Source organism: Desmodus rotundus, chromosome 7, assembly GCF_022682495.2.
Source record: "Desmodus rotundus isolate HL8 chromosome 7, HLdesRot8A.1, whole genome shotgun sequence".
NCBI classification, from domain to species: Eukaryota; Metazoa; Chordata; class Mammalia; order Chiroptera; family Phyllostomidae; genus Desmodus; species Desmodus rotundus.
Window position 1 is genome coordinate 88,574,156 of NC_071393.1, and position 72,089 is coordinate 88,646,244.

Here is a 72,089-nt window from a genome sequence, read left to right on the forward strand (position 1 = left end):
TCAGGGTGGGTCACACCTTCAGTTCCTGAAACAATAGCTTTTTGTATGCACTGGTTACTAAGCTTATTAGCTATTACCTAAACTAAAATTTTCCAATTCTTGAGTCCCCCAGCAACATGTGATAAATACTCAAAAAAAGGTTTTTCTGGATAAATACATGAAAGAAATTAAGCAGTCCCATATTTCCAACAGGAACTTTGGCACAAGAGTGGCTTTGCAAATGTCTTTTCCCACGTACAGGGGAGATGTTATTCATTATCTACCTTCTCTGGATGCTTTTGAATATTTTGTTTCGTGGCTGGCTGGTAACTGTAGGTTATGTTCGATGATGAGTTGTTCATGGTGACAGAGGTGAAAAGTGTGACCATTGTTTGAAGATAGAATAAAAAATTATAAAGATTTCATTCTCTTCTACCTGAGCATGAAATGTTCAGCTTCTGCTCTCTTCAAACTCTTTCCCTAGGTAGCCTCATCTTTATTCATGATTTTGTTTATCACCTCTATGCATGCACAGACCTGCCCTCTGAATCAAGGCCCATATCATTTGCTACTTGACATCTCTCAGGAGCATCAGAGAGCCAGCCCATGAGGCTTGCCCTGCACAAGCAGAGTACATGATCTTCCACTGCAATCCTGGTCCTCTTCCAGAGTTTGCTCTCCAGTTGCTTCCCCCCTCTTCCCAGCAAGCCATCAACTTTGATGAATCCTTTTCCCTCACCTTCTATATCCAAACCATCAAGACTTCCAACTTAAGATACAAAGAACTCTTGAATTGTTCTATTTCTCTCCTTTGTCAAAGCCACCACCCAGTCCTAGAGTTCTGTAATAATCCACAATGGGCCCACCTATGACCACATGAGGTCCCTTCCAATCCCCTCTCCATCTCACCAGCCAGGGTGCTCTTTTCAAAACTCAGATCTATTGGTGTCATGCTCCTGCTTAAACCACCTCAAAGACTTATTGATTTTAGCCCTGAACAGTATTTACCAGGCTCAGTAAGGTCTGAGCCCTGCCCACAGCCTCAGGCTCATTTTGCATCACTTCTGCACTTGCTCTGGGAGCCAGCTGCAATGAGTTTGCTTCATTCTTAGATAGGCATCATACTATTTCCATCTCCAACCCTCAAGGCCTAGCTACATGCTCTTCCTTCTCCAGTATCTGTCATTTACCCCTAAGCTTCCTTCTGATCTCAGCTCAGATATGATTCCTTTGGAGGAACCATGAGAGATCTCTCTGACAAAGTGAAATCTCCTTGTGATGGGCACTCATGTCCCCCAACCTTATGGCATACATCTTAGCTGTGAGTTCATATTTCTGTGTGTGCGATTATTTCACTTACGTCTGTCTCCCTCAGTAGACTCTTCAGGAAGGTCAAGAACCCCATGTTTTTGCTAAGCGCAGGGTGTGGCACATAATGGGTATGCAATAAATACTTCTTAGATGAGCCAACAAAGAGACCAAAATAAACCTCTGTCTGGTATTAGCTACAGTCACAGCAATGAAGTTTTGTTTCTCTGGTTCATCCTCTGGCGCTTGGGAGTAGAGTGTTTTAATGAACTCTTCTAGACAATGATAGCCTCAATAACTTAACCCACGATTATAGCCAAAATGCTTTATTCTTGTCCTGGCTTTTTAATAAATGGTGTGTCCTCAGGCAAGATATACATTTTTTAGTCCTAAACTCTATGTTTTACCTACAGATTAGGTGTCTCTTTTTGCCCTTGAACTTTCAACAGCTCTTTCTCCAGACCTCTCCTCCTTCCCTTCCAGCCTGCCTCCCCAGCTGGAAATGTCTGTTGGCCTCCTGCAAAGGTAGGGGAGGGCATCAAACAAAGCCAGCTTCTCTGTGGGAGGGTTGGAAGGAAGCATGGGACTGCCTTTGTATTCAGAAACAACTGCTGGATTCTATTTCTTCAGACAAACTAGTTTTGAAAAAAAACGAGGCTTGAATATTTGACATGACAAGAAGCTAGTTCTCAACACTGTTCCCAGAAAGGATGTAATTCATCAAACTGAAAACCTAGAAGCCCTATTTAGGTGCATTTACCCACTGTCTTGTTTAATCGGGGTGGCATACATTCAGACTGATCTCTTTCTAGCTCAGTGATCTGTAAGCAGTATGAATTTTCAGGCTGCTATTTTTTATTTTTCACGTAATTTGCCTAAATATTTTATGATACATAAAAGGGAGAAAATTGGTTTTCAAACTGGAATGTTTCCTTGGAAGGATCTCAACAAGTTGCCTTCTCCGTCTTTCTGATTCTTGGATCCCAAACTTCCTCGGGAAATGACGTCCAGTTTCAGTGACTGAGGAAGAGACCCCCATCCGATGCTGCCGACTTGCAGTGGTCTCTCTGTATGTTAATGTCTCCATCTTTAGAATGGACACAATGGTTCTTATCATTCTCAGGGCTACGTCATTCAATCACTGAAATGATATTAAAAGAAAACAAGAGTGATTTATCTTACAGAAAGACACATCTGTACATTCTTCATGTTCTCCCATTTGCATGAAAACCTCTTTCACAAAAGGATATTTACACAAGATGTATATACACCTGGTTTGACAATTCCAAACTGCACCCCAGCCACCCACTTCCGAATAGCTGAAAAAAATCAGAAGCCTGCCATTGTGTAACAGAAATCTCTGGACCGGAGCCCAACGCTGTGGTTTGGCAACACAACCAGCACGTCTCTTTTCTCATCTCTCGAAGAGAAAAAAACCCAATCCAACCAAGAGAAACTACCTTCAGAATAAAGGTAATGATTAATCCATCAGGCAGAAAAAAGTATAAAAGGACTCTTGGAATTTCAAAAGCTTTAACTTGCTAGTTCTAATAAATAGCAGCGAACAGGGAGTGACGATTTCACCAGAGGAGGATTAAGCCACGGGCTGACATTGGGACAGTGTGGAGTCAAGTAATCTCATCAGAGATCTCAAGGAATTTATGAGCAGTTGTCAAACTTCCTTTTTCCTGTGCAAGCGAAGTAGAGACCAGAAGAAGCAGGTATTGGCGGAACGAGTGGTCCTTGGAGAAGCCACACAATGCAGCCCGAGGAGAGACAGAAGAGGAAAAGCTTCAAGCAGAGACTGGTCCTGAGGAGCAGTTTAGCTAAAGAAACGCTCTCTGAGTTCTTGGGCACATTTATAATGGTGGTGAGTACTTGCTGATTTTCTGTGTTCCAACCAGCAACACCTCCGATCGACCTAGCTCGTGGTGGAGAGTTTTGTTTTGGTTTCTCTTCTTTAAGTTCGTCATCAGATTCATCTCTTCCAGGAAGCAGCAAATTACTTCCAGGTTCTTTGGCTACTTAGTTGCCTCAGTATTAGGCTTCCATTTACTCATTTCCTTTGTCCACAACAGCTGATGGGGGTTGAAGAGCCAGAGCGAAGTACTTTCTTCATTTTGGAGATTTGCTTGGACTTGAAGATGGCTTTGTGATTAATGCCAGATACTAGCAGTTTTTTTCATTGATTAATTAATTTATACCTTGCTGTTTCTCACAAACACTGAAGTGATTCAATCACTTGAAATAAGTATTGACAGTCAATATATCCAATGGCAAGAAATAGCTCATTATTTCAAGTGCTTGGCAAAGAGTGCGTTGGTGGATCACTTGATTCTTAAATTGAAGGTTGCACTAGGGAGAAATAGTGTGCTATCCCGTAGTCCAGTTTGGGCTTTGCATCACCTTTTCTCTCTTAACTGAAGCCAATCTCCAGAGATCTTTAGTTAGACAATTACAAGAACCTCCTATATATGTAAAGGAAGGACTGATTCTAAATCTCTTGGGGATTTTATCTAGAGATCTGCTTAGCTAATAATAAAAGACTAGAAAGTGTACTTGAGTGGCATGAGCTCTAGGTTTTTATCCTGTTGCGTGTTCCTGCGTTCCCTGGATCCTGAATTTTCAGCTGGAGCCAGACCATTTGTAAACAGAAAATTAAGTCGCTGATTATTCTCATGTGTAGCTACTACTGATTTTAACTTGCTTTAAAAAAAAAATCTGCTCAAGGATTCCCTACTCCAGGTATAAATAATTTCACTTTTCTTAAGGTTAGAGAGAATTGCCCATGAACTTTGTATTTTAAAAGTCCTTTGGCAGCACGCGGCAGGGTGACTACAGCTAATAACACTGCATTGTATACGTGACAGTTGCTAAGAAAGGAGATCTTAAAACTTCTCATCATAAGAAAAAAAACTGAACGATGTGTGGCCGTGGGTGTTAATTCATTGTGGTGATCAGGTGGCAGTACATACCAATATCAAACTATGTTTTGTACACCTGAAACTAACATAGTGTTATACATCAGTCACACCTTGATTTTTAAAAAGTTATTTGCTTTGGGTGAATATATAGTAATTTAGGAGAATAGGGAAAAATTGAGAAACAAATGTGAACTGAAAACACTGAATTAGTGTAAAATGAGAGCGAGTCATATCTTCTGGTGTCCGGCAGCTTCTCTTTATCTCATTTACTCAAGTATTTTCAAAACCTTATGGGCAATTCCTTGCACTCCTGGGCTGACCTCACATGATTAGGTAGGGGAGGTGTAGAAGGAAAAGAGACAAAAAAATCCCAGGATTCTTTTGATTCCAGTCTTTGCTTACGGGAAAATCACCCTCAAGGAGACAGAAACCCTCGGGGCACGTTACTTGAGGAGAGCGGTTGTCACCACTAACTGACTTTAGCTCCACAGTAAACTGTGGTCCAGAGAAAGTGAAGCAAATTCAGTCACAGCTCTTAGTGTTCTGCAGAAAACACAGAAGAGGAAGTGAAGCAAACATTCATTTTGCAACCAAAAAAATTAAAACTCTATTTCTTAACAAGAACCTGTTTCATAATCCCATCCCCTCTGGGCTGAGTGAGTACTTTCGGCCACTCATTATTCTACTGTTTAAAAAAAAAAACAAAATTCAACAGCATGAATATGAAGATCCAATGGGCTTTATTAAGCGATTCATAAATCAGGCAGCATCCCATCTAGCAACTAAAGGGTGGTCCGAGGAATTGTGCAAAAAGGAAGGTTTTATAGGCAGAATGAGGTGGCACTAAGAAATTACAGTGGATTATTTCAGGTAAGGCCCCTTCCTTGAGGGTAACGCAGGGGGTTATTAAGGTTTTATTGAAAAGAAATGACTATTTTGGGGCCAGGACACCTCTTCTTTGGGGGAAAAGAAGGGAAGGTTTTTTTCCCCAAATATTTTATTTATTTATTTTTAGAGAGGGTGGGAAAGAGGGAGAAGGAGAAGAAGAGAAACACTGATGGTTGCCTCTCGCATGCCCCCAGTTGAGGACCTGGTCCTTAACCCAGGCATGTGCCCTGACTGGGAATTGAACCAGCAACCTTTTAGTCTGCAGGCCGGCACTCAATTCACTGAACCACACCAGCCAAGGTGAAGGGAAGGGTTTTTAACCTGCAGATTTCCTCTTCCTATATGTTGGAGGGATTGGAGAGAGTCCACAGGACAAATTAACTTACTTGTGTTTGGCCAGAAAATTCCAGACTGGTTGATTAAAATCATGTTTTTGGGAGAGGTTGAAACTGCAGTTAGATCAGGTGTTAAATCTAGTTTTGGCCCTGGCCAGGTGGCTCAGTTGGTTGGAGTGTTGTCCCATACACCAAAAGGTTGCAGGTTCAATTTCCAGTCAGGGCACGCACCTAGGTTGAGGGTTCAATCCCAAGTTGGGGCGTGTACTCAAGGCAACCGAGTGATAGTTCCCCCTCATGTCTATGTTTCTCTCTCCCTCTCCCTCACTCTGTGTCTCTCCATATCCTCAGGTGAGGATTAAAAAAAATCTAGTTTTGGTATCATGATGCCACTTAGGGCCTGTGGTTTTCTCTTTAAAACTAGTCATATAACTAGCTCTATGTCTACCCCTAGGATTCAAGGTGGGAGCAAAAGAAATGCTATCTCACTCATGTTTGTGTTTTCCCGTGTATGATGCGCACCTGTGTATAGTGCACACCCACGGTTTTGGTATACACTTTCAAAGAAAAAATCTTTCATTTTAATTTTTTATTTCAATTTTATTTACTTATTTGTATTTAGAAACAAAACTGATTATCATATTCCAAGATATTTTGCATACGGATACCGTTTTTGCTTTCTAGAGTTACACTTTTAACCCAAAAGCATAAATAAAAGAAAAAGAAACATTTATATAGATACAGAATTAGTACTACCCATGTATAATGCACATCCTTATTTTTCCCTCAAAAATTTGGGCAAAATAGTGCACATTATGCATGGCAAAATAAGGTATATTGAAAGTTGAATCTCTGTATCTTCCGCCTAAAGCAGACCCTGATGAAATCTGTGACTGAGATTATAAACTTCAGTTTTGTCGAGGCCCTGGGGATGCATAGACAAGAAGTTGCTGCACAAACACAATCACTTCTTTGTCCATAAATCTATACGGTTTTGCCCAAATATTTCCAAAGTAATTGTCTGCTTTATTAGAAAATGTGCATTTTGCCTTGCTTTCTCTAATAAAAAAGCTTTGCATTTTGATAAGGCAGGGGGAAAGGGAGCCTTAAAAAGATGGCAGAGGACAGTCACCACTCATTAGTCCTTCATGTTTGTGAAGTGGAAGTCATTCCCCCTCACCAAAAAACCAAAACCCTGCTCGTAGGGAAAGCCACTCAAACTCATTCATACCCGTTGGCACCCGGGGTTAATGCTTAAGGGAGTGATGGTACAGGGCTTGTAGTTTGCCCGTTGCTGGGCATCCGGGGCCCTCTGCCTGGCGACCCCTGCACCTGGCCTGTCATCCCTACTCTGCTCCTGCCTGTCTACCTGCCTACTACAGACCCACTGCAGCATTAAGGGAAGAGACAGTCCATGAAAAATTCTTAGTAAATGACAATTAAAAACAACAGTAATCACATTATAAGCCAAAGAACTAGCTTGAATTTGGCCTTTGTTAGGCATTAAGATAGGTGGGTATTTTGGCTTTTGCTCAGGAAGGAGGTCTGCTACACCTTTCTTCCTTATCACAGGGAAGAGGTTTAGAAGCCTTGAGCTGCAAAAGTAAGGACCACTAGTAAGTTCCTCCATTCCTTAGCTTCTGTGCATACATTTGTTTAATCCTTACGATAGCTGCCTTAGGAAGGCTTTCTTATCACCCGTAAACAGAGAAATAAGGGCTCAAAGAGATAAAATAACTGACTTTGGAATGAAGTAGTCTCCTTGTCCAGCCCCCGTATCTCTCAGATGAGGGGACAGAGACCCACATGCTCACAAAATTCTGTCAAATGCTCTTTCTACCACAGCAGGACATAAGAAAGACCATCCCCAGTCAATCCCACCAATTTCTAATCATTTTCTTCTGGTTTACGTCCTGTACACAGCCTTTCATGGATATGCACTTCTGTACTTGGGTGTTCTGTCACAGCAACAAAGTTCGAGTTTCTAAAATCTGAATGTGTGCAAGAGCTGAGCATGGGGGGTTCTTGCCCTGTACCTTCGTTGGGGTATGAAGAGGCCTGGAAGCAGGACATTAAAGAGGCGTGGTTCTCTCCCTTCAACCAGTGATGATGACAAAGGACAGTGAAGTGGCTCATTAACATTGAGCATACTCGTACACCAAGACACTCATTCCTTAAAAAACCTCATGACATAAAGGGATTGTTATTTTACAGCAGAGAAAATCAAGGCTCAGCCGATTAGCAACTTGCCCATAGGTGAGTCTGTGGTGGAATTGGGGTTCGGATCAAATCTCTGATCCCTTCACTCTGCTGAAGATATTCTCCTTGCATGCCTTGAACTTTTACCACTGTCGCCTGTAACAATGTTACTCTTTTGAGTGTTTTGAAAATTTATATACATGGTTTCATAACTTGTACACCTTCTACACTTTGAGATTCACCCCCATCCCAAGACACTTTTTGAGATTCGGCTACTTGGGGACATGTAGAAATAGGGTCATTCGTTTTAGCCATTGTGCAATATGGTGAGTTTATATGCCGAGTCCCCTCACGAGCTGTTATGTCGGCAGCAGTTTGTCACAGTCACCAACAGTGCTGCAATGAACATCGTGTACGTGTCTCTTTGTATCCACGTGCCAGGGTTTGTCTTGAGTGTATACTTAGAAGTGGGTTTGGCGGCCCTAGGGCTGGCATCGTCAACTGGGTGGGGTTTGTAAAATTGCTCTCCAGAGTGGTTTTCAATTTATACTGCCAGAGCATTGTGCGAGTTCCCATTTTCCACATACTCGCTGACCATGATATTGTCCAAATTTTTTTGTTTCTGTCCTTTTGACATAAGAAATGGAATTTCACTAGTAATTTTAATGAATTCCTAGTAGAGTTGATCATCTTTTCAGGTTTCCTGAAAGTCTAGATTCTTTTTTGTAAATTGCCTGTGTATATCCTCTACACATTTTAAAAAAATTTTCTTTTGATTATAGGATTGGTATAAGATAGGCATTGGTATCTATTTAAAATCCAGATATTAAGTATATTTTGCATTTTCTTTTTATGGTCAATTCTTTGCTTCTTGTGTTTAGGTCTTTACATCACTGGAATTTATTTTGGTGTCTGAGATAGAGTGGGTGTGTCTTTTCCTGGAAGGATAGCCAGTTGTCCAGTACTGGTTTTGACTAGTCTGTCCTATCTCTACAGATGGTGATGGCCTCTACTCTATACCAGTTCACTGATAAATGTGGTCGGACGTCTGGATTTCATTTAGTTCCATTGATCTCTCTGTCCAGACCTGCACTGACACCATATATTTTTGTTATAATCACTTTCTAAATAATTTTTATCTGGTGCTTTTTCTTCCTTATTTTTTTTCAGTATCATCTTGGCTACTTTTAGCCTTTTATTCTTCTACATGAATTTTAGGATTAGTTTATCAAGTTCCATAAATACTCTCTAGAGATATTGACTGGAATTGCATTGAATTTATATGTTATTCTAGATAGATCTGATATTTTCAAATATTGAATCTTTTCATCCATGAACGTGAAATAGCTCTTCATTCATAAGTCTGCTTTTTATATTTCTTTCTAAATTTTTGTAATTTACTTGGTATTAGTCGTATACGTTTTGTTTGATGTATTTCTAGGTACCTACTGGTTATTATTACTACTGTGAATGCTACATTTTTACAATTATATTTTCTATTTGGTTATTACAGGGTTTGGGAATTATTGATTTTTATATGTTGATCTTATACATAGCAAACTTGGTAACTCTCATTAATTCAAGTAAGTTTATAGATTATCTTTAATATTCTACATAGATTAGAGCTGTCAAATATGATAGCCACTGTACATTTGTGGTTACTTAAACAATAAAATTTTAAGAATTAGTTCCTTAGTCTTACCAGTCCCATTTCAAGTGGTCAAGAGCCATATGTGACTGTCGCTACCAAAATAGACAGCAAGGATATAGAACTTTTCCCTCATTTGCAAAATATTCTATTAAACTGTGTTGATACAGATAATATTTTCTTTCTGAGAAGATGAGAACTTTAATTTTCTCTCTTTATAGTCCTTAAATATTTAATTTTTTCTGTCTTATTATTGCAGTTAAAACTTTTGGCACAATGTTGTAAGAAGCTGTAATTGTGGCATTCTTGTTTTATTTCCAATTTTAAAGAATCTGCTTCTCATGTTTTACCATTAAGTGTGATAGTTCCTTTAGATTTTTGCTAGACACTGTTGTTTGAGTAAGGAAATTCCTGTTTATTCTTCACTTACCAAAACTTTCATTAGGAAGGATCATTGAATTTTTTTAAAATAACTTTTCCATATCTATTGAGATACGCATATTGCTTTCTCTTTTATCTCTTGATAAAGAACATTACATTGATCAATATTTTTAGCATTGAGTCATCCTTGCATTCCTGAGATTAATCCCCACCTAATCATGCATCATTTCGTTTACAATGTTTTATTAGGACTTTAGACTATAAATTCTATTATGTTGTCCTTGTCTAGCTTTATTACCAAGGTTACAGTGGCTTCATGAAATTAGCTGGAGTTCTTTCCCTCTGTTTATATTTACACTTTATAAAAAATGAGGGTTATCTGTTCCTTGAAGATTATTTTGCATATGCATTGAAGACGAGGGGAAGAGAGAGAGAGAGAGAGAGAAAGAGAGAGAGGAGAAGAGAAAAACAGGTGTGTGAGAGAGATTTCTCTAATAGTTATGTCTAATTTAGATTTTCTATTCTTAATTCCATTTTGACAATTTATATTTTTTCTAGGAAACTATACTTCATTTTTGTTTTCAAATTGTTAGCACTTTCAGAATTAATACAATGAGAGCAGTAATTTTGAAATGATTTTTCCTAGTATTTGCTTGTGGCTTCTATAATCTTTACCTGTGATGTCCTTTTTAAAATTTTTAATGTTGATTTTTTGTTTTCTGCTCAGTAGTTTGTGTTTTTTTATACCCTTTCTTTGAGTGGATCAGCTTTCTTTATTTCTCCATTTCCCCTCCCCTACTTTCTCTTTCAGTATTTACCCTTACATTTTTTAAAAGACGTATTCTTGAGCTAATGAAGTATAAAGTGAGTATCTCCTTCTGAACAACATTAAAAAAATTTAAATCCTAATTGTAATCAACTACTCATGTCATTGTCTAATATTTAAATTCTATTCTCATTATTACTGTTATTGGTGTTTTGAATAGTGAATACTTAAATAAACTTACTATCATATACCAATGTATTTTCTAATCATTACTGCATTCACCCATCATTTTCTTTTATGTGCAGTCTTCTTCTTTGTGCAGCATAAAACTTCCTCTAGGAAATTTTTCAAGAAGTGTGTGCAACAGATAAACTTTCTCAGTCCCTGTTTGCCTGAATATGTCTTTATTTCACTCTCAAGTTTCAATGATAAATTTTAGGTTGATGATGGATTTTGCTTGACTTTTTGAAGGTGTCACCCCAATGTCTACTGTTGCTGGTGACAAGTCTGTGTCGATTTAATTTTACCCTTAAATATTTGCATTGCTCTGGTTATAGTGAAGGGTTCTCTGTTTTTTATTCTGAAATTTCACTATCATATGACTAGTGTTAACTTATTTTATTTGTAGTCTCAGGGTTCATGGTTCATCTTCAATTTAGATACTTACAACTTTCACCAGTTCTGGAAAAGTCTCAGATTTATCACATTGCCTGTCCCCCATTCTCTCTATTTTCTCCTTTTAGAATTCCTATTACATTTGCATATGTGCTTGAACATAGAGGGCCAGACCAACCTGGGAAATTTCAGAGTTCCAAAGAACCTAGAGATGAAAGTCTGTTCTGGGTCATTGACCCAAGTGCCACAGACTCCTAAAGCCAACTTGATTCTGCCAAACGGAGCTGTGCTTTTGATCCCTGGGTTTTAATTTTGACCCAGAAAACTTGCTAGTTTCCTTGACTTTCAAGGGAGAAACAATAATTTTCTACTTCCCAAAAGCGAGTTTGGTTGGTGTTTAAAGTCCATCACAACATGTTCTCATTACGTGAGAAGAAAGGAGAACACAGTGGTGGCAGCAGAAGATGGCTCGTTTTTACTTACAGCCTTGTGATGAAGACATGGCACATAGTGAAGGCCACGTAAGGAAGACAAGCCTCATGAAAGTGGGATGATCGATATAGCTGATCAAAATGTCAAAGCAGCCCAGCAGAGAAGGGCACTCCCATCATCTAGTGGGCACCTTATTTGTGCCTGAGCTCGGGCTGCTACCGAAAAGCAAAGCAAAATATGAAAAGCAAAAGCATTTTAAGAGAAAATATGCCAGCAAAACGTGTCCCCTCCCCTCCCTTTCTCCATCTTGATAGACTGGCTGGTCATGCTAAGACACAGACCTGGGGTGGCCAGTAAATACCAGAAGGAACTGAGGGCTTAATCCCTCTCAGACTAGAATCAGCCCACATGCTCTAGTCTCTTCTCTGAAAGGTTAGACTTCCTTAGGAGGAGCTCTCCCCCAAATCCTATGCCTCTAGTCACCAGGTGAGTGGTTAAAGAGGCTGGGGTAATGATTCCACTTCTGGGTATATATTTGAAGAAACCCAAAGCATTAATTCAAAAAAATATCTGCCTGCACCCCTATGTTCGTTGCAGCATTATAATAGACCAGTGGGTAAAAAAAAAAAAATCTGTGGTACATATACATGATGGGATATTACTTGGCCACAAAAAAGACTGGATTCTTACTATTTGCAACAGCATGGATGAACCTAGATGGTATTATGCTAAGTTGAATAAGTCAGTCAGAAAGACAAATATCACGATTTCACTTATGTGGAATATTAAGAACAACATAAAGGAACGAACAAAATAAAAACAGACTCACTGATACAGAGAACAAATGGATGGTTGCCGAGAGGAAGGGACTGGGGAATGGGTGAAGAGGGAGAAGGGATTAAGGAGTACAAATCGGTAGTTACAAAATAGTCATGGGGATGTAAAGTGCAGTATAGGAAATATAGTCAATGACATTGTAATAAATATGTATGATGCCAGGTGAGTGCTGGAAATATTGAAGGGAGCACTTTGCAAATATATGATTGTGGGGGGTGCATCCTATAGTGAAGAACTAGCTCTTACAGATAGTGAAGCCGATCTTCGTATGATGACTCTCTAAGCTATCAAATGGAAAAAGTAGGCAGAGAATGGTATCTATGAAATAGTCTTATTTGCACACACACACACGTTTCTGACAGAATATACCAGAAAGTATTGATATTAGCTCCCTGTGGAGAATAAAATATAAAATCTGGGGTGGGTGACAAAGAGATACATTTCTTATATTTTATTGTATATCCTTTGTAACTGAAAAAGTTTTTCATGTTGGTGTACACTTTCTTCACTCCCCTGTGCCCCACAAAAGAGCTTACTCAGCAGAGTTTCTCCCTTCCAAGTGTTTTAGGGAGTTGCTCAAAATAGGTTCTGAAGAACTCTGGTTCCATGAAATGCAGATAAGAAATTAAGTGTAAGAAAATATGCTGTCTTTCCCAAATACGCTTGGGAAACACCGGGTTAAACCAAGTTAAGCAGATTTCTCTACTAAGGAAATTATCAGAGGCTTGAAGTGTTGACTGGAAGTCTCTATCAGAGGAATGGAATATATAGATGTCCCCAGATTTACTTGACCACAAATCCCTGTTACTGAGGAGCATCTCGGGCAACTGATGATCTGTGAAATACACTTCAGGAATTGAAGGGCCTGGGATGACTCTAAAACAAACCAGCTCCTAGAACTCCTCCATCTTCAGGAATCTTCCAGATTGAGAGTGAACTGTGGTACAACTGATATCGTTGGGCCACTCTGAATAAACAGAGAACTGACCTTACTAACATGTATCCGCACACAGCACACTGAGACCCATGATTATCCAAACACGAACATGCACACCTTAATAAAGAAGTACTTTATTAGGCTTTTATTCTGGCCTTGGGATCATGATCAAGTTCTTGTCAGAGCGAGCATTGTTTGGGATGGGCTGAGGGATGTGGGGTAGGTCAGAAAAGAAGAGCATTGTGTTTTCCAGCCTAGTAGAAATAATGGAGTTTAATCACCTTTCATTTCTGAGGCCCAAGTTTGTTCTTGGTACTTGTTTTCTACTCAGAGAGCACTGAGGTTGGCCATTTGCCCACTCACCTGCTTCTCAAATCTCAGGTTTGAGATTCCTCCCTTTCGATGGGCCTGCCCTAATATCTCTTTTCAAGTACAGCTGGTACTTAAGGGTTGATTGATGCCATCCTGATATTCTCTCAGGCTGCATGCCACCAAATACTTTATCTTTAACCACAAAGTCCAGGTTTCAGTCCTGGTCCTTTGTGACTATTTTTGTTATGATTGAGAAAATTTTATTTTTTAATTGGAAAACTAACTGACTGGAAAGTCGCGCATACATGTGCGTTCTGTCCTAAAAAAGGGAACAAGTAGATCCACCAAGACAGCAGCAGTTGTCTCAGGAGAAACGCAGGGCTGGGAATCAGAGAACCTGTCTCCAGAATCGGATTCTACCACTTATTAGCTATATGAAATTTGTCAAGTCATCCAGTCTCCTACTTTTTAAATGCGGATCAAGTTTTGGAAGGAATGAAGGAAGTAACGTATGTGACAGTGCCTGGCTCAAACCATACATGAACATGTGCCCTTTCACCCGTCCAGGGGTGAAAATTACGTGCAGTCACACCTGGGTCTTACCGCTTACCACCTGTGTGAACGTGAGAAATTCCCTTGACCTCTCAACCTTTCTAAGCTTTGTTTCCTTATTTGTAAGATGGAGACAAATGAGAGGACATGATTCATAGGGTTGTTGTATGGAAAGTGCTTAGCCCATAAAAGGCACTCAATAAACCTTAGTTGGTATTGCTGTTGTCACTATGACCAGTGTGTGTTTCAATGTGCATAGTCGCATGAACAAAATAGGTATACATAGACAGGAGGGGTAGGAAGTGGGGCCTGCAGTAACACAAGCCTTCAGCACAGGCAGGAAAGCCGAGGTTTGCAGAGAGTGCTGTACTGGCAGATTGGCATTTGTCCTCCTTTCTCTGCAGTTGCAAAAAGCAAAGTGTTCATGGGGGAGGGGGATCTCTTCCAAAGTGACTCCCTTCTCAAGAATGGGGACTGTGTTTTTTGGTCTCCCTAGCATCACCGACTTAAAGTTTTACCCGTAGCTGGCCCTTCATTTGAAGGTAGTCCAGACCCTTCCTCCAGGAACAGGGAGGTGTGCTGCATCTCAGCCCAGGTATGTCATCACTATAACATCAGGGGTCAGAAAGTCACTGGCACCGAAAGCTGAATAGCTTTCTCTCTCCAGGACTTAAGAATGCAGTAAATAGGCCCTGGCTGGCATGGCTCAGTGGGTTGAATGCTGACCTACAAACCAATATGTTGCTGGTTCGATTCCCAGTCAAGGCACATGCCTGGGCTGTGGGACAGGTTCCCAGTTCAGGGAGTGTGAGAGGCAACCAATTGATGTATCTCTCAGACATTGATGTTCCTTTCCCTCTTTTTCTCCCTCCCTTCCTCTCTCTCTATGAAGTAAATAAATAAAATCTTCAAAAAAAAAAAAAAAAAGAATGCAGTAAATAGCCCCCAACCTTTTTGCGACCAGGCAGGTCCCATATGTGAGTGGAGTGGACATGGCGGGGTGAGGGAGGGAATGGACCGTGTGTGCCCCGTCATCAGGGTGCCTGCCGCCCAGACCCGCTCCACTGCAGCTGAGTGGGAGTGGTGTCGGTCTTCATCAGATTTTCCAGTTTCTCAAGAATGTCCAGACATCGAGGTCTATGTGTAACTTTTTTACTTTTAAATACTGTCAATAATTACTAACATTAAAAAAAAATCACTGTGGGGCCAAACAAAACACCCATGCGTCAGCCCTACTCACAGGCTATCTTCAGTGGGGACCACCAGCTTGTGACTGTGCTCTCAAGTGTCCTTAACCACTCTCTACAAAGACAAAACATTTTCACAAGAAATGGGCAACTGGAGGGATTGTGAGGGTCTAAGCCTTCTGTTCAATAGCATTTTTTTTTTAAACAGGCCCGACTATTTGAAATCTAATTCCTATGTACAAGACAGTGGGCCTTGTTTCCCTGTTGTACCACCTGACCAAATTCATCAAGGCAATAGTAGGACAACCATTTTCATTTCAGGCAATATCAGAAGAGAGGTCTTGATCTCATATAATCTTAATCCAGTTCCTCCTTAGGCCAGTCTGTTGTGCGCTCACATGCATGTGTTGCATAGCTCGGATTCAACAGTATTATGTTAGCTGATTCAATAATTTGACATATTAATCAAAGTATTCAGGAATTTGGGGAGCCTTAAATGTCAAAGTAACCATCACCTACTCAGTAAAGCTGAATTGCAAAACTGTATCTCCATACACGCTTTCCCTAGGCCTAAACTCTTGAGCCGTTCATTGATCACAAGCTTGTAACATAAGTGACGGTCAGCACCATATTTCATCTATACTTCCCTTAGGACTCTTACCAGTTCCCGGCTATCTTCCCTCTTCTGTTGGCCTGCAAGTTCCCAGAGGACTTGGTTTTGGTTTCTTGCATCCTTGCTAGCAGAGGGCACCATGTATAGCACTTAGAATTTTCAAATGTACATACACGTGGAGGAGAGAAAGGAAGAAATGGCTGAGGGAGAGCCAACTCCCACTTAGAGGCACTTGTAGATGTGGACGGGGATCTTGGTTTCCTACAATTTGATTATTTGAAAGACAGACTTCTAAAGCACAAATCTGGACAAACTATTTATATGGCTCAGGTAGAGGTGAGGGCAGTTTAGTGTGAGTGAAGGAACCCAAAACTTTGGACACAAATATTAAATTTGGGTTCAAAAAGATCTTTTCCCCAGTTATATGTCTTCAAGCAAATTAATTTCTTTGTTCCCAGGTTTCTTTAGATGGAAACGTCAGAGTTTTCCTCCCTCTCAGGTTATCACGGGGACTAAGCGAGAGTATTTCTAACAGATGTGTGTGCGTAGATCTGACACACACATAAAACAAATCAGTTCCTTTAAAATACAAGTATTGCCACAGGCATAATTTACTATCAGGACTAATTCCAAATGGGTTATGAAAAAGGCTTATTCATTTGAATTTGACGAGTTTTCCAAAACAATCTTTATGAAGATATATTCACCAGTAAAACTTCAGCAGAACAATCATATACTGGGCAAAGTATCAGGCTGATAACCAAAGCAACATGCAACATAAAAAAGATACAATATGAAAAGAGGCACAATCTGCTGGGTATTAAAAATCATCTCAACATGAACTGTGCTACCAGCACAGAACTAATTATTATAGTTATTGAATCCAAACCATACCAAGGTAAGCTTGGCTGATGGAAGCCAGGAGTCAATAATGGGGGACAAATAAGTTCTGCATGGCAAGAGATCTCAATAGTGTTTTGGAGCATTTCCCTGGCTGGTGTAAGCAATATTAGAAAATCTTTTTGGCAAGGGAGGAACAGAAATATAAATGTAATGCTGCACTTTTTTTTAAGTCAGCAGACTGCCCTAGGAATGGGGCATTAGTAAAGTAGAAATGGGATAACTTTAAAGCTCAAAAAACATTCTGGGCTCAAAAAACATTCACAACGGGGTTATTTAAAGGTGTTACTATAGCTAAGTCTTGGCATTTGGGCTTAAGGGAAGTAAAATTTTTAAAGGACGCTTTTTTCCCCCCTGAGTTAAGGAGAATTTCTTTAAAACCAAGCCTATTGCTAAAGTGCAACATTGCACTTGGTAAACAATAATTGACAACAAAATAAGTTTAAATACTTATATTCTGCCCAAACCAGTCCCAGATTCTGTTTAATAAACAAGATGCAAACTAATTTTGCTGTAACAAGCCTAGACAAATTCTATCAAACATGTCCGGTTTCATTTAACGTTTGGAAGCGCATTTGACAGCCAGTCGAGTCCTTCATACAGAACAGTTCCTAGTGTAGCACAGGGGGCTTCAACATACCATGTTCTGTTAGGAAGAGACTGAAGACCTTATTTATCTGTCATTTCACTGATGGCCACAGCATTTGGCAAATCCTGGTTGTTTGCAGGAAGGAGCAACGCTGCATCTCGCAACTCCTCTTCCTGAAGAATTTTTTTTTCTTTTTTTTGCAGCTCTTTAGCTCCTTCCCCAATTCTTTCATGGCCATTGCCACCTACCACAAAATTAAGACCCTGGGTATTCTGGAAGTAATGCCTCCAGAGAGGCCTTATTTTATGTTGACCATCAACATCCCATACTGTAGAACAAATGTTCTTATATTCTACTGTTTCCACACTAAAATCAGTGGTAGGAATGGTACTGACTATCTCTCCTAACTTCAATTTATATGGGATGGTCATCTTGCCAGCAGCATCTAAACCAACCATCAAAATGCACATCTGCTTCTTGCCTAAGAGGCAGAGGCAGGAGAAGAGGGAGGACATGGTGAGGCCCCTGGTGGCAGTGGCATTGGCCATGGGCAGGAGCAGAGGGGTTTGGAGCTTTCTCGGCCTTCTCCTTTCTCACTCCTGGCAAACTGAGCAAGAGGAGGAGCTGAGGAGCAAGAGGGAGGCAGGGACAGTTTGCTAGCTGGCGTGTCAGACGAAGCTCTAGGACAAGGATTAACGGGGCACAGATCTGCTCAGCAACTCCAGGCATGCTTGTTTAATGCTGAATTTTGTTTCATGAGTATTTGCATCATTTAATGACACATTATCTCCTGAAGGAGATTTTTCACTTAAAATATATTCCTTGCCTATTTCCAAGAAGACCTGCAGCAATGTATAAAGCAAAGAGTCACACATGATTCATGTTCTCGAGCTACATATTGTTGCTGCAAACATGCCCCAAACTGTCACTACTGAATTAAAAGAGAACATTAGCTTCCTGGAAAAGTTTTTAAAAGAGCAATTATAAATAAATACTAGCTGAGTAAACTTTGGAGGTATTGGGCGTCTTAGAAGGGTCACCGGGCTTATTTCTTTGGCTCTTGCTCAGTCAGTTACTGAAGGGGCAGACATGGGTGGGGAAATTGCTTGACCTCTTGGGTCTTGGTGTTGAGAATGCTAATAAGTTCCCCAAATGCTACTCAGGGCCACAAAAAGTCTGTGCGAGTCATGGGTGTAGTTCATCAGTGTGGAAGAGGCCCGCCTTACTATCATCTCAGCCCATACATCCCTACTGGACAGGTATGGTCAGCAGTAGAGAGATGAGCGTGCCTTCTGCTATTGACCATGAAGTTGGGAGACACTATGAAGGAGGAGAGAGCAAGGGAAGGTTTAACTCTGCCTTCTGGTCTGGTTTAGCCCTGGTGAGGCCTTGGTTAACAAGTGGAAGTTTTCTATGCAAGGGGAGCTAGAAAACAAGGGAATAGAAATCAAGAAATAGCTTTTGCAAAAAGAAGAAAAATGCTCTTAATCACCAATGTGTCTCATTGATCTCTGAGAAATAAAAAAGGGAAATGGGGCTAAACGGAACTTTTCTCTAGGTCATGAGAAGCTTTGGAGAAAAACCACAAGTTGTTGGGTATTTTTTTTTTGAACCAGAATAACAACTTTTGGGTGTCACCAGAAAGGCCACTTGTCTTGCACAATGACCAGGACCTAGAAAGTGGCTCCCAAGTGGGCTTCAGAGTCAGTCATTTCTTCTCACACTGGTTTACAAGGAGGTCTTTGGTACTGGGTAGATTGCTAACATGTGGCTGCTACCCGGAATCTCCAAGTCCTTCAACATTCCTGGACAGCCCTTCACTTTCAATATGCAGATAGGAAACTGGTTCCTCATCCCGTGGAAGCCCAGTGCTCTCCCTAACTCCTTCCATGAATTCTTGGGGGCACTGTTTGCTGCATCCAGTGTGTCAAGTAAGAGCCCAGGCCTCTACGACAGAAACAGGATCAAATTCTGCTTCTGTTTCCTTTATTTGTATTATGTAACAATTTGCAAATTGCTTAGCTTTTCTCAGCCTTAATTTCCTCATCCACAAAATAAAGATAACACTACTTCTCTCCCAGGGTGATTATAAGTAAATAATGGGATGGTGATGAAGTAATACAGGTAAGGCACTCAGCATGGAGCCTGGCACAAAGAGCACGCCAAATAGATGGTAGCTGGAGTTTGTATTTTTTAGTCACACACCTTAAACAGATGGGTAAAGATAGCAGACATTTCATACAGCCTTTATTAAAGTCCACGACAATGTTTTCCAAGCAGCTCCCTTCAACTTCAAATATTTTCAAGAATTCTATGGAATAGGAACCACTCTTAATTCTGAAAATACTGAACCACAAAAGGTAGACACAAGACATTTTATTTTTTCCCTTTTTTGGACAATTTCCCTTGTTTGATGTGCACAAAGAATCGCAGACCCCTTGAGGTAATTACAAGGAAGCTGGTGATGCCTGAACCCAAGCTTCATGCATTTGCAAACATTTTTCTAAGGAATTTCCAGCCTTCATTGACTACTTCTTTTCTGAAAGGGCTCAGTTTTTACATACTCACTGAAAAAAATACTTATTGACTCTGTTATTTGCTGTGTACTGTGCTAGAAACACCTCGGTCTATACCTTAAAGGAAGGACTGTAGTAGGTGTGCAAGGTATTTGCGAAAAGTCAAATGAAAGAAAATCTGAGGGCTTATTATTTTCTTTTCCATCCTCAGCATTCTGATTCATGATGATCACTTCATTACATTAGGTTTTACATTGTGTCCAGTAATTAGCTTGTCACAGAGGTCATGGCTCAGTTGGGAACTTCCCAGAGTCCCAACTGATATTTCTTAGAAATTAAACCTCCCACTTTTCACATTCTACCCCCAAACTAACTTTTTCTTTTGAAAAGGCATATACACAGGGGGTTTTCCCTGCTTGCATTTATATATTTTGATATCTTTCATCAGATATTGTTTGAGCATGGAACATTAGGAAGCCCGAGCTGCCTTGATGGACACTATAGTCTTCGTGGGGTGCCACAGGGCAGAGTGGAATATGCGTTATAATGAAATGACATTGTAAAAATATGGTAGAAGAAGCAGAAGAGCCCATGATGTCTTAAGTTATCAGAGAAATACCCACAAAAAAGTAGGATTTTAGCTCAGTGAAAGGAATAGAATGGGTTTGGTTGGGGAAGGTGTAAGGCAAAAAGATTCTGCTGGAAGGTATAGCATGAGCAGGTGTGTGGAGGTGGAGATGGGTGTCATGAGCTGTGGAGAGCAGGACTGAACTAAGATGGCATCAGTCCTGTCAACTAAGAAGCCGTGTTTAGAGCATGCACCGGAGAACAACAGCTCCGAGGGATGATGTGACCCTTCAAGCATGAGCAGTACAACGTGGCAGACAACACGGGCCTATCTGAAGGGTAAGATCACCTTCTCAGAGCATGCACAATGGAGCAACATAATCAACATGTCCTTATCGAGGTGGCACAAAACTACATGGGTTAATTAAAGGCTGATGCAACAGTTCATCATAAGGAGTATGAAAGCCAAGACCTTTGAACAGACAGCTGGGACAGCTAAAAGGAACACCGCTGCTCTAATTGACCCTGCTCTAGCTCACTCTGATGCAGAGGTAGATTCTGCCTTGCAAGGTGCTGACCAGCTGCCTCCCTGACCTGGACTCTTAGAACTTGGGTTCATTATCCCCCAATCCTCTTGTGTGATGTTATTACTGATTGTTTCTGAGTGATTATTACTATTATTGGGTTATTATAGATTTGGATTGAACCTGCATTAATAAAAACTAAGTCACCTGTGTTGACTCACTGTTATTCTTTGGTGCCAGTGTTGTCTGTAGGGCTGGTGGCATTAGAGGCAGTCCAGCACCTCCAGTCTATGAAAAAAACTGGGGGCTGACTTACAGAGAAAACTATAGTGTGGGTACTTGTGAGGTTAGAGCATTACTCGTGATGTGAGCTCAAAGCACTCAAAGTGACTAGGATGCCAGCCCGGGGGATACAGATTTATGTGGAAGAATACCAGGCTGGGGATCATGAGTCAAAGCACTGGAGAACCCCTGAGTATAAGACTGAGGGGTTCGTGCTGACACTTTCTGAGCAAAGGGGGAAGTATATGAGTCATGCTTCATCTGGCACTGTGTGGGGAGATACTAGAAGTGGGGGCACTGGTCATAGACTGCAGAAGAAGGTTTGGAAGATTTCGGAATGATTGCCTGTGGGTGGCCAAGGGAGAGAAGGGGAAAGAATAGCAAATGATTGCAGACTGTCTGGCCTGGGTGGCTGGGAATGATGGGGCACCTTGCCCATCAATCAGTCTTTTCTGGGAATTCTTCCTTTCAAATGGCTTTCTTCCTTTCCCATTAATTTTTTTTCTCTCCCTCCTGTTATACCTAGAATCTAGGGATTTTTTTTTTAAAGGGAACATTTTCTGCTGCAACTTCTATTTGGCATTCAAAGTATGGTCTGCAGCCAAGTCTGGGATAAAATTCAAAGGCAACCATGGGCCTGTGGCGTGTAGCCTAAGTACTTCAAGATACCAAGTCCCTCTACTTCTCTCTTCCTGTCTAGCTATTAGAACCAATGCAAGTCAATACATCTTAGAACTGGGGACTGGAGGAGATGTTCAAAGATCATCTAGATAATTTCTCTGCCTTCAAGGAGGAGTAAACCAAAATCATTCCAAATGTATTAAACATGCTTTGTTTTTAAATTACATTTCTCTGAAGGACCTCACCAATGATCCCTGGGAAAGCTCTTTAGAATTAATTGATTACTATCAGAAAATTGTTTATGTGCAACCTCTTGTATTTCAGATTTGAACTTCCTTTCTCATTTATTTTTTTGTGCAGAGAAAAAATAGCTGGTTTTATCTACCTGATAAGAAGCCTTCACATTCTGAATCTCTTTTTCCTTAAATATATTTGTTTCTGAAGCTTTTCCTTATATTCCCTTAAATAATATTCATTACTTGATACTGAGTCCTCCCTCAAGTTGGTTGCTCTTTTTTAACTAGAAACCCCCAACAGGACTCTGTATTCTAGAAAAGGTTTGGCCAATTTGACGTAGATTAATAATGATCCAATGATCCTACAGACCAGAACTTATTCCTCCAGGACTATACTGGCTCTTTAACCCCCAGTATGAGGATGACTGAGGGCCATTTGTTGTCCTGTTGTTTTCCTACTAAACTTGTGTATCATTGTCCCATCCTTCTCAATAGCCCTCCCTCAACAAATGTTTCTTTTATTTTTTTGTTATAACTGACATACATTATATTAGTTTCAGTTGTAGAATATACTGATTTGATAATTGTATATACTGCAAAGTGATTGCCACAATAAGTCTCGTTAATATCCACACCATACATAGTTATAGATCTTTTTTCTTTGTGATGAAAACTTTTGAGATCTACTCTCTCAGTGGTGTTCAGACATGCAACACAGTATCGACTGGATTGCCATGCTGCCCATCGCATCCCCAGGACCTACTTTATAACTGGAAAGTTGGTCCTTTTGATCATTTCCACCCAGCCCCTGCCCCTTACCCTCTGCCTCTGTCAACCTCCAGTCTGTTCTCCGTATTTATGAGCTTGGCTTCTTGTCTTTAGATTCCACACATAAGTGAGTATTTGTCTTTGTCTGACTTATCTTACCATAATGTTCTCAAGTTTCATCAATATTGTTGCAATGTCAAAATTGCATTCTTTTAATGGTTGAATAATATTCCATTGTGTGTATATTATATATGTGTGTGTGTGTATATATATATATATAATAGTTTCTAATCAAATATTTCTTTAATAGACCACAATGAAGTGGTTTTAATTGGTTATTCAATGAGTATATGGACAGTTTTTAATGTTAGAAAATACCTGGTACTATGGCCTAAATGTTTGTGTTTTCCCTCCCATCCCAACTTCGTTTGTTGGAAACCTAATGCCCCAGGTAGTGGTATTAGGAGGTGAGGCCTTCGGGAAATAACTGGGTCATGAAGGCAGAGCCCTTGTGAATAAGAGTGGTGCCTCATATAAAGCCATCCCAGACAGCTAGCTTGCCCCTTCCATCATGTGAGAACACAGTGAGAAGTCTGCAGCCCGGAGGAGGACTTCACCTCATCATACTGGCCCCTGATCTTGGACTCCCTGCCTCCAAAACTGTGAGGAATAAATTTCTGTTGTTTATAAGCTGCCCAGCCTGTGGAATCTTATTAGAGCAGCACAAATGGACTAAGACACGTAGTAAAAAGAAAAAGGATATAAAATGAAAAGTTTTTGTCTGACCCTTGTCTCAGCCATCTACATTCCTCCCACAGGGTCCAATCACATTTCCCGATGCTCGTGTATATATATAATATTCCGTTTTTTAAAAAGAAGATTTTATTTATTTATTTTTAGAGCGGGAGAGGGAAGCAGAAAGGGAGAGAAACATCAATGTGTGGTTGCCTCTCAAACACCCCCTACTGGGGACCTGGCCGACAACACAGGCAAGTGCCCTGATTAGGAATCAAACCAGTGATGGTTTGGTTCACAGGCCAGCACTCAATCTACCCGGCCACACCAACCAGGGCTATATAAGAATATAATGTATTCTTAATACAATTGTCAGTGCATTTTAACACTGTTCTACATCTTGCTTTTAAATTTAATTATATACCTTGGTACACACAGACCTTCCTCGTTCTATTTTATTATACTGTACAGAATATTGTGTAGTATTCTGCTGAGTGGATGTACCATAATATATTTATTCCAAACCTTTCTAAACACTTGTTCCACTCTCCAAAGTATCCCCTACCACCCGAAGACTGGTGAAGACTATCACACTTCATCTTCATTGCACAGCTGTTTCCCGAGTGCTTCTAGCATTGTGCTTGGTGTCATAGCAAATACAAGAAGCAGTGAATTTGGCAGCCTCTGCTTTCCAGGAAACTACAGCTCCATCAGCAATAAAAGACATGGGGATGAGGAAGACTTGATTGCCAATTCGATCACCCCACAGTTTTCCTTTGTTTTCAAGCACATCAGACTCTTTCTAGTAGCTTTCTACATGGTATAAATGGCCTTTCCACTTGCTGGATGTACATGATTGAGAGGCTGATCTGACTTACTGGCAGCCTCTCAAGCAGGCGGCCATGAAGGAGACTTAAAGGAGAGAAGTGAAGTGAGCCAATTGGGAGAGCACAAGCTCTGTGTGAAGGGAGCAGCCAGCTGCTATTTTGCTCCAGGAAATTCTTTTCCTGTAGGTTGCTAGATCTGATTGATTAAAAAATATCCATGGATAAAAGGTATATGGTATATTTTTGTTTTATTTCTTACAACCGTATGTGAATCTATAATTATCTAAAAATACAAAGTTTAATTTAAAATAAAAACGACACTTGGATCATTGTGTGAAGTTACCTGATTGATAAATATAGTCAGAATTTTAACACTGCACAGTCCCAATAAAACTCATCTGTCTACCACATGCAGCCCCAGACCATCATTGTTGCGATTGGTGCACATTATGTGTTACATGTTACCGAGTCAGCTCTGACTCCTGAAGATCTGCACATAGCTGGAGCATTATATTTGATTTGTGTGAAGCCTGTGGCAGCCAGTGCATGAATTTGCATAAAAAGTACCTCTTGTTACTTTGTCAAAGTCTTTGACAGTGGCCATTTCCACTTGTTGAGTTTCCTCTCATTCCAGGTCCTTGGATGTGGCTCTGTTGCCCAAGCTACCCTCAGCCGAGGACATTTTGGAGGAATCATCACTATCAATGTTGGATTCGCAATGGCAGTCTCGATGGCCATTTATGTGACTGGAGGTGTCTCTGGTATGTAAGAAAAGTAATAATAGCTACTATTATCTCAACCATTTCGATGTGCTAGCCCAATGCTGGGTGCTTTATATACCTTCATTTATTTAGATCTCAGGGGTCCTGCAAGAGTATGTATTTGATTCTATTTTTAGAGATGATAAAATCAAATGTCCAGCAAATGGCAAGTGACATGTGCAAAAGCAACATTTAGCAAGAGACAGAGGTGGGGGTTAGAACTCAGAACTAACTAATTCCTGTATCTGGCCACTGAGTTTGTTCATCCATCAATGCAGTCTTTTACTTGCTCTACACCACACTTGGAAACTATTTCCCAGATGCCTTGTGAATAGCCTGGTGAAGATTGCCACTCCACAGAGGCAAAGTCCCTGGGCCTTTATCTACAGCACTCAGAGTCTGGGTCAATGACTGGCACTTTCATGCAAGAGCAGGTCTGATCCAGAGGTCTTGGTCTAATTCTTCCCCAAATGGTGGGCTGATTAGAAGCCATTCTTAAGTTTCTGAGAAGCAAGATGAAATGACACTTAATGCAACCTGGGAACTTAGAAAGGGACTGTGAAAATGACCCGGCCCCCAGAGGTTCTTGGACTCTTTCAGCAGCCTGCCTGGTCTGGGTGCTCAGAGCTCCAAGACAAGACTGTTGGTGATGAGGCAAAAAAAGGAACGGTGCATTCTGGGCACTGTGCTGGCTGCTGTACGGACTTGGTCTTCTCTCCTCTCCAGCAGGACTCTGCGGCACGTATTAGTGCCTCCCTTCTACAGAGAAAGCTGGAGCTCTGAGGGAGGAAGTAAATTGCCAGAAGCCTCACAGCCAGTGAAGAGGCAGACCAAAGATTTGACCCGGGTCTACATGACATTAAAGCTCGTGCCCTGTTATTAGGCAACAGTCTACTCTGGGAAGGGCATCACAGGCAGGGCCTGCAGTTAAGCCAGCTGGCCTTGTGACAAGTGCTGTCATTGCAGCACTGAAGAATGGTGGCTTGCACACCCTCGGGCTGGTCACGGGGAACAGTCGCTTGCTGGCCGGCCCCTTCCCGCATCGCAGTCAGGCTCAGATCCTGCGGCGGCCCAGGCTGCAGATTCCTGTGGATGGAATTTGTTTGGCATGAGCAGTGTTTCTGTTCCAACTCCGGCCGAGCCTCTGCTGGGATCCCAGCACCGTACTGCCTACCTAGGCACAAGAGTAACCAGGGGACCACCCTGAATGTGCGTGTGTCGAGGCTTAAATACAGTGCAGGCCTCAGCACCATACACAGGACACACTCCCAAATTAAAACGAGCATGCAGATGCTCGCTGCCACCCCTACATGCTCCCATTCCATTCGCACGGTGTGGTTGCCTCTGTGTGAGCACAGGTGAGCATATTCTCAGCTAGTCCGTTTGCTTGTGTGTGTGTGTGTGTAGACATATGGTTTTGGAGTATTTTGCTTACATGACACCCTGAATTAAAAACTGTCGAATATTTACTTAAGATCACTTTGTCCCATACCCTACCAATAGAACTAACACCCTTTACCACCACCACTGTCCACGACTGTTGGCATTCATTGATGTACCAGGGAATTGGGGTGGTCACCATAGGAGGGTAAGGGCAGGGGCCAGCAGGAAGGGGGAGAGGGAGTGAAGGTTGGTATGCAGACTTTCCATCAGGCCCCGGGACTGGGGTTAAGCCCCTGGGTTCAGAGGGGTGAAGGCCAGAACTAATGGGATGTTTTTAATAGACTTGTTTCTGGGTGAGGGCTGGGAGCTGGCCAGACTGTTCACGAGGGACTGTGAGATCCCGAAATACAAGTAGAGCAGTTTCTGAGCCTGACTGATGTTGGAAGGTAGGAAATGGAGCTTATCTACCCTTCTCTGTTTGGAACTTAGCACTGTTCAGGCTCCTTGAAAACTGGTGGCTTTGGGAACCTGCACAGACAACACCCTGGCCCACCAACGACATCCATGCAGATTCAGTATTGGCTTTAGAAGCCGCAGGAATAAGAGAGAATTGTGTGCAGGAGGTGACTTACTCATGGTAGCTACAGCCAACTTAATGGTTTATGAGCCCTGGTGAGACCCTCTTTGAGGATTCCAACGTAACCAATGTGTATTAGGTGTAAACATAAATGAGATCTCATTTTGTGGTCACAGACTGGTAAGGTGAGCTGTCCTCTGGTTTTGAAATAGAAAACATTATTTTACTGCAAAGAAGTTACTGCACCCCGTTTCCCCTGTGGATGTGCTGGTGGCCTGGGAACCCAAGCCAGCCAATCAGAACTCATGACACCCTCGTTATGCACCATCCAATACTGAGTGTCCCACTGCCTACTGATACCTAGGCAATGGTGGTTGTTTGGATGTAGCATTTTATAAGTAACATAAATTCATTGAAAAATCAAAATAGCTTTGCCTAATGACAAATAAAATGTCAAGGTTATCTCTGTCATAGAATTGTCTGTGGGTGGTGGGGAGGAGGGCACTGGTCCAGAACAGAACCCTGAAAGAGTTCAGCCTGCTCACTTAAAACTTTTATCTCAGGCCTCTGTGGGCTCTGGCTGCCCCTCGGGGCTCTTTAGGCAAATAATCTGATCATCACAACAACCTTGGCAGGGCCAAACTCTGAGTGCAGCACTCTCTGACTCCAGCACTCATGTTCTTTCCAGTACACTGCTCCGCCTGGTCCTGCCGGGCCGGCCAGAGTGACCACTCACCTCTGTGAGGAGGAACTGTCCTCATTGCTTTGCAAAGCACACTCCCAGACACACCCTCTCTGGCTTCCAACATCCCCTCTCTGTAGATCTTTGTAGTCTGAGCTATCTGAACAAAGGTCTCTATTTATTTCTTCAACTTGAAAACCTACTAACTGCCTTGCAGCATGGGAAGTCCAAGGTGAATAATAGTTGCTGTCTCAGGGTGCTTATGAGGGACTAAAAAGCAAAACCCTACCTATGGGAAGTTTTATTTTGGAAGAGGAGCTCTCTAAACAAATAACTCCTCCATTGATGGACTCATCTGAGGGAAGGTGGTTTTGCTTGGAGGTGATTTCCGATATACCCTGGTCCATTCACATTGGGTTCCCCTGGGCTGGCTGGGTGGCAGCTACTCCCCAACCCAGCCCTGGGAGAAGGGGAACAGGGTTGGTTTCAGGAACTTTCCACCACCCTGTGTGCTCCCTGCTCCTAACCCCTGTTTCCAGCTTTCCTAGCACGCTAGGAAACTCCTGCTAGTCTTCAGAATTGTAACTCTCTTGGACTTAAAAGTAAAACAAAACAGGTGACATGTTTGTAAGGCTTCAGGAAATCATCTGTGCTTTGGTATATTGGTGTTTTCCTGCTCGTATAAGCCCCCAAGTATCAGGGGCAGATGTAGAAAGGACCCTTGTGGTTTATCCAGCAGACAGAACCACCTCTACCCACTGCAAACCCACATCAGCTTAGAGATTCAGGATAAGCATAGCTTGCTTCCCTTCACAGGGAGCGCTTGCAAAAACAAGCTCACCTACAGGTGCTGTGGAGGGTCAAATGTCGAAGTGTCGTCATAATCATCGTCATTATCGTCACTCTTTTTTACAACTATATCTACAGCCCGAAGGTCCCCACTTTAATGTGGTCATACTGACGGTGACTCTAATTCCCCCTGCACACAACATGTCATCTGTACTCTTCAAATGCACAACTTTCTGTCTGAAGGGAAGTGAGCCCATGTACTCATGTTCGTTTTATTTTTTTTCTGCCCGCTAAGGCAGATAAGCCTCTATAAACCTGGTGAAGGAGGTTCGGAAGTGATACAACATAGGACCGAAGCTCTAGAGTTCAGATAAGCCTGGATTTGAATTCTAGTTCTACCACTTACTAACCATGTGGCCTTAAGAAAGTTACTTTAGTTCTGTGCCTCAGTTTCCTCACCAGTTAACTGGAGTGGTACGCATGTCACTGGGTTCTTATGAAGATCAAGGGCATGTAATACCCCTGTGATAGCATCTGGCAAGTGTTCAGTGGATGTTGTTACTAGCAAAGCCGGCTGGGACTGTTAGTGACTTTCCAGAGCAAACTCTCCGTCTGATCTTGTGGCTAGAGGAGGCTATCTTGTGGAATCGGGGAGCTGATTTCTCTAACCTTGGTTGCGGTTGGGATGACAGGAGGGCTCCTACATCTGCGTGAGAGAAGCATACTGTTTGTGCAGAAGAACTGCCGAGAATCCACTCAGACAGTGTGATCACCTCAAAGTACACTGAGCCCCTTACCTCAGTGACAGGCACAGCCTTATAGCCATGGGACATTTCCCTAACGAGACATCTCTTTTTCATTCTAAGATTGTTTTTATATCCTCCGGACATGGGCTGAGAAGTGCCTAGATATAGATTTAAACCTGTAAGTATATTGTATATTGACTTTTTAAAAAGTATATTGAACTTAACAGTTCACATCAATCTCTTAGAGGTTATTGCTTTATAGATAAAGAAAACTCAGTAGAGAGATGATGGATAGATGATTGATAGATAGATAGATAGATAGATAGATAGATAGATAGATAGGTAGATAGATAAAAATCATACACTTGAGTACAAATTTCTTTCTATTCAATGTATCACAAAGCTAAACATCCTAAACAATATCTACAGATGCATGTGGATTATTAGTCCTCCCTTGTTCCCCACTCAATCTCTCTCTCTCTTTCCCTCTCTCCCCTCCGCCCTACCCCCCCCACACAAACACATTCAACACAGACATACATACCTACAAGACTCTATGTCCTCACATACAGATCTCTCCCTAGAAGACTAAGTTCTGCCCAGAGTTTTCTTCACACTAATTCGCCCTGACCTGCTCTCTAACATTTCAAATAATTTTATCTTCCTTGCAGGTGGCCACATCAACCCAGCTGTGTCTTTTGCAATGTGTCTCTTTGGAAAGATGAAATGGTTCAAATTGCCTTTTTATGCAGGAGCCCAGTTCTTGGGAGGCTTTGCAGGGGCTGCAGTCCTCTTTGGTATTTACTACGGTGAGTAAGACCCCCGAGTCCAGAGGTTAAGGAGAGCTGGGCATAATTTGAACATCAGAATTACTTGGAAGAGGTGCAATAAAGCAAGAGTAGGAAACAGTCTACAATAGACAAGCAATTCTAAGAGTTCTAAGTTCTAAATAATGGGGCCAACATTATTATTAGGGGAAATTTGTGAAGCCTCTTAATGAAAATGGTCACAACTTAAAAGGGAGAGCAGAAATTAAAAGAAGTATACATTTAGGCCCAACCAGTGCTATACGGTGAGCATGTGCAATACTTTGCTGTGTGACTTAAATAAGTCACCTGATCTTCCTGGTCCCAGTTTCCTCTCTGCAAAAATGAGGGGATTGAACTGTGGTAGGAGAGACCTGGGGCTGGCACAAGCTCTGTGGGGGCTGCTGTCTCCCTTCCTCCAAGGGCAACTTCACTATACGTGACACCCTCAAACTGTGAACTGATATTAGAGTTATGAACTCTGCCTAGAGTAGGTCTAAGTTCTACATTGGCTTTTGGTCAATATCAAAAATTCCAACAACTCTCCAAAAGAAGATTATTTCCAGGGCCCACTGGTTAAGTGTTTGGCTCAAGTTTAGAGTGAACCTTTGAGGACAGCCAGTGCTTTCTATCCTTGACCCGTCATCCTGTGACTTCTCTGGTCATCTCTGAACCCACCATACTATAAAGGGAAGAAGGCAAACAATATGGGTCTTGCAAAGTAAACCTGAGTGTTTGACTACAGTTGGTTAACACGAGACCTGGCATAGATCTCCTCCACCCCTTCCCTGAGAACATAACGTGCAGAGCTCTGTCTTCCACAGATGGACTTATGTCCTTTGCTGGTGGGAAACTACTCATCGTGGGAGAAAATGCAACAGCACACATTTTTGCAACATACCCAGCTCCTTATCTATCTCTGGCGAATGCATTTGCAGACCAAGTAAGTGTACAGTCAACAGAGAGCTAACTTCAGTGAAAAGACGGTATTTAATAAGGAGATTGCATGAGAGCACTATAGGCTTATCAGAAAAGAAAGTCTGTGTTTCCAAAGTCACAGGTCACTAGACATCACCCAAGCTTTGTCAGCAAACAGTTTTCCGCTTCCTCATTAATATATACACTTGTTCATACCAGTTGAGGTCCAGAAAATAGTGGATGACTGGACATTTCAACCTCTGTAACCGCAAATGAGGTTTGCTTGACTATTCTGTCTTTTTTCTGCACGTGATCTAAATGTGGAGACACAGGAAAAGACTCTTCAATCTCAATTCAAAGACTGTGAAGGAAGGTAGTTGAGCCTTAGGGTATCACAGATCCTCTCTGTCTCCTCATGTGAATAGGTTTATTCAAATTCTCAAGGAAGTTAGAAATAGCAAAGTTTCTCTGCCTCATTAACATTTAAACAAGATGCCTCCGAGAACCTGTGGTGTAGCCAAAAGCACAACTATTCTGGTCAGTTTGTGGCAGGACCAACATTGTCAGCTTGATGACTCTTCCTCCCTTACTGTATCCCAGGAAGGCTGCTTACCAGTTTGGTGAGGGCACGGAAGGAAGGAAGGGAGGAAGGGAAGAAGGGAATCTCCAGCAATTCTAAGTCTTTTTCTTGTGTATGGGGCTTGCCCAAGTGAGAGTGCACATGTGGATAAAATGGATCTTTCAGTCTGCCGACCCTGCCTTCCTCCATCCCGTGGGTGAAAAAATCTATGTTAAAATCTAAGTTCTCATGGCCTCTGCCCTGTTGCTTTACACTTTGACCAGTAAACCAAACAGGCAACAAATTCTTACTGCACACTCACTTTGTAATCAGCCCTGTGTCTGGAGCTTAAAGGACACAGGGCTGTGAGGTAAAAGGAAATGTAAGTTGTAAAGATCCAAGAATTGGACCCTAAGTATTTAGATTAAAATAATGGTTCTGCCAACTCCCTATGCAATGTCAGAAAATTACTGAACATTTTTGGTCTCAGGTTGTTCATTGGTAAAATGGGGCTAATATTAGCCCTTATCGGGTTACTGATAAGGCTAGAATGAGCCAAATGAGGAAAATGCATTGTAAACAGTACTTGCCTGAGGAATTTAGAATCTAGTGGAAGAACGAAATGATCACATAAGAACAAAAGAAACAATGCAAAACTTCCCCCCTGGAGAGCAAGCTGGCCCCAGGACATTTTTAGGTCACCTTATCTCAAGATTACTAAATTGCTGTGCTCCAAATATTGTTCAAGCATATTCTATAATTTAATTAACAGACAGTCATTCTTTTACCTTATAAATAATTACTGATGCCTACTGAGGCAGGTACAGCCCCATGCTGTTCCTTGTCTAAGGGGTACAGGGCCGAGACCCTGACCAGGAACAGATGGGTCCCTCCTGGTGGGGTGGCAACGGCAAGGATAGAAGTCAAGCCAGAATGCAATGGGAGCCCAGAGGTGGAAGTTTCTGCTCTGCCCGGGAGAGTGGGATAGGTTTTCCAAAGAAGAGAGCTCTTGGGAGAACATGTCTTTTTGAATGCAAATTCTTGTAATATTACTAATTCAGAGAGCGGATGAAATGATGAAGAACTTAAACTCTAAAATCAGTTCCCTGGCTGTCATCCTGATTCTTCTGCTTATGAGCTCTGGCACTAGGGCAAGTTTCTTAACCTCGTTCTACCCCAATTTTCTCATGTGTAAACTGAGAATAAAAATAGGATTTATCTCATAAGTTATTCTGAAGTTCTAATGAGATAAACCATGTTAAGTACCTGGCCCATAATAAGTGCCCAGCAAATAGTCACTGTCTTTTAGCTGTTAAAGTAAAACAATAGTCTGGAGACTTTAGAAAACAAAGTGGGGAAGAACAAGCTAAAAGCCTCCACTTCGGAATACCTGTTATCATTTGTTTGTATATTCTCTTAGAAGTTCCCTTTTATGCATGTTTGTAAATGTAAAATATAATGCACATACGCCTTTTTTACTTAATATCAGAAGCATTTTTAAATGTTACCCCTTAGCTTTTATATATATATATATATTTTTTTTTAAGATTTTGTTTATTTATTTATTGAGAGAGGAGAAGGGAGGGAAAAAGGGAGGGAGAGAAACAGTGATGTGGGAAACATTGATTGGTTGCCTCTCAAATGTGCCTGACCCAGGACCCAACCTGCAACCCAGGCATGTGTCCTGACCAGGAATCAAGCCAGTGACTGTTCGCTTTGCTGAACGATGCCTAGCCAGCTGAACCACACCAGTCAGGGCTATTTTTTTTTAACAGTTTATTGAGATACAAACTCACATATCATACAGTTGACCCATTTAAAGTGTACAATTAATGGCTTTTAGTAATTTACAGAATTGTGCAACTATCACTACAATATATTTTAGAACATTTTCATAACTGCAAAAAGAAACCTCATACCAGTTAGCTGTAATCCTTGACTTCACTCCACCCCATAGCTCTAGGCTACCACTAATCTACTTTCTGTCCCTGTAGATTTGCATATTCTGGACATTTCATGTAAATGGAATCATACAATATGTGGTCTTCTGTAACAGACTTCTTTCATTTAGCATTATGGTTTTTTTTTATTTTTTTATATTTTAAGTATATTTTATTGATTATGCTATTACAGTTGTCCCAACTTTTCCCCCTTTGCCCCCTTCTGCCAGGTATCCCCATTCCCTCCAGCAATCCCCTCTCTTAGTTCATGTCCATGGGTCATGCATATAAGTTCTTTGGCTTCTTCATTTCCTATACTATTCTTAACCTCCCCCTGTCTATTTTGTACCTAGCTTCTTAATCCTTACCCCTTTCCCCTATTCTCCCCCTTTCCCCGCACTGCCGCTGGTAACCCACCAAATGATCTCCATATCTATGATTCTGTTCCTGTTCTAGTTGTTTGCTTAGTTTGTTTTTGTTTTTATTTTTTAGATTCCGTTGTTGATAGTTGTGAGTTTGTTGTCATTTTAATGTTCATAGTTTTGATCTTCTTCTGTTTATTTACTGATTGATTTTAGAGAGAGAGGAAGGAAGAGAGAAAGAAACATCAATTTGTGGTTCCACTTATTTTTGCATTCATTGGTTCTTGTATGTGCCCTGACCAGGGATCAAACCCACAACCTTGGCATGTCAGTATGATGCTCTAACCAACTGAACTACCTGGCCAGGGTCTGATCTTCTTCTTTTTCTTAGAAAAGTCCCTTTAACATTTCATATAATAATGGTTTGGTGATGATGAACTCCTTTAGCTCTGGGAAGCACTTTATTGGCCTTTCAATTCTAAATGATAGGTTCACTGGATAGAGTAATCTATCTTGGTTGTAGGTCCTTGCTTTTCGTCACTTTGACTACTTCTTCCCTGCAAAGTTTCTTTTGAGAAATCAACTGATGGTCTTATGAGAACTCGTTTGTAGGTAACTCTCTGCTTTTTCTCTTGCTACTTTTAAGATTCTCTCTTTATCTTTAACCTTTGGCATTTTAATTATGATGTGTCTCGGTGTGGTCCTCTTTGGGCCCAACTCGTCTGGGACTTTCTGTGCTTCCTGGACTTGTATGTCTTTTTCCTTCACCAAATTAGGGAAGTTTTCTTTCATTATTTTTTCAAATAAGTTTTCAATTTCTTGCTCGTCCTCTTCTCCCTCTGGCATCCCTATGATTTGGATGTTGGCTCTTTTGTTGATGTCTCAGAGTCTTCTTATTCTCTCCTCTTTTTAAAAAATTTTTGTTTCTTTATTTTGTTCTGATTGACTGTTTTTTTCTTCCTTATGTTCCAAATTGTTGATTTGAACCATGGCTTCCTTCCCTTCACTATTAGTTCCCTGTGGATTTTTCTTTATTTCACTTAGTGTAGCCTTCATTTCTTCCCTTATGCTTTTGCCATACTCAGTGAGTTCTCTGAGCATCCTTATCACCACTTTTGAACTCTGCATCTGATAGATTGACTCTGTTTCATTTAATTCTTTTTCTGGGGTTTTGTTCTGTTCTTTCATATTTCTTTGTCTCCTCAATTTGGCAGCCTCCCTGTGTTTGTTTCTGTGTATTAGGTAAAGCTGTTTTGACTCCCTGTCTTAGAGCACCTGTTAAGTTGTGTGGGGCAGAGTTGTAGGTATTCGCCAGGGCAGGGTGATGGTTTCACTGCTTTGTGGCTCTGTATGTAGGGGAGGGGTTGATGAGAGGACAATGCCGCTGTCTGGTTGGTGGAGGCTTGCTAGACACTCGCCCCATTTCCAGTCACTTCACCCTCTTCCCGTATGTGACTGGCACCCCTTCAGTTGCTGCTCGATTGGTGTTTCCCAGAGTGGGTGGGATTGTGTATATTCTACGACTGTGCAGCCACTTTAAATGGACTCTCCTGAGAAACTGGCAGTTTCTTCCGCTGCCCCAATCCCCACTGGTTTTTACAGCCAGAAGTTATGGGGCTTTATTTTCCCAGTGCTGGAACTATGGACTGTGTGGTCTGCCCTGGGGCTGGGATTGTTTGCTCCGCAGGTGTCCTTCCAGGTTTTTATCTGCCACATATGAATGTGGGACTTCCCGTCTCACTGGCCCGGCCATCGTTGCCTCACAGCTGCCACACCATGTCCTCTCCACCCCAGCTCTCCATCTCTGCCCTTCCTGCCCATCTGGATGAATATGGCTTCTTTAAATCCTTGGTTGTTGGACTTCTATGCAGTTCAATTTTCTGGCAGTTCTGGGTGTTTTTTGTTTTGAGGTTAGTTGTGATCCTTCTTATGGTTATGTGAGAAGGTGAAGCATGTCTACCTATGCCTCCATCTTGACCGGAAGTGGCTCTAGGGCTATTCTTTTTAGTGACTGTATAGTAAACTATAAAATGGGCACTTATTTCCCTGTTGATGTGTACTTAGGTGGCTTCCAGTTTTTTAACACTATAAGTACAGTTGACCCTTGAACAACCTGGGGGTGAGGGATGCCCACCCCCATGCAATCAAAACCCTGCATATAAATTTTGACCCTCTCAAAACTTAGCTACTGTTAACCTACTTTTGGCTGGAAGCTTTACCAGTAACATAATTAGTTGATTAACACATATTTTGTATGTTGTATGTATTATATGTTCTTACAATAAAGTAAACTAGAGAAAATGTTACTAAGGAAATCCTAAAGAAGAGAAAGTACATTTACAGTATTTATTGGGGAAAAAATTGCATATAAGGAGACCCATGCAATTGAAAACCCGTGTTATTTAAGGGTTGACTATAATGGTTAATGAACACATCTGTTTTATGATTATTCCGTATTTTAGATTATTATCACGGTACGGTTGTCAAATACCCAATGAGGTCAAATTGAATAATTTTTAAAATGCATATTGCCAAACTCCTGCTGAGTCTCTTTTCAGAAATGTGGTGCATGTTTCGCTCTGCTGGGAAACCCTGAAAGAACTGCTGTTATTTTTCTAACACTTGGTATTGTTTGCATTTCTTTTCATTATAAATCAGTTTCCCCACTTACTTATTTCTTAATTCTGCTTTTCTTTTATGAATTTTCTGTTCATTTCCTTTGCCCATTTACCTATTGATAGCTCGTATTATTGGTCTTGCCAATTTGAATGAGCCTCTTTGTTCAGTTTCCAGCCTGCAGTTTGTCTTCAGTTTAGCGAGGTAGTAGTTTAGCAGGAGAATATAGTAAAGATAACAGTCTGTCGAGCCTCACTCTCTGGGTCCACACCTGACTGCCACTAAGTGTGCAACCTTGGGCAAGTAACTGATCTGTACCCAAAAATATTAGCACCCCCGCCTAAGAGTGCTATGATAAAAGGAGTGTCTGGTACAGTGTGCTCACCTAGTGTGTGTTAGTTATTACTGGGCTTGTTTTTAACAGGAAGGGGTGAATTTTGAGGTGGGAGAATGGACAGAGTATAAGCTAAATCCCTTGTACTTTTTCTCCTTCCTCAGGTACTGGCCACCATGTTTCTCCTCATGGTTGTCTTTGCCATCTTTGACTCCAGAAACTTGGGAGTCCCCAAAGGCCTAGAACCCATTGTTGTTGGCCTTCTGATTATTGTCCTTTCTTCCTCTTTGGGACTGAACAGTGGCTGTGCCATGAACCCAGCTCGAGACCTGAGTCCCAGACTGTTCACTGCTTTGGCAGGATGGGGGTTTGAAGTCTTCACGTAAGTAGCAATGGGTGGGGGCAGAAGGGAGAGGAAGATTCAGGCTGTGCTTTATCAGGGAAGGCTGTGCTTTGAATTGGGATCCCGGAGAGTATGATTGCAGAGGGGGAGGTCAAGTGCATACTCTGGTCATGAGTGTGGAGTGTGGTGATTTGTGATAAGATGGGGCTGTGTGTGCGTGAGAGAGAAGAGAGAAAGACAGAGAGAGAGAATTCCAAAGAGACAGTCCTGTCCTATATATAATTGGTATATGGTTTTAGGTGAATATTTTGATTGTATAACTTGTCTACAGATTCACTTTGTGACAAAGTTGAACTAGAATTTGCATCTTTCAATACTACTTCAGGGCTCTTTCTAGTGAGCCATGCCAGCTATGCTTTTTTGACTCATGCATTCATTCAGCAGATCTTCATGAACACTATCTATGCTGTGGTCTTTGAGCTAGGCAGGGAGATTCAAAATTAGCTAAGTCAGTAGCTGTGAGCAACGTAATGAGTGGTCTGGCAACCCCTCGGACAAACTTCCGAGGAATGACTAGCTCTGCCTGGGGAAGCTCAGAAAGGCACCACTGAAGAGAGCTGAGTTGGGTCTTCAGGTATGAGTAAAAACTCCCTGTCACAGATAAAAGAGAGCCTGCGCACAGGAAATCAAGACCCTGTGCTTTCAGCCTCAGAATGTGCTGAGGAACTACGCCAACGGTTCGTGCCAAGCTGCCAAGACAAACTTTGCCCATTAATTCCTTCCCACTCTCCCCCTTTAAAGTCACAGTGACTCATCCTACCCATTCATCACGTCTCTCTACAGGAAAGGAACTTACTTTGGTTCCTCAGGAAACAGGGCTCTAACATGGAGAAAGAGAAGTAGGAAAAACACTTGGTGACAAGTTTGCATGTAAAGTTTGCTGTGAGAACAAAGGATTTGAGTGTCCCTAAATGCTGACCTGCACAAATGGTTATACCCATGTGATGACCTGATTTAAGTGAGAGTTTGTCTGGCCTTCACAAGTATGGGGACCAAGCCATTAAAACAGCTGACACCACTCACCATTCACACCACCTCCCCAGACAGCACTGAGAGCTGCTAGAGTATCAGCACCATGAGGACAGAGACCGTGACAGCTTCTTCACGGCTGTACCCACGAAAATGGGGCCTGGCACACAGAGAGTCTCAGCAGAAGCTACTGAACAAAAGAATGGATATACACTATGTCCATACATGTCCGAGGAGATGAGGGTTATGAGGAGAATTAAGCAATGTCCCTATCTTTAAGACACTACCAGCAACACAATGAATTTTCTAGAGCAGTGATTTTCAACCAGAGGCATTTGGCTCCCAGGCACAAATGTCTGGAGACATTTTTGGTTGTCTCAACTGGGGAGGGTGGGGGCAGAAGTTGTTAAGGGCATCTAGTGGGTAGAGGTTAGGGTACTGGGAAACTGCTAAGCATCCTACAATAACCGGGACAGATCCACACAATAAGGAAGTACTTGGCCAAAAATATCAAGAGCACCACAGTTAGGGAGCTCTGTTCCAGAATAATCACCACTAGAAGGTGAAAAGGTTGAATAAAACGTCTCCATTGGAAATGGATCCTTTGTGTCCTTCCAATGGAGATTCAGAACTAAGTCCTAACGATCTCCTTATTTCCGGAGTCCAGAATTAGCCCGTGAGTTTCTTTTAACCCCACGTTCCTGAGCTTCACCGGGAGACCACTACCCCTACCACCAGGTCACATCTGCTAGCTTCACACAGGCCCCTAGAACTAAGATGCCCCAAGGTGATCTAGCCTGCGTTCCAGCCCTGATTGGTGATTCACCAAAGCTCTACGAGTAAAGGTGGTTCTAGAACAAGCAGAGATCTTGCTTATTCTCTACTTGCCTATTTACTAAGCACGTGGTAGGAGACCATATCTGTGGAAGAATGCTGAATCACTAAATGCCAAACTCTGACCTCCATGTCCCTTTTTAGCATCATGGTCTCTTCCCTTCATGCATTCATTTATTCATCCATGCATGTACCTGACCTCTTATTCAAGGCCCTGTGCTTTTAAAGATGGTTAAGGCCCAATTGCTGCCATTCACGGTATTGCTATGTTCTATTTCAGAAAGGATAGCATAGGCTCCTACGTGACACTGAAGCTGACAAGTGCCACAAAAGAGATTTGACTAAATGCCTCCAGGAGTTGAGAGAAGGTTTGCAGCTCCAAATTTAGAAATTATGGGGATTGAACGTGGGCATTTGTGGTACCTAGACACTTTAAATGGGATATTTCCAAGGATATTTCAGTTGGAGAGGATCCTATACACAAACACTGAATATTAAAATAACAAGTAATCCAGTCTAGCGGGAAGGGTTCATGAAGGTCAAAAATGGCCATTATTGTCAGACCATAGAGGTCCTAAACTCCCAGAATGAAAATTTGGGGGTTTTGCTTTTCCCTATTCTATAGGTTATGAGAAGCAACAAAAGATTTAGGGCAGAAGTTTGACATGCTTAGCACTTTAATTTAGCAAAATTAATCTGACATAATAAACATAAGAATGGATTAAAAGGAGAGAGTAGAAGGAGCAGAAACCAGTTAAGAAAAAGCTAGGCTTGCTGATAATTTTCAATTGAAAAATTCTCAAGAAAACCCTTGTGAGACAGCAGCACTCCAAAGTGTCCCCAGAGTGTCCTGTCCTTTCAAGGCTCTATAGCCAAGGTAAGCATCTCAGCAGACATCCAAGCTCAGATCCACACCCTCAGATAAAACCAAGGATGCTTCTTCTCAGACCCCTCACTTGCCCCTGGATGGCAAGCAGTGAGGTTGACCAGGAAGTGAGTCACCGGAAGGCCCGACAAGAGACAGTGTCAACAGACCCTGGCTGAGTCTTGCTTTTCCCGTGAACATTAGGATGTTTCCTATTCAGGTTCTCTCCATGAGTTTGCATTAAGATATTAATGACTTAATGGATAAAGGGTCTCAGGGGTAATTTCAATTGTTTGAAAGTTTATCCAAAGGAATGAATCCCTGATGATGGCACTTTAAACAATTAGCACAGACATTTTTCTGGCAAAACCATAGCATACAAATGACCCTGTGTAAGACGTGGCCAGGCAGGGAGCCCCATCTGAGCCCCTCCACTTATGACCTGTGACCCTGACACAAGGCTTCAGCTCTGATTGGAGAAGAGTCCCTCCAGGGAAAGGAGAACATGTGTCCTGGGAGATACCTTGGACATAATCTGTTCAGTGAAAGTGAGAGAACCACTATAAAATAGTGATGACAAAAAGGGAATGAAGGACCTCTTAGTTCTTTAAAGCCCCTGTATTTCTCACAGAAAGTTCCATCTGGATTTGGGGGCATGGTAAAGGGCACTTCAGGAACCGCAGTTCCCTGTCCTCTCTCCTATGCAGTAAGAGTGACATCTTGTGGCTGCTTTGCTCAATCTCAGTGCTGTTCTCATGAGCCTGCATTGATGATCTGAGGTTTATAATCTAAGGGTGCTTGGATGATCCAATGGAGGAGACCACTGTGCTGATGGAAGCATGACTCTCAGAGAGGGGGAGACTCACCCAAGGACCTCCTAGACAATCCTGAGATTAGAACTCAGTCTCGTGAATCCTAGGACAGGCCTCTTGTTTGTGCTTATTTTCTTTATTATCCTTTGTCATCAAAATCTGATGCAAAGCAAAAGACCCTACATGTAATTATTAAGCATAATGATGCCATGTTATTAAGCACAGCCCTGAGCCCTTCCCTTCACCAGGACACTATGAAACCCTCCAGTGTATCTGTGTGCTCCTCCTGTTTCTCCCGCCCTCCTCTGCATGGTCCTGAATTATTTTTTGTTCATCATTGCCCTGCTTTTAAAAAGTCTTACCTCAAATGTATATCTCTAATGCAATATATTATATAGTTGTGCTTGCTTCTGGGCATTCATGGTCCTTTCTAGAGGTATGTAAATGGACTTCCTGTCTCCCAAAGAGAGGATGACAATTCACAAAAATACCTGCTTTCTCACAGAACTATACCTTTAATATAATGTACTGATGTTGAGGATTTCTGGAGGAGACAGGGAATCACAGAACAATAGCCTCATCAGAGAATAACTTTAAGCTGTGTCCTCAAAAGCTGTGGCTGCCCTCACACACCCGTGATGTCCAGGCATCTCCCCCCATCTTTCCAGTCATAATCCCCAGAACTCATTATTTCAGGATGACAGAAAGTAAACTCCTGAATAATCAACCTCAACTTTCGCTAGATGCCCTCTATGATGACCATATTCAAGGACGATATTTTCTGAAAGGAAAATAAATGGGACAAAGTCTCTCATTGGGTACTAATAGGACAGTGGAGTGCATCATCTGAAGTCAGGTGCACTGGAAAACCCAGGCTGCCAAGCTGCGGTGAGTGAGTGCCCTTACCTGTTGCTGTGTGCAAAGGGAGACGTAGCATGAGAAAGGTGATGCTGGTTGGTGAATAACAAGCAGTAATAGCAGGAGGAAGGCCAAGTGATGTCTCACTAATTCCTTGTCTGATTTCAGAGCTGGGAATAACTTCTGGTGGATTCCTGTAGTGGGCCCTTTGGTTGGTGCTGTCATTGGAGGCCTCATCTATGTATTTATCATTGAAATCCACCATCCAGACCCCGACCCAGACTTGGAGGGAGAACAGTCTGAAGACAAACCAGAGAAACATGAACTTAGTGTGATAATGTAGCAGCGTGCTCAGTTCTAGGTTTACAGCTGGCTGAGCTGATGTTCTCTTCAGGAAAAATGGCATCCAAGTGTCTATGTTTTCCTAAGACTGGGGCAGATCTGCCCAATGTTCTCTGCTAGCCACTTGGGACACCTAATTGGAAAGCATCTGAATGAAGTTTTGAAAACACTGACCTCTTCTCTACCAGCCCCCCTCCCCAGAATAGCATGAACTGACTCCTGAAACAGCCTTCTCTCCACCCTGTGTATTCCATTCTTTCACGTGAAGTTTTCTTACTGGGTGAGCACTAATAACTTGGAACTTTGACCATGGGCTTATTTGGATAGTCTCAACTGCATTATCTGTATAAAACAGTATTACCAAATGCCTTATTTTCAAGTCCACAAAGGTTACATTCTGAATATCAACCAAAACGAAACTGAAAGATGAGAACAGTGGTTTCAGTTCACATATTCATGAATTGGAGAGCTAAAGAGTTAACTCTCTACTTTTGCTGTGCCACTATTGTTGTATAAATATTGATATTCTCCAAGCCTAGGGATGTAAGAAGCAGCAGAATGCAGCTGGAAAGCATAGGAGAAGGACGCTGTGGCATTCAGAAACCTCAGGAGACAAGATAAATTTGGGAAACCAAATGGAATTTTTTAAATGGAAACCATTTATCAGAATAATCCCTTGCTCTTTGCATTTTTAGAGGGCACCAATTAATTTCCTGGTCTTTAGTATGTAATAATCTAAAATACAATCATAACCCTCAGTCATGAAAAATACATCACTCTGTATTTTTAGCTCAAATATCTTTTCCTGATTGCCCACTTGAGGACAGACGTTTGGCAAGTGGAGTCAATGACTGCACCCATCCGTCCTTCTGTGCGTGCCTTGAAGCCAGAATCAGAGAGCCACTGGCTCCCGGTCTAGTGTGATCTTCAGGATGGAAGGTCCCTGGAAATAACATACCTCTTGGGCTTCACAGTAAGCAAAGTACTTTCACATGTATCATCTAATTGAATCCTCGTAGGGACTGTCTGAGCTTCATACTGTGCTGCCCATTTTGGGGGGGTAAGATTACATAATGTCAGGGAAGCTAAGCGAATGGCCTAGGTCAGGTGGAAAGTGGAACACCTTCTCCGGTATCCTACACCTTTCAGAAGATCAGTACCTGGCTAAGAATCCCAGCCGGCCCTTATGACTGGCCAGAAGGAGCGGGATTGACAGCTGCTGGGATGTGTACACCTTCTGGACGTAATTCTCCATCCTGAGATAAAAGACCTTCATTGTCTGGTTTTATTCCTGCTGTTCTGAAGCATTAACAAAGGAAAGAGGTAACGATTTGATGATGTATTTCATCTGCTGAAAAACATTATCAGAGACCTCCTTTCCTAGTCCACCGTTGTTATTGCTCAGCCTCGATCTTCCTTCCCTGCCAACCCCAAGCACTACATTCAGGAAATTTCCCCTGGGTTTCGGCTCTTCCCTTTAAAATCCTCTCATTGATGTTCTTTGTTCGAAAGAGTCTCTGAGTTACAAACACCAGAGAAACTGATCTACATCAAGTGTTGCATCTTCAGTCAAACTGTTAAAACGCCCAGAATTCCCGGAGGGACCCAGTTTGTCAATTACTCTGTGATAACAGCAGAACAACAGAAAGCAGATGCGAAATACCTCCCGCGGCCTGTGTTCTGTAATCTACTGACATACGGAATTTTTTTCTTCAAAACTACTTGGATATTTCCTATTTGAAATAAAATTGGAATTTTTTTGTTTGAGTTTTTATAAATATTAAGACTGCTAAGTACACTGAGTTCAGAGATTATCTAGCCTATCTCCAAATTCGATCTTCTGAGGAGCTTTTGAAAACGCGAATGCCCAGCTGGTCATTTGTAATGCCTCAGGGAATTCTAATGTGCAGCCATGGTTAAGCAGCTGACGCGGTAAATTACGGGGCTCGAAGGTTTCTCTGAGAAGCAAGTCTAGTGGGGGCCGGGTCATCCTGGCCAGGCCAGTTTCTCAGCTTTGGGAGCCGCACGGACTGGAGAGTAGGGATTCCCACTGCTCCTTCCCACCCCCACCTACCACTCCTGTAAAGGGGACCTTTTGTAATATCCGGGGACATCTGTGGTTGTCATGACTGGGGGAGGGGTGTTACTGGCATCTGGTGGGTAGAGGTCGGGAATGCTACTACACATCCTACAATGCACAGGGCAGCGCCCTCCCCCGCAACAAAGAATTATTCAGCCCTAAATGTCTACAGTGTGGAGGTTGAGAGACCCTGGAATAGAGGAAAGGTGAAGAGAGGAGTAAGAGAAGACGTTGGAATCCTGTTCCCTAATTCAAGTTCTGCCCAAAACAGAGATGCCAAACAAGTCAGGAACAGACCCTGGGGGTGGATTATAATTATTAGAGGATGAGACAACCCAAAGTTTGAGTTTTCAGGTTGGGTTGTGAAATCAGTGATCCACACAGGTGTTCATTATACACTACTTGGTGATTAATGACTTGGATTATGAAGAGGAAATGCACATTTATAAAAATCAGCCTCAGGAAGGTTTTTTTAAAATGGAAAAAAGTCCTCTGATTCCAGGTGCTCACACTCAAGTCCCCTCCCACCCCCCATACAAGTGGCTTAGCCTGTGTCAGGTTCTCACCCAAGAGGATGTCTATGAAGGTAAATGATTTCTTCAGAAGTCAGTCAGATAGAAACAACTAACCTACTCGTTCAAAGGGTCCTTTAGGAACTAAAATCGTAACATGCTCCCCTTCTCGCTTCTTAAAACTTAATAGAAACATTTATTTTTATGCCAAAAATGGAATTTATGATTTTCCAAGCAGTTGAGATCTCAGGGCATGTATTAGGTTGTAGGACTTTTCTCAGCAGTAAGAGCCAGAGTTACTATTCAGCTATCAAACAGGATAAGTGGAGTAACAATGTGACATTTAAAATCTGATCCTTAAGATATAAATTATTATTTCCTTCACATTGCTTTCACTCACACACTTGTCTTATTTAAAGGTACTTCAGTGCTCAAAAATGTCATCATGGAAAAAGAATTACTACTTCCAGTTTTAAAGGATCATTTTACATTTTTATTCAGCCACAGAACGCGTTGTTCCAATAAAAACATGTGGTAACCCACAAGAAAACCTCCAGAGCTGCTATAAATAGAGAAAGGGTGAGGAAGGGGAAGGGAGTTTCATTCTGCCTGTGATATAATCTTACACCCCTCCCCGCCCAAACCCAACACAGCCCCTGAGATGTCTCAGAAAAGAAGCTCTGTGCGTGTTGGCGCGGGGGGGGGTTGGCGGGGGTGTGCAGTGCAATCTTCAGAACACAATTTCACAGCTTGAAAACCACTGGTAAAAGACTTGGAACAAGTTGCTGAACATTTTTTATTAAAATTTCAAGGGTAGAAACTACCAAAAGCTATGTTAATTCAAACTTACGTAATTTTCCAGGCTTCTTAATAAATGAATTAGATAGTTTAAACGGAATTACTCAACACACCAAACATCACCCACAAAGAGATGTCGTATATCAATTCTCAAACTGGGCCTTTAGGTTCTCTGAAACAACATGTTTATTAATCACAGCACATGGAGAGAAGAAACGGCAGTCCTGGTCAGACTTACTGTGTTGACTCTCTAGTCTATACAAATAAATAGGTAAGTAGGTAGGTAGGTAGGTAGACGGGTAGAGAGAGAGGTAGAGAGATGGATGATCAAACAATCCACCAAGCTTTATCCAAGGAAATGGAGTAGCTCTTATCCACGAGAAGCTGTCTCTGGATTAAGGAAGGGAGAACCCCCTTATAAACTGAATATGAATAAATGCACTTTATTAGCTGACAGAATCCATGGAACAATGTGTAGACTCTATCAAGCACCATTTGATTCTATCTTCTTCCAGGGCGACATGTCTTTTGGGGGCTTGAGGCACTTTTGCTTTTTGGGGACCTTCTCCCCTACTCCCCCGCACCTCCTCCACCCCACCCACCACACACAAGTTATAAATTATATTTCACAACTGTACTGGTGATCAGCTCTATTATATTATTTTTTCATATCATGTTAGAAATGATGAAAACATTTTTGTGGGCTACTGAAAATATAACGAGCTGTAGGCTTTATGCAGAATGAGTAAATTGGCCCTACCTCCTGCTTCTTCCCTCTAGAACGCCCCCTTGTGTCTGGAGCCCAGTCACACAGCAGCCTCTTTCCTCATGGCCCTCAACTCCCTGCCTGTAGGGTCTCAGCAGATAGGGCCCAGGGAAGACTGAAACCCAAGGTGGGGGTGAAGACAGAAGAGAACTCTGGGAGTCCTGGAGGTTGTGAGGAATACTCCAGAGGCCAGGCCCAAGGCCTTGGGGATCCTCCATATCTTGGCCCTTCCCTCCTTGTGAAGTACCTAGTAGGAAAGGGGATTTCCTGACCTCCCGAGAAGAAAGCAAGGGGGCCCTGGGCCCTGGGCACCATAAGCAACAGAGACCCTGTGCTACCTTACTAACACATAATTCTTGTGGAGTATCTCATAGTTTACAAAGCACTTTCACATCTAGTATCTGATAAGATACTCAGAGGAGCCCAGCAAGTACATTATTATCCCCATTTAGAGATGAGAAAACTGAGGCTTAGAGGCCTGAATGATTTGCACCAAGTTCCAGAGTGAACAGTGGCAGAGGTGGGAGGTAAATCACACGTGTAAATGGAGTGGCCAACGGTCCTAGCTTGCCTGGGACTCAAGGATTTTCTGAAAGGTTTAAAATCTGTGCTAAAGCCGGGAAGAGTCAGTCACCCTACAACCGGAGTCAAGACCTACACACTTCCCACCACTCTGCCAATAAATGCACGAAGCCGAGAAGAGTAGAATGGGAGTACAATAGTACAACGCCAGCTGCACCCAGCACTGCCCACCCAGCTGCAACAGTTGCCAATGCACGGCCAACATTGTTTCCTCTCTACCCCCTCTCTGCCTCACTACTTCCCTGGGATTATTTTTTGAAGCAAATCCCAGACATGATATCATTGTATTCAGGAATATTTAATATGTGTATCTAAAAGATAAGAATTCTTTTAAAATATTAATATCACACAAAATAATTATCAACAGTATCATAATATCTTCAAAATGTAGTCACAGTATATGTTTCCAGTGAGACTGGCCTCTAATTCCAGCAGATAACAGTGTGGACTCTGTGACTACGGCAGACGGGCGGTTTACGCCGAAGTCCAGTTCCTCAGGGGAGCATTGGGGTTTTGTAGCACTTGTTTCCCTGTGTTTGGCACCTTTGTGCCAGAGTACTCCATAAGATTTTTGCAAAATATCTTCATTTTTACACCAAAAGGAAAATGCATTTGCCTACTGTTATTAAAAGTAGCCATCTGGCAGGAGTAAAATTATGTTTAGGTGGGGAGAAACTCTTGAATTTATGTGAAATTATGGAAAAGATCGTTAGTATCTATTGTTATATCAAAAATGCATACTCTGCAAAATGCTCAGTTTAAAAGCTAAAATACACCGTGAACAGAACTCTACATTTTTAACAGCCATGCATCGCTGTGTGAGACACTGTGGCTCACTGAGGTAAGTAAAAATCTAAAAACATCTAAGCTACTATAATCTTTAGTAGTGGTGTTTGTTTGATACTTCTATTTACTTATACTTTTTTACCCAAAGGCTTCAGACTTTGGAAATAAAAGCAAATAAAAAGTGACACAATCAGTCTCAACCTTTGCCTAAAGGAAATCACCTCTACTGAAAGGGGGTTTCAATGGCCCTCAGCAGGCCGATCTCTGCTGATATTCCCAGAATAAGATTCTCATCTAACAGATGACAGAGCCAAAAAGACCTTCGTGGGTGGAACAAGGGAAGAGCGGCCCTTGCACTGCCCGTACGGGAGCCTATCTTAGCCGGGCCGAGGGCAGGGAATAGGTGTTCTGTTGCTGAACCACTGAACAAGACCATGGAGGGAGTCCGCGATCACAGCTTGGAGGCTGTGTGTCTGGAGCTCAAGAAGTCAGGGTCTGGAGACCGCACAGTGAACCCTGACTCACGGCTGAGTAGCCGAGACCCTCTCAACCTCAGTCTCTTCATCCATGAAGTGGGAATAGTCCCGGCACGTGCTTTCCATTCGTCGTTGAAACTATGAAGAAAATGTCTGTGGAGCCTCGAATGCGGTGTCAGGAATTTCCTTCCCTCTTCATAAGTGACAGCTAATGCCATCGTTATCCCACATTTACGTACTCAGCTGTATATCTGCTTTGCTAACATTAAAAAAAAAAAAACTGATGAAGAAAATTCTCCATGGATGTACATTTGCTGACAATCCAATGTGTGTGACTGACTTAGATTTGACAATTATCTCTTTTTTTGCCTTTTCTCTTTATTTTTTCTCTTCTCTTTATCATTGTCATCATCATCATCATATTATTGTTGTTGATAATGCTGATGACGTTGTTATTTCTAAAGAAAACTCTAATGAGGTTGACATTCATGTGGCCTTTTTGTGGCCTATTTGCCAAAGTTCATTTAAGTCTTTTTTATATTTTATTTTTTCCATCACCATTTATCTCCCCTATGACCTCTTCCATCTCTACCTCCCCCACCCCTAGGGACAACAGTGTGGTGAATGACAATTCTCTTAATACACTCAGTGCAAAGAACCCACACAGGGCCATGCTTAGTTCGTGGATCACAGTGCCTTGGTTTTGGTGAATCCATGTGGAATTTCTGACCCACAGAGCTGTAAGTTAATAAAACTTAGTTTTTTGAAGCCACTAGATTGGTAATAATTTGTTGCAGAAGCCATAGCAAACTAATAGAGATGATAACCCTCCCAAACACTCCCAAAACAATCTTGAAAAAGAACAAGGTTAGAGGACTTTCACCTCCTGGTTTTACAACTCAGTGAGAAGCAATAGGAACCAAGACTGTGGATAAGAGACGTGTAACTGGAATAGAGCTGAGAGCCCTGAAATGAGCCTTCGTATGTGCAGTCAACTGATTTTTAACAAAGTTGTCAAGATAACTCGATTGCCTTTTCAACAAACTGCACTGGAACAACTGGGTATCCACTTGCATAAGATTGAATTTGGATCCATACCCTAAACCATATACAAAAATTAATTCATAATAGATCAAAGATTTAAATGTAAGAGCTAAATCTATAAAACCCTTAAAAGAAAACATAGGCATAACTCTTTATAAACTTTAGGATTAGACAATGGTTTATACCAAAAACATAATCAACAAAAGAAAAAATAAATTGAACTTCCTGAAAACTAAATTTTGTGTTTGAAGACACAGTCAAGAAAGTGAAAAAAGTCTATAGAATGGGTGAAAATATTTGCAATTGTATATCTGATAAGGAGCTTGTATCCATAATATAAAAAGAACTATCACAACTCAACAATAAAAGGGCAGATAACCCAATTTTAAAATGAGCAAAGGCCTTAAATAGACATTTCCCCAAAGAAGATGTGTAAATGGCCAATAAGCACATAGAAATATACTCAAAATAATTAGTCCTTAGGAGATGCAAATCAAAACCACAATGAAATGCTACTTCCCGCCTATTGGATGGCTGAAATAAAAAAGAGACATTAACAAACATTGATAAGGATATATAGAAATTGGACCCTTTATATATTGCTGGTGGGAATATAAAATGGTGCAGCTACTTGGGGAAACAGTCCTAATAATTAAACAGTTACCATATGACCTAGCAATGTCATGCTTAGGTGTGTGTCCAAAAGAACTGAAAACATGTGCCCACACAAACACTTGCACGTGAATGCTCGTAGCAGCTCCATTCACAACAGCCCGAAAAACAGCGCAAATGTCCATCATCTGATGAACAGACAAATAAGTGTGGTGTCTCCATACAATGGAATCTTATTCAGCAGCCAAAAGGAATGAGGTAGATTCCTTGAAAACAATTTTCCAAGTGTGAGAAACCAGATACAAGAGGCCACACGTCGTATAATTCCACTTTTATGAAATGTCCAAAATAGACAAATCTGTGAAGACAGAAAGCAGACTTGCAGCCCCTGGCCGATGGGGCGGGGGAGGGGAGGAAATGGGGAATGACTGCTAATGGGCACCAGGTTCCTTTTGGAGGTGCTGAAACTGTTCTGGAATTGCATGCACAGCTCTGTGAATGATCTGAAAACCACTGAATTATATACCTTTAAGAGAGCGAATTTTATGGCACATGAATCATTTCTCAATAAAAAAGAACACTATGACCATTTTAAGAACAATATGGAAGCACTTAGTGACACTAAATATGTGTATCCCTATGACTCAGAAACCTCACTCTTGTCTGTGGGCTTCCGATCTTCAGAGCCACGGCAGCATACGCATGGGGACATTTATTGCTGTTTTGACAGCAGGATGTTAAAAACAACCTACATGCCCATCACTAGGGAAACTGAGTGTTGAAATGTAGCGGATACATACCATCAAACACCATGCAGCAGTCAGCAGCAATGAGCCAGCTAAGCATCCCTCACTGCAAATAGATCTTATAAACAGTATGTAAACAGTGTTGAGTTAAAAATAGAAAGTGAGAAACAGAGCAAGACCCAGACCAAGTACCATTTATGTAAACTGAAAATACATAAATACAATACATTCTTCAATAATGCATGAAAATGTAAAAATATAGCATCTTAGAATAGCTACCAGTGGTAGGAGCGGGACAGCAAGTAAAAACCAAGGATGAATAAGGAAAATAATAAAATAAAATAGAAGCAAAGCCAAGGACATGCAAATGCTTGATAATGTGCTATGATGGAGAAGTGTAAATAGCCCTCTGACCTTGAGGTCCAAAGAGAGAGAGAGAGAAGGGGGAGGAGGGGAAGGAAGTGGGGTGGGGAGGGAGGAGGGCAGGAAGAGGGTAGCTCAGACACACTCAAACACACTTAACAGACTGTCTCCAGGAGGTAGAATTGTGGTGGGGTTTAGTTCTCCATCTCCTTCAAAACAAAACCTTTAAAATATATTTTTTAGTTTTAAAAGATTAAAAATGGCAAAAGTCTTAAATGGCTTTTAAGTGACATTCAAGGACATCTTGATGCTACAGACAGCCAGAGAATTATAACCAGTGTCATTCCCTCGGGCATTAAGGCAGATTTAAAATGCCTGTGTTATGAAGTATAACCCAACACCACCTCTCTCCATCCTTCTAGGATCTATTCCAGCCTTAAATCGACATTTTGAGTACTCAGAAAGTCACCAGTGACCTTGAGCCCACTCAGTTATCACAAAATATTGTCATCCTGCAGGAAGAAAGGCATCAAGTAGTTTCTGACTGGCCTTACAATAAGGTCATCTCTCAGAAAACTCAGAAATAGGTAAGAGAAAGGCTCTCCAGGATTTAGTTCAGGACCAGCTGGAAGAGGCAGATGGGAAGAGCAAGGGTCAGGAATCTTGGAAATTCTCTTGTATCCTGGTACCTTGCTTGGCTCTGTGCTGAAGCAGCACAGTAACCCCCGCTGCTGCGACCACCTCATGCTACTTAATGGACTTGACTCAGCCCCGGGATCTGGTACCACCACTTTCAGAGAGGATGTAAGAAACCCTGGGTTTCTTATTAAGATACTTTCTGGTATCTTAACATGCTAGGCTTGTGCGTGGTTCTATGACTTGGTACGCAGGTCCCTGCTACTATAATTTTTTTTGTTCCATTTCTCTTCTTGGTGGCCTAGTTCTTCATGACTAGGGTGCTCCCCTGCTTCTCCAAGTCTTGCTCCCATGACTTCTTACTGTTGAATGGTTTCCTACCCCCTTAGCTCCTGACAGAACTAAATAATGTGTAGATGTCCCCACCTCACTCCTGGGATGACAGACCAATGCAAAATACGGCAGAAAGACAGTCGCTCCAAGGGTCTTTCTGATGGCAGCTGGAGTACCTGTGGGTTGAGCCACGTGAAACACACTGGGGTACAAAAGCTGTAAGTTGGGCGTGGGGTAGGAGACACATTTCAATCAATGTTTTGAGCATGAAGAGCAAACAAAGGGATATGCCCACAGCTTTGGGAAGATGGTTAATGTTAACAGAGGGCAGATAGAAAGCAGCACTACTTTATTTTTGCTCTATTCTTTGACCCTGTGCCGTAAGATTAGGGAGAGGCATGTGTTGTTCAAATGTTCAGAAAAGTGAAAAGAAAGAGGTCAAATATAGAAACTATGGATTGAGTAACAGCTCATCATTACAATAAGAAGACAATAACAAGAATGAAGCTCAGGGTGCGCTGAGTTATCACGTGCCGGGCACTCGCTAGGTGCTTTGCACACATTGTTGCCTTTGAACTGTCACATCAAACCCGGGAAGAAAGTATTACTATTCTGACTTTGCAGATGAAGAAACCGAAGCTCAGAGAAGGCGTGTTGGACTGCCAAGCCTGTGCTCTTCAAGGTCTAAAGCAGACGGTTCCCGATTGTGCAGGAGGCAGAGTGGTGCTCGCTGGGCCCCATGAGGTCGCTGACTGCACTGGGCAGCTGGTTGTGTGAGAGGAAATTTAAGGCACTTTACTGGAACATTTTACCCAGAAAAGCTAGAGACTAAATACTCCTTGACATCAGCGAGGCAGACCCTCTGCAATGTCACTGGGAGCGAAAACAAGGAAAGCAGTGTGGTGGACAACGGATTAAGCAGATTTGTAGCTGGAAGGGCCATTTTCTAAAAGAATTGTTAGATCAATAGAGCAGACCTGCCTAGCATTCTGAATTTGCCTGGTCCCAATTCAACAATTTTAGCAATGATCTGAATAAAATATGTGTGGCGGGTTTGCCAAATTGCAGGGAAAACAAGGGATAACGATTATATTGGATGACAGATTTGAATAGATTGTTTAGCTAGAAAGGCCATTTACTAAAAATGGTTCTCAATGTATCTGAACCTACTCAGAAGGAGATCTTTAGTGCCCTGCTGCTAAAAGACCGACTGTGTCTGCTCCTACTCAGCAATTCTATCAGTGATACGGATAGAAGATGCATGACATGTTGCCAAGTTGCAGAGAACATGAGGGATAATTATAATATTAGATGGCAGAACTCAAATATTTTCTAAAAATCTCATCAAACTGGAATGATGTCACAGCAGACAAGATGAAATTATGAGGAAAAATATGTAAAAATCCTTCATTTAGGTCCATAATGACATTTAGGAAACCATTGGAAAGAAGTAGCCAAACAGCCATCCTATGACCAATGCCAGGGATTTATAGTTGGCTGCACATTCAATTTAATGATAGGATGGCTAAACATAAATTAAATCCCGGACAGTGTGAATAGTGGCAGGATAAACAGAGGCACTATTCCTTCCATCCTCCGCACGAGACAGATCAATTTTGGTTCTGGGAATATGTTTGAGTGGGTTATTTCAAGTTAGCTGTTGCTGTATAACAAACAACCCAGATTTAGTGGCTTTGAAAATTTTATTCTCGTGTCTCATGATTCTGCATGTTGGTTGGGCTGTGCTGGGTGTTCGCTGGCTTTGCTGGGAACCTCTGCTGCAGCTGCAGCCACGGCAGGACAACAAGACGGCTGCTCCACTCAGCAGAGCTGACATTTCGGTTCTCCGGGTGGCATCTCGCCCTCTAAGGCTTTCCTCTCCAGAGGGGTAGCAAACCCTACATGGTGGCTAGCTTCCAAGAGCACAGAGATAAAATTTGTTAGACTCTTTTAAGGCTCTGGACCAACACTGGCACAGTCACCTCTGCCTAGTCCATGCAGGTCAAGGAAGAGCCAGACAGCACACGAAGAGGAGTGCCAGGAGGTATCACTTTTTGGAGGCCATCTTTGGAGGCCATCGGAGGAGGACCACCAGGATTATAATGAATTATATTCTAAAATCCTTGCATAGTGTGAAAGACTTAAATAAACTTGGGAATTTTAGCACAGACGGGATGTTTTGTAGGTTCACGAGGGTTGTTTTTGAATTCCTGGAGGACGAGGTAGAGAAGAGGGCTTAGTTATATCCTATATATCTCCGGGAACAAAATTAGGACCAGACTAGGTTTCAACACAACTGCTGAGTTCCCACTCATCTGGGGGCACACAGAGAAGTTTCTGTCTGAGCAGAAAGTCCTACGAGATAGCCTCCAAGGCCCCTTTCAACTCTTGGAATCTCAGCCTCTAATTATGTGCCTCTTTCTGTTGGTTATTTCTTGGTGTAAGTCCTGTCGCCTCAGCCAGATTTTAAACTGGAGAAACTAGATGAAGGAATAAAAAGATTTCTGGAGTAGCTCCTAGTCTCCGCTCTGCCAACAGTCAGCTGCTGTGACCGTGGGTCACTTCATGTTCCTGGGCCTCAATGTCTTTATCTAGAAAAGCAGGGGACTGGATTCTCACCTGCTTCCCAGTGCAAAGTCAGGGTAATAAACAATGAGTTTGTTATGGTTACATTAGGATACAATGGACAGGAAAATAGATAAAGTACTTTAGATATTTTATTTCCTGGCCTATTGTACTTGATATTAGCTTCCATTATTTTCATGATCATTACTATAGTGTTTTCTGAGTCTGTGATTTCCATATATACAATAAAATCCTGAGTTCCTTTAGACCTTCAGTTCTTCTGCTCTTCTCAGTGGCAATCAGAAAGTGACTCGTAACCAGGAGCCCACCGTGACCTTGTATGGGGCAAGCCCCCCAGAAATAATCGAATTAACTGTGAAATAGCTTGGGCAACAAATGTGTTCTCTTGCTCCATGTCCAGCAGAGGGAGCCAAAGAAAAGGAACATGTTCTTGCTCAGATTAGGTACCAAACAGTAAAACTGAAGGTCCAGGCTTTTAGAGGTCTCCTCATTCACTGCTCCCACTCATCCCACTCCCACCCCCACCTTCATTTTATAGACTGTGAAACTGAGATCAAGAGAGGGAAGGGGATTTCCCAAAGTTACCAAGTAAGTGGTAAGATCCTCAGGAGTGTGGGAGGGGGAAAAAAGCCTGTATTCACAACCTTAATTCTTAGGTCTTTGACCCGTGGTCCTCTTGATGCTACCATGTTGCTTTTCTGCTGTGCAAGGAAATTAGCTGCAGATAACTGTGACCTCAACATTCACGTTTCCTCAGTTACCTAACAGTGTAGGCGCTGGGTTTGGGTCCTGACTCTGCTCCTTACTAACTACGTGACCATGGGTAAGTTACACAGCGTCACCAAGATTCAGAATCATATCTTCAGAGTGGTTATAAATAATTACACTTATTTCAAAGGGTTGTTGGGAGGATTAAATAAAATGTTGTGATGCAAAAATGCCTTAATAGATGTAAATACATTTGTCAAAAAGAAATCGTTTTATCTAAGTGGATTGAAGCATGGGTCTCAAACTCAGATGCTTGCAGGAGCCAGCCATTTAAGTGAAGCTGTCTGGGTGCATGATAACAAGGACTTCCAGGGACTTAGCCAACCACGGGTACATAGCCACGGGAGACGACCAACCGTTACCAAGAGGAGATTCAAGCCCAGTGCTGCCAGATTCTCCGATATGTCAAGAGAAGTTGGAAATCAGGATTTTTATGTGCAAATTTCTGATTTAAAAAATACTGCACAGACAAAATAAAATCCAGGCCAGCAGCTTGTTGTGCCTGCTTTTAAAGCTAATTTTAGAACTCCATATGCAGCCACACAACATTCTAGAACTGAGAAACTCGCCCAAAAAATTCGGGGGAAGAAATTATCTCTCCTTTGGAGGGAATGTGCCGATAATGTAAACCCACGGGATTGCTTTTCCAAGGGCCTTACTCAGCAAACGCGTTGAAGCTCTGGGCATTATTTTGCAATATCTAGAATATGCTCCAGCTTTCCTTGATGACTAGATTTTCCTGCCCACTCCACATCTGATGTCACAGTCTTCCAGCTCGGCTATGCATTATACTTTTACCTTCCACACAGATATATTTTTTTTCTTTACAAGGTAGAAGATAGCATTTCTCAACTTTGTATACACTTCATTTTTATCTAACTGCTATCTTCATTAGATATTCATTGAAAAGAGGTTCATGGTAAGCAACAACTGGCGGGGCGGGGGAGAGGTTAAGTATCTAGAAATTTTTATACCAAACTGCTAATACACATTAAGAATGAAAACCATGTTTGTTCCAGTCAAAGAAGAAAAATAAATTGCAAGCACATCAGAATAGGAAAAAGAAAAAAATGTTAAAAAAAAAAAAAGGCAAGGTCAAGGGAATGGGAGGGAAATAGCAGAAAAGTTCAATCTCACCTTAAAGATCTTTGAGTTGTTCTCACTTCCCTACCCAGCAGGCTTAAGCCCCGTGGTTTATGCTTGATTTCCCTCAGGCATCTCCATCATTTCCTTTGGGGGAAGAGGGCTGATTGGGCAACATATTTATTTCTTATTGTTTCACTACTTGCAAAAGATTCTTAGGCAAACTCAGCCTGGTGATTTAATTTATTGGAGCATTGCAAGCTATTGCTTTAGAGACTGGGGGATGTTACTGCTCTGAGTGTAGACTTTTGTTTCAAACTGAGGTTTCCAGTTAGCATGGTCAAGGTATGAGTATGTTGGCTTGGCTATGTTAGGGTTTATTTCAATAATGCAAAGAAGCTTTTTTTAAAAAAATCAGCCTGAGCCCTGGCTGGTGTGGCTCAGTGGATTGAGTGCTGGCCTGTGAATCAAGGGGTCACTGGTTCGATTCCCAGTCAAGGCATATGACTGGGTTTCAGGCCAGGTCCCTAGTTGGGGGCATGAGAGGCAACCACGTATTGATGTTTCTCTCCTTCTCTTTGTCCTCCCTTCCCCTCTCTCTAGAAATAAATAAAATATTAAAAAAAAAAGAGCCCGAGAACAGTAAGAAAACTGCTGAGACCAGCTCAGTGAAAGTGGCACCAAGATAATGAAAAGAGGAGACAGTAAAACCCTGTTGCTGTGACGGGAACCGAGTGTGAGGGGTTATAGAGAGAGCGCCAAGGCATCCTGTAGTCCAGATGCGAAGGGCTGATGAGCAAGAGAAACCACAGCCCTGAAGAGAGACAGGTGACCAATGTCAAGGCCTCGTGTGCGCCCTGCCTCCCCCTAGTCATTTTGGTATGGGAAAGCCCATGGATTACTAGAGAGATTAAAATTTTTACGTGCCAACAAAGCGAGGTTAACTTTCACAAGAGACAGCAGAGACTGGTAGAAATAAGAGAGGCTGAGCTCTCTTGCTTGATAAATAACTCCGTGACCTGAACAAACTACTTAATCTTTTTGGGTTTTAATTTTACAATTTACAAATGAAACATTTAGAAGATAAAAATCCAAAGACTCTTCCAGATCATAAGTTTTATAGTCAGGCATTTTCTCCTAAGTTTGTATTTTGGGGGGGAAAAAAAAGTTCAAGTCTATAGAAAAGATAAAAGAATTGAATTAACCCCCAGATTCACCAATGAAGCCACATTTGTCTTATCTTTCTGCCTTGATTGCTACCTATCTATCTATCTGTCCATCCACAGAGGGATTGCAGAAGGAACATGTACATATGAATATTGTCGTTGTGAAATCACTGAAGTTGAGCGGCAGACAGTCGTTCCGTTCTATCACCGAATACCTCACTGTGCGTGTAAGAACAAGGACGTTCTTATATTGTGCACACAACCGCAATATCATAATCGCACCTAAGAAAGTGACCACAGTTTCACATAATCTAATATCTAGTTCATATTCATATTTCTCCAATTGCACCAATTCTTGTACTTTTTATGTTTTAAGACTTTAAAATTTTAAAGTATTGAGTAGTGCTCATCTTTCTCTGTTTTCTTTAAAAAATTTTTTTTTAAATTGACTTTTTGAGGCACCCAGTTATTTTGTAGAACATTTTACATGTTCTGGACAAGGCTGTTTCCTTGTGGTGAAATTTGTCACGTTCCCACTATTTCCTGTACACTGAAAACTAGGCCTGGTGGCTTGGTCTGATTCAGGTTAAGCATCTTCGACAAGAGCGCTTCGTAGGCAATGCTGTGTTCTTTATGGTGCGTTACACAAGGAGCCACACAGTATCAGACTGTCCCAGTATTTGTGACAGTAAGTTTGAGAGGTGGTGATGCCGGATCTCTCCAGAGTGCAGGTACATCTCTCCTCCTTTGTCCTTAGTGATCTATGGAGTAGTAATGGGACACTATATGAATAAACTGTTCCCTGAAACCTCTCCCCCAACTATTTTAGTGACCGTTTGAAGATCCCTACCCGACTCCATCACTATGTCGGGTTACAGACATTGTCTAAGTCGATGTTTCTTTCTATATTTATTAGCTAGCATTCTTCTGCGAAGTCGAGCTTTCCTTTTACTCTTTTTCTTCTCTCTCTATCTCTGTCTCCCTCCTTCTCCTTCTCTCCTCTTAATCTTTCCCTCTCTTTCTCCCCCTCTCTCTCTCCTGCTATTCTCTCTTTCTTGTCCATCTCTCTCGTTCCCTCTCCCTCTCTTTTCTTCCTTTCCTTCTCCTTCTCCCTCTTATTACTGTGATCTCATGAGTTTCTTTTTTATGTAATGCATCATAATCACTTACTTTATTCTTTTCGATGTCCAAATGGTCCCAAATTTGGCTAGAGAAAGTCCCATTAAGATGGATCATGGAGTCTTACTATAAGAAAGCATTGGGGTTTTTTAGTTTTCCCTTGCTGTCTAGCAAGGAAATAAAATTCTTCTGATTCGTTTCATAGTTTTTCTTCCCCAAACCTAGCTGCAGCCGTTCTCCAAGGAGTCTGGCTCCTTTTTGGTGGGAAATGATGTTCACATCAAGATCTGGGCAGCGAGTACGCTCACTACACCCAAGTGTTGTTACCTGTGAGTCCTTTCAAGTGGACAAAGCTAGGGAACAGATATATTTAAGCCTTCATATATTCAAATTTAATATAAAGTGTTTATCTAAACTTCTTTTATTTTCTACTTTTCTTTCTTTTCCCTTATAGTTCTATATTCACTTCTTTGCTTTGTCTTACAAAACTTATGTATCATTTCAAAATTATAATGCTAACATTACTAATAACCAATAAACATGATAAAACTTTATATGCCATTAAAGTCCTTTTGTTCTTAAGATATATCCCACTAAAGCATGGTCAGCCAGAGTCCCGGTATCAAAAGTTAATGGAATCAATTTTTTTCTCTATGTCCTTATTTTATCAATACAATATAGCTAGAGTCATTTGTTTTATTATTGTATTTTAATTTTGTAGTTTGCTTCTTTCCATCCCTTTTAATTTAATTTAATTTAATTTAATTTTCCAGGTATACAAGACATTCAAACGCTCTCATACTCATTCCCAACACCTCAGCAGAACCCATTCTGCTTCATTATAGGTCTTATTAATTTCTGCTTTATCCTTATTGTGTTTCTTTTTGCAACACGCATGCACACACACATTTTGCCTTCTTTCCGGGCAAAGGATAACCTGCTATACACATTTTTGTACCTTGCTTCTTTCACTCACCAATATATCCTAGAAGTTCCTCTAAATCCATTCATAAAGATCTTCTGTGTTCTTTCTCATGTGTCACCAGGCATTTTCAAAGGCATATCTATGACATAGGACTTCGGAAAACAGGAACCACTGACCTGGCACTAAAATGGAAGATATTTTTTTTCAGGGGGAACAGAGGCTGGTTCCTTTATTGGGGGTCATGGGTTGACTGGCTTCACTCGAAGGCCACGCTCTTGATCTTGAAGTCACCCTCTGCTGCCAGGTAGTTGATGGCCTCCAGGTTGAGGTAGTTGGGGAACTTGAATGTGTATCCATCTAGCAGCTTGATGGGCAGGTCTGCTCGGTCAAAGGAGGTGTGCACCTCCGCGGCACTTCCAGGCTGGAAGGGGAAGTCAGGCTCCTGCTGCTCAGCCCCAAGGCCTGAGATCCTTGCTGTTCCACACAGCGATGTTGGAGTCCCCATGTATACTGAAGCAAGGGTTGAAGTGCAGGCAAATGTTGCCATCTTTGCCCAGGTTCAGCATGATGCTCTTGGCCTTGGGTCCACCTCGCCGTGCACCCTGAGGCACTCCCCAGGTTGGTGGCAACCAGACCACAAGCCATGACTGAGGACAGGAGGGTGGCCCTGGGGACTGCAGCTCCCACTGTCTGTAGACCACCTGAGGGTATAATGGAAAACTTTAAAGTTAGGAATAGACTAGAGACCAAGTGAACTGGAGGGATGACATGACTTACCCATGCAGATGATGTGGGACTGGGCTGCCCAGGTTCCCCTTCAGGACTGAGGAACAAGTCCCAGCTGTTAGGAGTATCCCGGCTGAGCCTGCTGCTGGCGCTCCCCACAGGCCTTGCACTGGCCCGAAAAGAGCTGACTCAGTGAAGATCCCACTCCTCGCTGAGGCGAGCCTCCATCCAAACACAGGCTTGTCCCAACTTAGGACCCCTCGGAAGGGCCACTCAGCTCCAGAACCTTTGTTGTGACTGCTTCCAGGCCCACTTCCCTCTCTGCCCAGGTCTGCTTCCTCCCGCCCCGGGTGTTGACCTCAGGGCACATCCTAGTAAACCTACTACCCATTGGCCCCCATCTGAGGATCTGCCGTCTGGGGAGCCTAGCCTGAGATTCCCAGAGTCATCACTCATCAAATCTTCTGACAAAAATCTGCTACGTTGCATTATATCATATCCACTTTCAGTTCCTTATTGATGTAGTTAACTCTCAAGAACACTGGTGCCACTCGTCAAAATTTCTGGCGAAAAGCAAAAGACAAGTACCATATGATCTTATTTATATTTGGAATCTAATGAACAAAATAAAAACAGAACAGAAACAGACTCACAGATACAGAGAACAGACTGACAGCTATCAGAGGGGAGGGGTTAAGAACCTGGATGAAAAAGGTGAAGGGATTAAGAAAAACAAAAATTCATAGACACAGACAACAGAATGGTGATTACCAGAAGGAAGAGGGGTGAAGATAGAGAGAAGAGGGTAAAGGGAGGATAAATGGTGGTGGAAGGAAACTTCACTTTGGGTGGTGAATACACAATACAATATACAGATGGTATATTACAGAATTGTACACATGAAACCTATATAATTTTATTAACCAATGTCACCCCAACACATTCAATTTAAAACATTTCTATCTTTAGAGTCTCTTGCCATCAAAGATAAATACTCTTTTTTTGTTTGTTTTATTTACAACATAACGGGGGCCCTGGCCATGTACTTCAGTTGATTAGAGCTTCATCCAGATATGCCAAGGCTGCTTGTTCGATTCCCAGTCAGGGCGCATACAAGAATCAACCAATGAATGCATAAATAAATTGGACAACAAATTGATCTCTCCCTTTCTCTCTCTCTAAAATAAAAACAAACAAACAAACTATAGTGCAAACAGAAATCAGCTAAGATTTCTCAACCCTTTGTGATCTGGATAAGATTGGCTTGAAGCCCCATTTCATGCTCTGTGGAAATATACAAGACTTCTGATTTCTGAAAATTCTCAAAATGTTTATATTCTTAGAACAATTCTGGCTCGGGCTCCTGCTTCTACATGTGCAGTCTGGGACATAGCAGCTCCTCAATAAACTTCATTGTGTGTTAACAAAGCAGCTCTCCTTTCTTCTGGGAATAATGTCCTCTTCCTTTGGGAAATAGTTTTCTTCCTCCATTCCTTCCCATGTTATAATATGAGCCAAATCAGAGTGGCTACCTTTTTATAAGCCACCATGATTGACCCAGGGATGAACATATGACCTGACCCAAGCCAATTAGAAACTCTTCCAGAAAATGTAAAAATTAGAACTAAGGAAAAAAAGGTCTTCTCCTGTCTGGCGGCAAAGCTTTGAGGATGAGAGCCTGGAAGTGCTGGTAGCTGCATCCCCTGCTGAGTGTACCAGGAAAAAATGAAGCCAGCACATAATGATGAAGAGAGAGATCTCACGGTGTTTGCGTCCCTACATATCACAGTCTCTGAGGCCAGCTCTACCTTCTCCTTTTCCAGAGTGTGAACTGAAAAATGACATAATTATCAGTGCAGCCAGCCAACTTACTTGCTCCAAAGATGGAGATGATGTTAAATGGCAATAATTATAGTGCAAAAAGAATGTAGAATTAGAAAATAACCCATTAAAGAATAAATTGGAAACAGCACAATAGGTGAAGAGGGGTTTTCAGATTAAGAATTTCTACCATGTTGGTTGAGAGGGAGCGTTTGAGGGGTGGAGGGGTTGAGCAAAAAAGAGAAAGAACTCACAGACACAGACAACAGTGTGGTGATGGGGGAGGGCGGAGAGTGGGTAGAGGTGGAAAAGGGTATAAGGGGGATAAATGGTAATGTAAATACAATAAAAAATAAACTACTAAAAAAAAGAATTTCTACCGTGTTCCACAGTTCATTTGTAGGGTGTTAAAAATGCAGCCTGCAGCTGGAGAGTACTTCCTTCTCACACCACCCCTACCCTGTACCTACCAGCAGTACACGTGATTCCAAAAAACCCCCCATAATCTTTCCTCCAGAAGAGTTACCCACAGAAGGGTATTTGCTGGTTCCTCCTATCTAATCTCAACTCTACAAACCTCTGTAAGTACAATAGGAAGGCTGGAGACCTCCTTTACTAAATATTTACCGAGAAGCCTTCAAAAAGCTAGGCGAGTTTCTCTTATCTACTTCCTATAGAATAGTGACCTTAGACTTAGTAGAATGTCCTTAAATTGGTTGTCCATTTGTCCACACAGTTAGTTTCATCAGATAATTGCAAACCTCCAACTTCCTGTGCCAGGGCTTTGGGAAGTGGAGGTTTTATATTTTACAAACTATTAACACTGTTTTCTCTTTCTTTCATTAGAAGGAGAAGAAAGGGGCTGGCCTATCCTTAAATATCAGAGGAAGAAGAGCTTTGTTTCAGTGGAATGAATTTGCAAATCCTTGTTCTTTGGGGATTCTAGATAGAATAGTTTACTGAAATGATGGACATGGCATATGATTTATGAGAGCCAACCTTCCGATTTCGATTCCTCCCCAGAGGTGTTGTTCAAAAAGTTCCCACCTAAACTCTTTCCATCCTGGGGCCTATGAGCTCATGCAGACGAAAGGCCGTCACAGCCAGGCCTTCCTGGACAACGGACATAGCTCCAGCTGGGTAAGTCACTGCAGGGTCTTGATTGTGGGCACTTTCCCAGTGATGAACCTTCAAAATCCTCCAGGATTTGAGATGAAGTGTCAACTCAGCTGCCTACAGGGAGATCAAGAAGGAATGGAAAACACTGCTTTAAACACCAAACATTAGAATATAATATTAATTTTCAAAACTAAAATTCCATAAGCTTCAGTTTCTGCATCCATAAAATAAAAATGAGATAATATCTACTTCACATGGCATTTTGTTCAGGGAATGCTAATTGAGTAAGTGAATCACTGAACTAATTAATTTGCTGAATAGTTGAGTCAGAGCTCTTGGTTGCAAGCAAAAGAAATTCCATATGATTAACATAAGAAGGGAATCTACAGGCAAGACATCAGGGAGCTCACAAACTGGCCAGAGAGCAGAAGAGCCAGCCTGGGAATGTGCGCTAAACCCAAGGCAACAGGAAGACAGCCAAGCTCTTGCCACAGCAAGTGTCCTTGGATGCAGCTGCTGGCCCTCCACCCTGTGCCACCCCATTCCCCCCTGCAACTTTTCTCTCCAAAAAGGTAGAAATGCCCTGACTGGTGTGGCTCAGTTGGTTGGGTGTTCTCCCGGGAAGTAAAGGGCTGCCTGTTCAATTCCCCTGGTCGGGGTGCGTATGAGAGGCCAGAGATTGATGTCGATGTTTCTCTCCCTCTCTTCCTCCCTCCCTTCTCCTCTCTCTAAAATATGGGGTTTTTCTAAAATGCAGAAATTGGTCCCATTCTGCAAACTTTGAAAAATGTCTTAATACAACTGTAAAGAAATTATTGCAATTTGAAACAACTCTCTCATTCAGTCTGAGGAATTAGTTTCAAATTTAGTCTACACCTGCTTCAGCCAAGGACTTATGCCCTTTTACAGGTTAAAGCTCAGGCCAAAAAACAAATGGACAAATGGACATATGCACAGAGACACAGACAGATAATCCATTTTTAAAAATAGCTGAAGAAAAATAAGTGTCAGGCACGTGGCTTGAGCAGATGAGAATACTAAGACAATGAATTTAAGATATCTGGCACCCCTGACTTGGAGGAAAATGTGATGGATTATGTAATTTTAATTTCCCTTTTCACACCAGAATTTTATCTACAGAGACAAATGTTTTCTGGCAACAATCTTATGCAAAAGATTTTCATTTGAGTTTTATATGATAGGTGTTACATGAGATACTAGACAGTATCCCTAGTTAGGGTTTCCAAACACAGAAAGCTTTTAAAATGCATCAAGTTCCTGTGAAGTGTTTTGTGAAGGCGAATTTGTATCTCAGAAATGCTGCTCCCAGTCATGCTGGAGACAGGGTCCAGGTGTGCTGGCTCCCCCAGGGTGGTTCCCAGATGCGGCCTGGAGAGTCCAGATGCACACCAGGCGGATCAGATGTGTTAGATGTGTTAAATAAAGCGTGTGGCTCTGGTGCAGTGTGCCCCCACAAATGAATGAACCAATCTTCAGACACGCTTCTGAGGTGTTGCAGATCTCCAGCAGGTGTAGAGGGGGCAGACTGGCACCTTGCTCTGGAAGGTTCAACTCCAACGCGTGCTCTTCTTGCCCAGACAGCAGCCAGGGCCTCAGCAGCGGGGGGAGTATCTTCAGATGGAAAGAAAGGCTGCAGCTTCTTTTCCTTAAAGAAGCTCAGCAGCGTCTCCAACTCTGGAACAGTGACAGTTTCCATGACCTGAGAGGCAGCTTTCCAGCAATGGGGATACTTGGCAGAAATTACATTGTCCAGGGGGAGAATGACATTAGGAGCCAAGAGTAAATCCTGAGTTGTTGGTTTACATGGGAGAGAGTTGGGAGAGGCAGTTAGAGCCGGGAAACAACAGTGAATTTGAATGCTTACGAAGGCAGCCAAAATGCAGGAAGCCTCAACTTCATTCCTTCCAAAGGAAGATTTGAGGCAGGTTTTTTTCCATTTTAGGAAGGAATCAAGATGAAGACAAAAATAGAATTAGGTTAGTACGATGAAGTATGGCGTCAGAGTGCTTTTCTGGAAATGCATGCCACATGGTCCCGTGGAAGCGGGATGAGCCCTGTGAGGAACAGCAGCAGCCACCCCGCCATTCTCCCCACCCCTACGTTCCACCATCTACCCTAACTCTGCCTATGTCCTCTGTGGCAGCACACCCAGGGAACAGGCTCTGGGTCCCTCCACACTCACCACAGTCCTCCCCACCTCAGGGAACCCCACTCTTAGGCTGGGCCAGGTGCCCCTTCTTGTTAGGTAACTTTCACCCAGTGTGGGGATGAGGGTGAGGGGCTTGGGAGAGATCCTGGCAGGAATGAGGAGCATTGGGCTAAGAGGGCATTTGAATTCCTGGGTCTGTTCCAGGGAAGCTCTGTCCTGTGATATAAATAGAGGACAGAAGGCAGCTGGGAAGTAAGATCTGGAATTTGTTTCTTCAATTTGCAAGTGATAATAGTGTCCCTGGGGCTAACATCTGGATAACAGAGCACGCAAGCACAGGGCATTTGACTGTTTCGCCAGCACGGTGACAAATGTGATTTTCTCAATTTCGTAGGCCTGGAAACCCAGCCTTGGGAAAGTGACATGAGTTCCTCCAGAAAGCAGCAAAAAGCAAAAGTGAGATTTGAGTCTCTGCTCCCATAATGTACATCAATGATGAAACAACCCATGAACTTTAGCAATTATTTCAGAGGATAGAGAATTAACACAATAAGAAGGAAAATGTAAAGAAAAAAAAAAGATTTACCTGTGCAAAAGTAATCCCACTTAAATCCCCTGACGTGAACTAATATTGTGGAACTCAGTGTGATAATGGCTGCGATGAACCATGTCTGACTAATAAATTTCTTGCAAGTTTTATTTGATTATTATAATCTAATAAGATCTACGCACTTACAATATTTTCACAAATTATGCACTTCACGGTGTCTGCTTACCACATTCTTATGTTCTCTAAGAGATTAAGGTAATCAATTATTTCTGAAGGCTTCATGGGTTCATAGCACTTTGCAGGAGAAGGTGAAAAACACATATAAGGACATAGTCTTTGCTCCAAATTGACTCCGCATTTCCAATAAGGACAATAGCATCACAGGAGACAAATTGGCATCTTTATAATTTGGTCTCTACAATTCAGTTACCAAAAGGGAGTCTCTCGGCACACACTTAAAAATAAGGCGGGGTGGGAAGATGGCGAGGACTTAGCTTACGTACACTGCCACCAGGTGGAGGCAGAGTGCCATGGGTTGTGAAGTCTGAAAGGGTAGGCAGACCATTTGCTAAAATTCGATTGTGTTTCTGGGTTCAAACTCTACACATTTATAATCACCAATTTTTCTATTTCTTACTTATTGGAAACATTTACTGAAATAGCGAAATGCAAGCAAGCTATACACATTTTTAATAGCTCTTTCGAGTATTGTTACATCTTTCTCTTCAATCTCTTAAGATTCCTTTTCTCGTAAATACCTTCAAAGAAAATTATTGGCAACATAAGGAGTTGGTTTACAGCAACTCAGTGTGAAATTTCCCCAAATCTCTAGTTGTGTTTGTTTGGCAAAAAACCTTCCAAAGCTCGGTTTGGGCCTATGACCTCTCTCCCCACCCCTTCTCTGAGCTCCCGGAAGAAAGAACACTAAAGAGTTTGCAGGGCGGTGGTGGGGAAGGCGCCAGTAAGGAACCAACTGCCCTGATTGGCTCAAGACCATCCTGGTTTTAGCACTGAAAGTCCCACACCTGGGAAAAACCCCTTAGTCCCAAGAAAATGAAGGGAAAAACATAACTTCCCAGTTCAGATGCTCTGCTCCAAGACCTTTATGTCTTGTCATGAGGGGGGAATAAAGCAAAGCGCCCCACCTTTTGCTAAACCCCACAGATCCCATGTCTAGGAACCCTCCTTTAGCGTGAGGCTTTGTGGTTAGGTCGGAGTGTGCTTTGCATTTTACATGGAGGCAGATGTACAGCCCGGGTACATGTGTGCTGGGGAAGGGGCGGTCAGAGCAGGTGACCAGCCACGTCAGGCTAGTAGGCCAGGCCTTGAAGTCTCTCAGTTCATCACGCCCACCTCTGAGGCTGACCCTTGATGCCTCGAGGAGGCTGCCCTGCAGGTGGAAAGGAAGCCGGAAGGAAGGAAATGGGCCCCAGCTGATAGAGGATGCAGACTCTGGAGCAAAGGCTCCCACAAGGGATACATTTAGCCCAGTCTGTTAATAGCTGACCCCCTTGGGTCTCCTCAGAAATGTAGCCAGGAGAGTTTCTGACAGCAAGTCAGGAGTGAAATAACAAAAACAGGCTTATAACTTGAAAAGAAAAATATCTTTAAGGAAATGACCCCAAAAAGGACAACTCCATGGGGATTAGATTAAAATGTTAATGTTATCCTGTGAATTGCTTTCTTGGGCAGTTTATACTCTTTCTATTTGTTTTCTGTATGCTTTCATATAACTGGTTCAGTGCTGAGTTTTTCTTTTGGACAAGTGTTCTTTGTCAAGTTCATGTTCTCGGGCAAACAGTAACAAGTCCTACTCCATACACCTGTCACCTGCCAGCACGTATTAATAAAGAAACCAATGGGATGTGGTAATGTTCTTAAAAACCAAGATCTGGTAAGAATTACCTCCAAGCCCTCCAAATAAACCAGAGATGCTGACCCCAGGGACACTGTCCCAGTAGGATGGTAGGGCTGTCCTGCCCCGAGGCCCAAGTGGGGACAGACAGTGAACAAGGGCTATACAATGGCACAGACACCACTGGAAAACATTTATTATCGGACCTGAGGCTGGGGCACTGAAGACAGCTGAGAAATGTGGTTGGGTGCCTGACTTGACGACGAATAAGCAGGCTCTAATTTACATTTCACGGGTGTGAGCCGCCACATAGCATGTGAATAGCTGTAGGTCCCTTTAAGGAAAGATATGGTGCGAAAACAAAGCCCTTTTGTACTACTGACTGAGGCCTACCTCGATCTGGGGAGAACAAAGGAAAGGCCAACTGGGTAGAGTTGCCAGATGAAACACAGCACGCCCAGTGACATTTTCAAATATCAGATAAACAATGAAAACATGTTGGTTTAAGTATGTCCAAAAATATCGTCTAGGACATATCAAAAGACCTATCCATTGCTTATCTGAGTTCAAATTTAACTGGCTGTTCTGTGTTTTTATTTGCTGAATCTGGTAATCCTACACCTGGGAACAAAAAGGGAAGGCCTGTGAGATGGGAGAGGAGTGTTGTCGTCAGTGAGGCTCAGGAGCAGGAAGTTGGCAACGCCTGCCCGCCAGGGAGGTGGAGAAGCTCACACAGTGAGAGAGCCCAGGAGCAAGTGGAGAAGAAAGGCTGGGTTCCCCAGTGCAGCCTCCTAGGAACCGCAACCCCCCACCCCCACCCCCACCCCCGCCCCCGGAAAGCCTCAAAGCTTCCAGCTTGCCTTGTTTCTGCTGGACTGAACAATCAGGCCCTGAAAACTATTTTAATGGCTGTGACGGGGCATCTAATGTTCCCTTTTATTTGGTGGAAGGCCAGTCTTTTGAAAGGGGCAGGCAAAGTTCTTCTGATTAAAGACCCACATGAATGAAAGCAAAGGGGAGTGGGGGTTCGGGATGGGGGAGTTACAAACCCAGGAGGATGGAAGAACAGGAGGGAATACAGGAAAACAGAATGCAGCTGATTTTTGGAAGGTGGAGAGCATGTGGGTGGGTGGAGGAGGGTTAACAGCTCTCCCCTGGAAAGCTCACCGGGCTTTTGGGTGCCTAAGTTCAGAAAGGCCAGGCATGCCAGAGAAAGGGAAGTGGGATTTGACACTGAAGAGTGGAAACCGACAGCACCCCAGCCCCTCACCAGTGTCTGGTGGGGTGTCCCTGGGCCAAGAGATCAGAGGGTTGTTCTCCGCGGAAATTGAAAAGGAGAGGCATTAGTTTTCGAAACCCCAGGTACACCAAAGGACAGGAGAGAGTCGTCTGGGCTGAAGTAGCAGGAGTGACTGAAAGTCTGCCAGAGGAGTGACTGGAGCCCAGGCACCTTCCTCTGCCCTGGACACAGACAAGGCCGCACCCAGCCCCAGGCAGGGGAGAGGAAGTTTCCCCCCCCAGAGAAAGGAAATGGCTTGGAGCAAGGACGCCCACAGGTCACCCTCCCCCTGCCCCAGTCACAAACGTAACTCGGAGAACTTCCATTTCATTTACTGGTGCCATAACTTTAACTACAGACAACCAAGCATCTTCGATCATGGGAGGAAATTCCCCACCCTTCCCCCAAAGTCCCTTTCTCTCCCCTGAACGAGAACAAAATATGCAGAAAAAGAAAAAAGAAAAAGAAAGAAACTAGGTGAATAAGTAATAATGTTAAATATAGGTTTAAAAAATTTACCTTCTAATTAGTATCCTCAACTAGTTAAGAAGATATTACATATTCTTCCTCCTCCCAGAAGAGAACAGAATGTGATTGAAATGAAACAAGAGCAAAACAAAAATAATCTTGAAAATTTTAAGCATGATACCAAAATAAAAACTCTTGAGGCTCACAATATAAAGAAGAGGGTACGTCTCATAAAGTAAAACAAAAAGACAAAGAAGGGAAAAATATAAAAGACACAGAGAATCAGTTCAGAAGGGCCAATATTCACACAATGGACTTTTCAGAAAATGGAGAAAACAAAGGGAAGGAAACTATCAAAAAATGACCTTGAAAACTTTATAGAATTGAATGATAACAGCTAAAATGTATTGGGTGTTTACTGTGTGTTTTGTAAGTGTTAATTCATGGAACCTCCCAATAACCCTGAGGTAGCAACCACGATCATCCCTATTTTATCGTATGGGTAAGCAAACCGCAGCACAGAGAGGGTAGGTAACTTGCCCAAAGCCCCAGGGCCAGCAGGGCCAGAACCAGGATTCAAACCCAGAGCTCAGCTCCGGAGCCCAAACCCTTGAATTCAATGTGTCTTATGTGTCTGTGAAACTGAGCCAAAGGCACATATTTGCTAACCCTTTATTGGGAGTAAAATCCAAGGAAAGCGGGAATGAGGGCAAAGAGGGAGCAAGGCTGGAAATGAGGTAGAATAAATAGATGAGAGGTTGCTCCCGGCTGGCCATTGACTCCAATAAATGCAGCTGACGTGGGAACAGGCATCCCTGGGGCCGGAGGCAAAGGATAGGTAGCCTGAGATGTGAGACAGGGTCCTACGGAATCATGCCCATGAGTGACAGGAGGATTGGCACAGCAGCCACTGAGGGGCTGGTCGGCCAAGTAGGTGGGGACGGAGACAGAATTCAACAGTGATTGCAACCTCCCCTCTGGGGCCTTGAAGAATGTGGGCTGGTGCCAGGTGATCTTCCCGGAGGGCCACCTGCAGATGGAAGCCAGACCTGCGGGGGATGCACACTTAAATAAGCACAGCATACTTCACTATGCTCAGTCCCCGGAAGGGAATGCTCAGGATGACCATGTAACACGGCAAAAACTTGTATGGAGATGCCACCCTGTGCCAGGCACTGTTGTGAGTGCTACATCTAGTTATTCATTTTAATCCTCACAGCAGTGTCATGGGATTTCTCGTGATTTCACAGGCCAAGACACTAGCAGAGAGAGGGAGTTAGCAGCGGAGCCAGTGCCCCCACTGAGGGAGCCGGGCTGTGAGTCCGGACCACCTGACCCTGGTGTCAGCACGCTGAACGGCCCAAAGCCCCCGTGATGATCAGCAACAAACGAAAAAGACCTCCCGGAAGGTGAAAATGTGGAACACTGGGAATGAAAAGCTGGCTCTAAAAGCTTCCAGGGGGACAAAGCACAACAGAATGAGAATCAGGGCTGTTTCAGTCTTTTCGACAGCCAGGTAACAATGGCCGTTCTTGTCATGGGAGCAATGACTCCAAAATATTAACCAATATAAATTGCAACCTAGAATTTCACATCCAGTCAAAGTGTCAATCAAGTATGAAAACACAAATAAAGAGGTTTTCAGATGTCGTTTTGTTTTATTTTTAAACAGCTCTATAAAAAATTTTTTAAAGGTTTTATTTATTTTTAGAGGGAAGGGAAGGGAGGGAGAAGGAGAGGGAGAGAAACATCAACGTGTGAGACATACATTGACTAGTTGCCTGCCACACGCCCCCAACTGGGGACCCAGCCTGCAACCCAGGCTTGTGCCCTGACTGGGAATCGAATCAGCGTCCCTTCAGTTTACAGGCTGGCACTCAGTCCACTGAGCCACACCAGCCAGGGCTAAAAAAAACATCTATGACGATTTTGCATTAAGTTCAGGTGTACAGCACAGCAGGTAGACATTTATATAGGTTAGTGTTTCCTGTGATCACTCAAGTGCCCATGGAAAGGATCAAGCCGGCGCCATCTGCTGTGGTGGCGCCATTTGCTGAGCAGGCCTGTGACCTTGGTAAACACGACTGTCATTTTACTCCTCTGAGCTTGTGTCCCACGACTGGAAATTACTGGAAAGCAAGAACAGAACTAAGCGCTCCCTACAGCCACAGGCAGAGGACAGCATTGGAACAAACTGCAGCCTCAGTTACAACACCCCCAACAGCCCAGGGGCCTCACAACAGCAGCCCCCACCCTTTAAATCCAATTACAATCCAATAAAAGCTCAAAGCCCCCACCCTTCAATGCTGGTGCATCTCTCCAAACCATGCCCCTCTCCTTTCTTGGAGAGGGAATAAAAACTTTACTCTCTACACTTTCTTCTCTTTGTGAATTCTTTCACAGCCCAAGTCACTGACCACCCTGACACCCATGGTATCATAGATAGCTATTATAATATTGTTACTGTATTTCCTGTGCTTTACCGTACTTCCCCAAGCCTATTTTGTAACTACCAATTAGTACTTAATCCCATCACCTGTTCCACCCAGCGCCCGAACACCTCTCCCCTCTGGCTTCCGTCAGTTTTCTTTATCTGTAAGTGTGTTGAACACCCATAATTATTGCTCCCTTCTCAGGCCCTTCCTGAATCTTTTCAGGCCACCAATTTATTTAGACACCTGCAAGC

The 72,089-nt window shown here is 42.4% G+C and overlaps 1 protein-coding gene and 2 pseudogenes across 2 annotated transcripts; 1 reads left to right on the forward strand and 2 right to left on the reverse strand.

The window, feature by feature from the left end:
- The first annotated feature begins 2,807 nt into the window (after positions 1–2,807).
- AQP9 (aquaporin 9) lies at positions 2,808–46,234 on the forward strand. The gene is made up of 6 exons (XM_024568062.3): positions 2,808–3,157; positions 25,113–25,239; positions 30,088–30,225; positions 31,047–31,165; positions 37,116–37,333; positions 41,861–46,234. Exons 1-6 carry the CDS (start codon positions 3,047–3,049, stop codon positions 42,033–42,035), a joined length of 888 nt encoding a protein of 295 aa, XP_024423830.1. The 5' UTR covers positions 2,808–3,046; the 3' UTR covers positions 42,036–46,234.
- Positions 17,366–17,917, reverse strand: LOC112311649 (ADP-ribosylation factor 4 pseudogene; annotated as a pseudogene).
- An 11,861-nt stretch (positions 46,235–58,095) lies between the features above and the next one.
- On the reverse strand, positions 58,096–60,060 carry LOC112312011 (galectin-1 pseudogene; annotated as a pseudogene). The gene is made up of 2 exons (XR_002975480.3): positions 59,467–60,060; positions 58,096–58,132 (listed from the first exon to the last, which is right to left on the reverse strand). The product of XR_002975480.3 is annotated as a galectin-1 pseudogene (transcript).
- Positions 60,061–72,089: the final 12,029 nt, after the last annotated feature.

Bases quoted from the DNA above. Each gene is read 5' to 3' on its own strand.
- AQP9 (XM_024568062.3), top strand. From the start codon at position 3,047: ATGCAGCCCGAGGAGAGACAGAAGAGGAAAAGCTTCAAGCAGAGACTG. The intron at 25,240-30,087 runs GTATGTAAGAAA...TCTTCCTTGCAG, and splicing joins TGTGACTGGAGGTGTCTCTG to GTGGCCACATCAACCCAGCT. The intron at 37,334-41,860 runs GTAAGTAGCAAT...GTCTGATTTCAG, and splicing joins TGGGGGTTTGAAGTCTTCAC to AGCTGGGAATAACTTCTGGT.